Source organism: Helianthus annuus, chromosome 13 (assembly GCF_002127325.2).
Source record: "Helianthus annuus cultivar XRQ/B chromosome 13, HanXRQr2.0-SUNRISE, whole genome shotgun sequence".
In the NCBI taxonomy this organism is placed as follows: domain Eukaryota; kingdom Viridiplantae; phylum Streptophyta; class Magnoliopsida; order Asterales; family Asteraceae; genus Helianthus; species Helianthus annuus.
In genome coordinates, this window is record NC_035445.2 from 43,152,697 (window position 1) to 43,224,785 (window position 72,089).

General features: G+C 36.3%; 3 protein-coding genes and 1 long non-coding RNA gene across 9 annotated transcripts; all 4 read left to right on the top strand.

Annotated features, from left to right (window-relative positions):
* Positions 1 to 20,371: 20,371 nt before the first annotated feature.
* LOC110897763 (spermine synthase) lies at positions 20,372 to 25,588 on the top strand. The gene is made up of 11 exons (XM_022144495.2): positions 20,372 to 20,505; positions 22,306 to 22,514; positions 22,628 to 22,672; positions 22,970 to 23,046; positions 23,131 to 23,253; positions 23,328 to 23,432; positions 23,525 to 23,597; positions 24,377 to 24,448; positions 24,536 to 24,731; positions 24,816 to 24,945; positions 25,402 to 25,588. Exons 2-11 carry the CDS (start codon positions 22,337 to 22,339, stop codon positions 25,459 to 25,461), a joined length of 1,059 nt encoding a protein of 352 aa, XP_022000187.1. The 5' UTR covers positions 20,372 to 20,505; positions 22,306 to 22,336; the 3' UTR covers positions 25,462 to 25,588.
* A 2,774-nt stretch (positions 25,589 to 28,362) lies between these two features.
* On the top strand, positions 28,363 to 34,353 carry LOC110897764 (probable protein phosphatase 2C 76). 2 transcript variants are annotated; one of them, XM_022144497.2, is made up of 10 exons: positions 28,363 to 28,607; positions 29,503 to 29,668; positions 29,733 to 29,811; positions 30,710 to 30,837; positions 31,582 to 31,680; positions 31,819 to 31,977; positions 32,072 to 32,158; positions 32,516 to 32,607; positions 33,094 to 33,168; positions 33,833 to 34,353. In XM_022144497.2, exons 2-10 carry the CDS (start codon positions 29,554 to 29,556, stop codon positions 34,199 to 34,201), a joined length of 1,203 nt encoding a protein of 400 aa, XP_022000189.1. In that variant the 5' UTR covers positions 28,363 to 28,607; positions 29,503 to 29,553; the 3' UTR covers positions 34,202 to 34,353. The 2 variants fall into 2 exon arrangements, with proteins under 2 accessions (XP_022000189.1, XP_022000188.1); XM_022144496.2 differs by having other exon boundaries at positions 29,503 to 29,811.
* A 1,403-nt stretch (positions 34,354 to 35,756) lies between these two features.
* Positions 35,757 to 39,865, top strand: LOC118485446. Its single transcript, XM_035981572.1, has 2 exons — positions 35,757 to 35,899; positions 37,684 to 39,865. Exon 2 carries the CDS (start codon positions 37,775 to 37,777, stop codon positions 39,641 to 39,643), a length of 1,869 nt encoding a protein of 622 aa, XP_035837465.1. The 5' UTR covers positions 35,757 to 35,899; positions 37,684 to 37,774; the 3' UTR covers positions 39,644 to 39,865.
* Positions 39,866 to 43,673: 3,808 nt separating this feature from the next.
* LOC110902003 lies at positions 43,674 to 49,703 on the top strand. 5 transcript variants are annotated; one of them, XR_004876132.1, is made up of 6 exons: positions 43,674 to 43,941; positions 44,022 to 45,183; positions 45,272 to 45,580; positions 45,682 to 46,328; positions 46,741 to 47,135; positions 49,121 to 49,703. It is a non-coding gene; the product is annotated as an uncharacterized LOC110902003 (long non-coding RNA). The 5 variants fall into 5 exon arrangements; XR_004876131.1 differs by lacking the exon at positions 49,121 to 49,703 and adding an exon at positions 47,229 to 47,328; XR_004876133.1 differs by lacking the exon at positions 49,121 to 49,703 and having other exon boundaries at positions 43,675 to 43,941; positions 46,741 to 46,836; positions 47,090 to 47,328.
* The last annotated feature ends 22,386 nt before the right edge of the window (positions 49,704 to 72,089 follow it).

Here is a 72,089-nt window from a genome sequence, read left to right on the forward strand (position 1 = left end):
GTTCAATTTCAAACTTTACATCGCTTTCTGGAGAATTATACGCAAACTAGTGCGTAAACGTACTCAGTTTAATGCGACAAATACTCCGGAACATCAACATATACTCAACATACCTTAAATAACCTTTACATAACATAGAAATAAGTTTTGAAGGCTTTGGTATGGCAAAAACAAGTTAATTCGCTTACAGGGACTAAAATTGACAAACTGCGAAAGTATGCCAATTTGAACTGTAACGAACATTCCAGAACATGTCCATAAGTTAAACATACCATAAATATCCTTTACATAGCTTAGAAATAGGCTTTGAGGGGTTTGGTATGCTAAAACAAACTTTTGGATCATTCAGGGACTAAAAGTGTCAAAAAGTGCACAAGTTTGCACTTTTGCGCATAACTTACGTTCTGAATACATCGGGACATCAAAAAATTTATGTAAGCATCCTAATATTATGCCTTAGTGTTTGGCATGAGAAAAATCCATTTGTCGTGTCATTTGGATCATTTTTCGCGCTTATGCGCATTCCGTCGTAATTAAGCGAACATCGCGATCGTACGGCCAAACGAACCAACATCCAGCATATTTCTGAGCATGTTTCATGTCCACAATGTTTAGGCATCATTTTAGGGCCTTAAAGTTGGCTTTACGGGCCTTAGAAGTGTCGGAAATGGCTTAAACACGCAACAGGGACCAAAACTGCCAAAACTGAAACTTGTTGTCTGACCAGCACCTCCAGGCGGCCCGCATTAGTTTGGCCTGCACATGGAGGCGGGCCGCATGGGACTAACAGACCAGATTCAATGTTTGAATCCACTTGCAGTTGGCCTTTCGTTCGTTCAAGGGGCAATGCCCTTTCACCCAATCAAGAGCCAAGGGCCATTTTCAGTAACCACAACATTTTGACAAGTGGACGCTTAGGATCGTGGCACGAAAATCAAGAAACGATCCTAATGGCTCCACTTTTCCTATAAATACCCCCCCCCCTTGTTGCTAAAAACTCACACAATCTGATCAAAATGCTCTAAGTTGATGCCATTGCTTCATACCTGAGCTCTTTGATCTAGATTAGCATTCGGGGACCCTCCGTAAGTCTTCTTTCGTTCTTTTATTCGCTTTTCGAGTCCGAAAGTCAACGTTTTGTTGACTTTCTGCATTGACCAGCCTATGGTCAACACGAAGTTCTTGGAACTTCATAACGTGAGCGTGATCACGATGGTTATAGTCCGTACTGACTATACCTACTGATTACCACGTTATCTAGGCTCAGTGACGAGTCGTAGTTTCGGCCAAAATGTGCATTCTTGCATATTTTGTAACCAAACTACTCGTGAGCATCAAAGCCGTTTGTTTTGATGCCAAGCCTGTTTTCTAAACTTAGTTAAGCATGTTCTAACATGCTTAGCTCGTCACTTTTAGTTTAGTGCTTATATAGGGTCGTAAGGTAAGCGATCTAAACCATCGCTTATACTTTCGAACCCGACCCATTTGGTCGATCATTAGGATCCGACCAAACACATTAGGTGACCATAGCTATAACCTTCCGAGGTTATACCTTGTGGTCGCAATGTTAGGCGTTCCGAACGCGTTCTACGCGAACGACGCGTTAGGGTAGCATAAGCTACCTTAACGGGTCGTGATGGGCCATAAGCACTTAGGTTAAGTTTCATTTTAGTATGTAGGCTTTGTTAAACCATATTACACAAGTCTCCATACTCGTTTGGTTTACGAACCCGCATACTATCCGTTCCTCCGATTTTTGGTCCGGTATATTAACATAGCTACCTATTAGGTGCCGTTTGATATCCCGTGATCTCTAGCATTATCTGGTTATTATACAAGGAATTCAAAGCAATCTCAGGTGAGTACATAGAACCCCATCTTTTACATGTTTTCGAGGAGTCAATGTGAGTACATCGAACCCCTCTTTTACTGTTTTCTAAACTGTTTTGGGGTGAAACACATGTGCCTATCTGTTACATTCATGCTTTCCATGTTTTCACATCATATGCCTGCTATGTTTTTAGTACATTATAGTACACGATTTCATTACATTTCATGCTATGTATGCCCATTGTGTGCGTACTTAGTACATTGATTTACATTACATTCCTGTTGCATATGTTTACTCAGCATATGGACACATTGATTTACATGAACATTTCTGTTGCATATGTTTACTCAGTATATGGACACATTGATTTGCATGAACATTTCTGTTGCATATGTTTACTCAGCATATGGACACATTGATTTACATGAACATTTCTGTTTCGTATGTTTACTTAGCATACTTAGTACAATTGTTTACATCACATGCCTTCATTTTGTTATGACATTTGGTTTGTTTAACATGGGACAATACATTCATTAACATTGATCACGCCGTTCGTTAGTAGGTAGTGGTACCATAGGAATTGACAACTCCCGTTCCTGAAATCATGGGTTTGATAGGATTGTAAGGAATGACCGAATTCGATATACATAACTTAGATAAACCTTTAATTTGTTTAAGGGTTTATCGCCACGGTCTCAAGGCTTGGATGTATGCATATTTCACAATACCGCATAAATGTTAATATCAATAGAGCATGCATTTTTTCACAGAACATAACGTTGATTTAAACCACGTTTTACTTCAACGACTTGTTTTGTGCATTTTACATATGGTTTAAGTTGATACATTTCGCTTACCGTACATAATACATTTTGGGATACACATTACATGATTTACATTGAACATAAACACGTTGACATTGACATACACATTTGGTGGTTTACATTGAACATAGACATTTGACATGATTTACACAATAACACTTGGCAATTGAGTTATACAAGAACAATCTTACATGGTGGATGGTTTGGGTAAATGGTTTGAGTAACGTGGAGTATGTATTATGATGCAAACATGGTGGATACGCCACTGGTACTTCCTATATATAAATGTTTGTATAATATTACATATCTTAGCGTTATCTAAATCATTTCAGTTTAGACATATAACATTTTATACAAATGACATACTTTTCATAAAACACTGTTTTACAAAACAACTTATCTTATTCAACTCATTTTACTAGGTTATTCATTTAACCTTACGTTTATCTATACATATCATCTGATATTATCGTTTTTCAAATGGTTTACAAAGCGAGACAAATTACAAGGTTCATGACTGACTGTTATTAAACATTTCTTTAAAAACTCAAGTCATGAATCCCACTTTCACAAAACCTATGTATCTCACAGGCATTTTTATGCTGACGTACCTACTTTCACATGTGTTTTCAGGAGCTGTTCCATAAGATGTTGATCACGATACTAGGGCGGACCTGTGCCTTAGAGACTAAAAGTGAAGATAGAACTAGTATAACTATGTTTTGAATTCTGTACTTCCTTTTAAGACAATGTAACCCCCGTGTTTGATAAATAAAATGTAACTTTAATTTCCATGGTTGTATAACAATTAATTCTGTCCACAACACTCCCCGACGTTTTCCGCCGCGGTTGCATGTTATACGCGGTCGGGGTGTGACAGAAGAGTTGGTATCAGAGCCAATGGTTATAGGGAATTAGGTTATTAGTAATGCTTTGACCTAGACTATAACTTTCTAGGACCCTAACACAAGTTATCTTGTGTTTAGAGTTTAAAACATGCACATCACCTATCCTTAGGTGATAACCACAACGAGAACTTCGGTTCCGAATCCGCTTTGAAAATTAATCATCTGTTCTAGGATGATTGATTACTAGGTTTTGAACCCTCTGTTATAAGGTTTTGAACCCCATTGGATTTTCAAAAGACTCGTCAAAGTTTTGGGGCTTTAATAGTGTGAACACGTGCGAACTGGAAGAGTGAATGCCTGTACCCTGGGTTTTCTGTCTAAGGCTAGAGTGTTCGTACAAACCCACATAATCGGACCAGTCACTCTTACCTGGGAACTCTTGGGGTGAGTGTTCACTTATAGGTGAGCATGTCTTCGCGATACACTAATTCCGACCCATTTACTTTGACTAGACATTTCATGTCGCTTGTTTGCTTTGTGATGCATAACCGCCATCTTTGCTTTTGTTGATTTTGCTTCATCTCATTCTCTTCATCCAATCATCTCACTCGTTTCATTTCATGTTTTTCTCTTCTAGAATGCCTCCTCGACGCGACAACCAGATAGCTACTGCCGAGCTGGCAGAAATTATTGCGCAGCAGATGGCTGCTCAATTCCCAAATCTCTTTGCTCAATGGAACCAGGCCAACAACAACAACAATGGTACATGCAAATACAAGGATTTTAACTCGGCTAAGCCACTCAAGTTTAGTGGTTCTGAGGGAGCAACTGGGCTTCTTCAGTGGTTCGAGAGCATCGAGAACACTTTCCGTCATGTGCAGTGTCCTGACAATCGCAAGGTCAAGTTTTCTTCGAGTGTGTTTTAGAAGAGGGCTCTTACGTGGTGGAACGGGGTTATGAGAGATCAAGGTGCAGAAGTTGCTCTAGCTCAGACATGGGCTGAACTGAGAGCTCTTATGATGAGGGAGTTTTGTCCTCGTCATGAACAACGAGCGTTGGAGAAAGAATTTGATGTTTTGAAGCAAGATAGTGGTGAGCACAGGGCTTATACTGATAGGTTTGAGGAGTTGAGTCTGCTTTGCCCGACTATGGTTACCCCACTCGATAAGGCTATCGAAAGGTACATCGACGGCCTACCTGACTCGGTACAAGACATCCTTACTGGTAGCAACCCTACCACACTCCGTCAGGCGATCGAGTTATCAGCGACATTGACTGAGTCGCAGATTCGAAAGAATAAACTACACAGGAAGGGTGACAAGGGCAAGAAGCAGTCGGCTGACAAGGAAGATAGCAAGAAAGGTCAAAACAAGAATGGGAAGGAGTCTGGTTCATCAAAAAGGGCAAAGAAGCGTAAGGCTTCCCAAAACTATGCTGTCACTGCCCAAGCTAACCAGGCAGCTCCCAACCAAGCCGCGCAGCCTCCAGCAAAGAAGCCCTATTCAGGAAGTGCACCTTTGTGCAATCAATGCAACAGTCACCATCAGCCGCAATATCAGTGTCGTTTCTGTACTAACTGTGGGAAGTCGGGTCATCTTGCCGATGTTTGTCGGTTTGCTTAGAATCGCGCAGCTCAGAACCCCGCTCAACAAGTTGCTCAGCAACATTGTCAGGCTGCACGACCAAACTACCCACCAGGTGCTTGTTATAACTGTGGGGATCTGACCCACTACAGAAATCGGTGTCCAAGGCTAGCCAACCAGAACCAGAATGCAAACCAAAATCAGGCTTAGGCTCGAGGTCGAGTCTTCATCATGAATGCACAAGAAGCACAAGCAGACAACGAAGTGGTGAACGGTACGTTCTTTATTAATAATCAGCCAGCATCTGTTCTTTTTTATTCGGGTGCCGACAAGAGTTTTGTGTCATTGTCTTTTGAGACAATGCTTCGCGTGTCTAGAACAAAACTAAGTAAACCTTTGACAGTAGAGGTTGCCAGTGGTGAACCCGTTGTTCTTAATTCTGTTCTACGCAACTGCCAGTTGAACCTTAACGACCATATTTTTCCGATTGACCTCACGCCAATGCAACTTGGAAGCTTCGACGTTATAGTGGGAATGGATTGGTTATCCAAGCATCACTCAGAGATAGTTTGTTATGAGAAGATTGTTCGTGTACCGCTGTCGACAGGCGAGATCCTACAAGTTCGTGGTGAGAAGCCTACCGGTGGTCTCAAACTCATGTTTGGTTTTAAAGCACGGAAGTATCTACGGAAGAAATATGTGGCTTTCTTAGCACATGTTATAGCAGATAAAGGCAAGGGTAAGTCTATTTCAGATATTCCTGTCGTTCGGGATTATTCTGAAGTTTTCCCTGAAGAGTTACCTGGTCTACCTCCAGCATGCCAAGTCGAGTTCCGTATTGATCTCGTACCTGGTGCAAATCCCATTGCCAGAGCTCCATACCGTCTTGCACTGTCTGAGATGCAAGAATTATCTAAACAGCTTCAGGAGCTCTCCGACAAAGGTTTTATCCGTCCTAGCTTTTCACCTTGGGGTGCTCCCGTTCTTTTTGTAAAGAAGAAGGATGGATCTTTTAGGATGTGTATCGATTATCATGAGCTTAACAAGCTCACCATCAAGAATCGATATCCCCTACCTCGCATTGATGATCTCTTTGATCAATTGCAAGGCGCTTCTTACTTTTCAAAGATTGATCTGCGATCTGGATATCATCAGCTTCATGTGCATGAAGAAGACATTCCCAAGACAGCGTTCCGTACTCGTTATGGGCATTATGAGTTCACAGTCATGCCATTCGGTTTGACTAATGCTCCTGCTGTTTTCATGGACTTGATGAATAGGGTCTGCAAGCCTTATTTAGATAAGTTCATCATCGTTTTTATTGATGACATCTTGATATATTCTAAGACACGAGCCGACCATGAGCAACATCTCCGTCTCACTTTGGAACTCCTAAAGAAAGAGCAACTTTTCGCCAAATTCTCCAAGTGTGAATTCTGGCTTAAAGAAGTTCAATTCTTAGGACATATTGTCAACGAACAAGGTATTCATGTAGATCCCTCCAAGATCAGTGCGATCAAGGATTGGGATACACCTACTACTCCTACTGAAGTTCGTTCTTTTCTTGGTCTAGCGGGTTATTACCGCCGCTTCATTGAGAACTTCTCAAAGATTGCAGTTCCTTTAACTGCTCTAACTCAGAAGAACAAGCCATTTGATTGGGGAGTCAAACAAGAGGAAGCGTTTCTGACTTTGAAACAAAAGCTTTGCGATGCGCCTGTCCTAACATTACCTGAGGGCACTGATGATTTCGTCGTTTATTGCGATGCATCTAAATTGGGCCTTGGCTGCATCCTGATGCAAAGAAACAAAGTCATAGCATACGCATCAAGGCAGTTGAAGATACATGAGAAGAACTACACCACTCATGATCTTGAGTTGGGTGCAGTTGTCTTCGCTCTTAAAATCTGGAGACACTATTTGTACTGTACAAAATGTGTGGTTTTCACAGACCACAAAAGTCTTCAACATATCTTCAATCAGAAAGAGCTCAACATGAGACAACGACGTTGGGTTGAACTTCTAAACGACTACGACTGCGAGATTCGCTACCATCCCGGTAAGGCGAATGTCGTAGCCGATGCTTTAAGTCGCAAGGAACGTACTAAGCTTCATTGTGTACGTGTCCAATATGTTATTCAAACCGATATCCAAGCCCGTATATCTCAGGCTCAACAAGCTTGTGTTTCACAAGGCTTGATGGATAAGGAATTTCCTTATCACATAACACCTGCTCTTGAACTGAAGGACAATGGATCGTATTACTTCATGGACCGTTTATGGGTCCCAAGCCAAGATAATCTTCGTACCTTGCTTATGGATGAAGCCCATAAGTCTCGTTATTCTATTCATCCTGGCTCAGATAAGATATATAAGGATCTTCGTATTCAGTATTGGTGGCCTGGTATGAAGAAAGACATTGCCTTATACGTATCAAAATGCCTTACTTGTCTTAAGGTTAAGGCTGAACATCAGCGTCCTTCCGGATTATTGGAGCAACCAGAGATCCCAGTTTGGAAATGGGAAAACATTACCATGGATCTCATTACTAAACTCCCGCGCACAAAGAAAGGTCACGATGCCATCTGGGTAGTCGTTGATCGTCTTACCAAGTCAACGCATTTCTTGCCAATCCGTGAGGATTTTTCGGCTGACAAACTTGCTCAAATCTACGTGGATGAAATTGTAGCTCGACATGGTGTTCCTTTGAACATCATTTCTGACAGAGATGCTCGTTTCACTTCTCATTTTTGGAGAACCATGCAATCTGCTATGGGGTCCCAACTTAATCTGAGCACAGCTTATCATCCGCAAACGGATGGTCAATCTGAAAGAACAATCCAGACACTGGAGGATATGCTTAGAGCTTGTGTGATCGATTTTGGTGGTAGTTGGGATTCACATCTTCCGTTGATTGAATTCTCCTACAATAACAGTTATCACTCCAGCATCAACATGGCTCCTTTCGAGGCTCTCTATGGTCGAAAATGTCGTTCACCAGTCTGCTGGAATGAGATTGGCGAGGCTCAGCTTACTGGACCTGCCCTCATTTTAGAGACAACAGATAAGGTTAAAAAAGTTCGTGATAACCTTCAGACAGCTAGAAGCCGTCAAAAGAGTTACGCGGACCTAAAACGCAAGCCCTTGGATTTTCAAGTCGGTGATCGTGTATTACTTAAGGTCTCACCTTGGAAAGGTGTGATCAGATTTGGAAAGAAAGGAAAACTTGCACCTAGATACGTTGGACCATTCAAGATCGTCGAAAGAATCGGTAAGGTAGCCTACAGACTTGAGTTACCTCCTGAACTTGGAAATGTTCATCCAACCTTTCACGTGTCCAATCTCAAGAGGTGTTTAGCTGATGAGAACCTCCACATACCGCTTGACGAAATTCGTGTTGATAAAACACTGAAATTTGTTGAGAAACCGGTAGAAATCATGGAACATGAAGTCGAGTGGCTTAAACGCAAGCGCATTCCTTTGGTCAAGGTTCGCTGGGAATCTAAACTTAGACCCGAGTTTACTTGGGAATGTGAAGATCAAATGAAGGCAAAATATCCGCATCTTTTTCCACGAGTTTCCTATAAATAAATTTCGGGACGAAATTTCCACAAGTAGGGGAGACTGTAACATTTGTGCTTGTAATAATTATGAACAGTTCTATTATCAATAAAACAATGTTATTTTATCCCAATGTTTGTTTGGTTGTGTTTTACATTTTTCATGTTTTGACTTTTGTTCAATTTCAAACTTTACATCGCTTTCTGGAGAATTATACGCAAACTAGTGCGTAAACGTACTCAGTTTAATGCGACAAATACTCCGGAACATCAACATATACTCAACATACCTTAAATAACCTTTACATAACTTAGAAATAAGTTTTGAAGGCTTTGGTATGGCAAAAACAAGTTAATTCGCTTACAGGGACTAAAATTGACAAACTGCGAAAGTATGCCAATTTGAACTGTAACGAACATTCCGGAACATGTCCATAAGTTAAACATACCATAAATACCCTTTACATAGCTTAGAAATAGGCTTTGAGGGGTTTGGTATGCTAAAACAAACTTTTGGATCATTCAGGGACTAAAAGTGTCAAAAAGTGCACAAGTTTGCACTTTCGCGCATAACTTACGTTCTGAATACATCCGGACATCCAAAAATTTACGTAAGCATCCTAATATTATGCCTTAGTGTTTGGCATGAGAAAAATCTATTCGTCGCGTCATTTGGATCATTTTTCGCGCTTATGCGCATTCCGTCGTAATTAAGCGAACATCGCGATCGTACGGCCAAACGAACCAACATCTGACATATTTCTGAGCATGTTTCATGTCCACAATGTTTAGGCATCATTTTAGGGCCTTAAAGTTGGCTTTACGGGCCTTAGAAGTGTCGGAAATGGCTTAAACACGCAACAGGGACCAAAACTGCCAAAACTGAAACTTGTTGTCTGACCAGCACCTCCAGGCGGCCCGCACTAGTTTGGCCTGCACATGGAGGCGGGCCGCATGGGACTAACAGACCAGATTCAATGTTTGAATCCACTTGCAGTTGGCCTTTCGTTCGTTCAAGGGGCAATGCCCTTTCACCCAATCAAGAGCCAAGGGCCATTTTCAGTAACCACAACATTTTGACAAGTGGACGCTTAGGATCGTGGCACGAAAATCAAGAAACGATCCTAACGGCTCCACTTTTCCTATAAATACCCCCCCCCCTTGTTGCTAAAAACTCACACAGTCTGATCAAAATGCTCTAAGTTGATGCCATTGCTTCATACCTGAGCTCTTTGATCTAGATTAGCATTCGGGGACCCTCCGTAAGTCTTCTTTCGTTCTTTTATTCGCTTTTCGAGTCCGAAAGTCAACGTTTTGTTGACTTTCTACATTGACCAGCCTATGGTCAACACGAAGTTCTTGGAACTTCATAACGTGAGCGTGATCACGATGGTTATAGTCCGTAGTGACTATACCTACTGATTACCACGTTATCTAGGCTCAGTGACGAGTCGTAGTTTCGGCCAAAATGTGCATTCTTGCATATTTTGTAACTAAACTACTCGTGAGCATCAAAGCCGTTTGTTTTGATGCTAAACCTGTTTTCTAAACTTAGTTAAGCATGTTCTAACATGCTTAGCTCGTCACTTTTAGTTTAGTGCTTATATAGGGTCGTAAGGTAAGCGATCTAAACCATCGCTTATACTTTCGAACCCGACTCATTTGGTCGATCATTAGGATCCGACCAAACACATTAGGTGACCATAGCTATAACCTTCCGAGGTTATACCTTGTGGTCGCAATGTTAGGCGTTCCGAACGCGTTCTACGCGAACGACGCGTTAGGGTAGCATAAGCTACCTAAACGGGTCGTGATGGGCCGTAAGCACTTAGGTTAAGTTTAATTTTAGTATGTAGGCTTTGTTAAACCATATTACACGAGTCTCCATACTCGTTTGGTTTACGAACCCGCATACTATCCGTTCCTCCAATTTTTGGTCCGGTATATTAACATAGCTACCTATTAGGTGTCGTTTGATATCCCGTGATCTCTAGCATTATCTGGTTATTATACAAGGAATTCAAAGCAATCTCAGGTGAGTACATAGAACCCCATCTTTTACATGTTTTTGAGGAGTCAATGTGAGTACATTGAACCCCTCTTTTACTGTTTTCTAAACTGTTTTGGGGTGAAACACATGTGCCTATATGTTACATTCATGCTTTCCATGTTTTCACATCATATGCCTGCTATGTTTTTAGTACATTATAGTACACGATTTCATTACATTTCATGCTATGTATGCCCATTGTGTGCGTACTTAGTACATTGATTTACATTACATTCCTGTTGCATATGTTTACTCAGCATATGGACACATTGATTTACATGAACATTTCTGTTGCATATGTTTACTCAGCATATGGACACATTGATTTACATGAACATTTCTGTTGCATATGTTTACTCAGCATATGGACACATTGATTTACATGAACATTTCTGCTTCGTATGTTTACTTAGCATACTTAGTACAATTGTTTACATCACATGCCTTCATTTTGTTATGACATTTGGTTTGTTTAACATGGGACAATACATTCATTAACATTGATCACGCCGTTCGTTAGTAGGTAGTGGTACCATAGGAATTGACAACTCCCGTTCCTGAAATCCTGGGTTTGATAGGATTGTAAGGAATGACCGAATTCGATATACATAACTTAGATAAACCTTTAATTTGTTTAAGGGTTTATCGCCACAGTCTCAAGGCTTGGATGTATGCATATTTCACAATACCGCATAAATGTTAATATCAATAGAGCATGCATTTTTCCACAGAACATAACGTTGATTTAAACCACGTTTTACTTCAACGACTTGTTTTGTGCATTTTACATATGGTTTAAGTTGATACATTTCGCTTACCGTACATGATACATTTTGGGATACACATTACATGATTTACATTGAACATAAACACGTTGACATTGACATACACATTTGGTGGTTTACATTGAACATAGACATTTGACATGATTTACATAATAACACTTGGCAATTGAGTTATACAAGAACAATCTTACATGGTGGATGGTTTGGGTAAATGGTTTGAGTAACGTGGAGTATGTATTATGATGCAAACATGGTGGATACGCCGCTGGTACTTCCTATATATAAATGTTTGTATAATATTACATATCTTAGCGTTATCTAAATCATTTCAGTTTAGACATATAACATTTTATACAAATAACATACTTTTCATAAAACATTGTCTTACAAAACAACTTATCTTATTCAACTCATTTTACTAGGTTATTCATTTAACCTTACGTTTATCTATACATATCATCTGATATTATCATTTTTCAAATGGTTTACAAAGCGAGACAAATTACAAGGTTCATGACTGACTGTTATTAAACATTTCTTTAAAAACTCAAGTCATGAATCCCACTTTCACAAAACCTATGTATCTCACAGGCATTTTTATGCTGACGTACCTACTTTCACATGTGTTTTCAGGAGCTGTTCCATAAGATGTTGATCACGATACTAGGGCGGACCTGTGCCTTTGAGACTAAAAGTGAAGATAGAACTAGTATAACTATGTTTTGAATTCTGTACTTCCTTTTAAGACAATGTAACCCCCCGTGTTTGATAAATAAAATGTAACTTTAATTTCCATGGTTGTATAACAATTAATTCTGTCCACAACACTCCCCGACGTTTTCCGCCGCGGTTGCATGTTATACGCGGTCGGGGTGTGACAAGGTAGTATATAAAATTACCTTTTCAATCTATTTATTTTCTTTTGAGGTTCAAAAACTGGATTCTGCACTCTTTTATATAATACCATATATTATGATCCTTTAGGTTACTCAAGAAATAGCTGAAGTTAAAGATGTTAACCTTTCAGAATCTTCCCAGGTGTCTTCTGAACGAACTTCAAGGTTGAGTATTTATTTTTGATAGTATGTTTAATATGTTTTTAGAGTTCATTATTTTATTAAATGAGATCAGTAGTTGTTTTGTGATATGTTGCAAGGATGTTGTCGCAGGGTGTAGGTATATACCTGACACACACAAATAATATATAAATGTGGTATGTCTATTAATCATGTATCGGCATTTGATTTCAGTCCCCGACTGTATTGACAAGCATGTAAAACTGGTAACAAGAGATATAGTATGTTCCAAAGTTATATAAAATGAATACCAAATGGTATCAAATGATATTTGAAAAGATATTCAGAAAATCCGGTTATTAGTATTTACCAGTGAAAATTGACGTATTTTTCAAAAGATTAAGCACATGTTAAAGCAAGTACGAAATAGGATGGAGTGCGTTTGGTCATATACCTTGGAATTTGCAACTCCTTGGCAAGAGACCCATTATAGTCTCAGGTCCGTTTATTTAGGTCCCGCCTTGTGGATATTTTTACACCGAACAACTTGTAATGAATTTTATTTAATATATTCAAGCTTTTACATGTATTATTTTATGTATTCTATCTTTCGCTGCCAAATGTGATACTGTTATCAATCATCACAAATATACCCCAAGTCCGGGCCCACCGGGAAATCAGGGTGTGACATAAATGTTGTAAAATTCATTTGAATTTTTAATCTTTTTGAACTTGTTTATTTGTTGCGTAATTCCTTGTTTGTTGTTGATTGAACTTGTTTGTTTGCTGTAGAATTCATTTGAATGTTAAATGTTTGGAGATTTCATTTGAATGTCTAGGGTAAGTGTAAGCTGACTAAAGTTGGTTGCTGATTGAATGTTTAATGTTTGCTGGTGCATGTTGATTTAACTTGTTTGTTGTTAATTGAATGTTTAATGTTTGTTGATGCAAGCATATTGAACTAATTGAATTCATTTGGTAGGTGTAGAACTTGTTTGTTGCTGATTTAATTCATTGGTAAGTGCATAACTTCGTTATTTCTAACTACATGTTGATTGAACAACACTTTACTCATGATATTGTCATGATTGAACTTGTTTTATAATTTTGAACTTTATTTTAGTGTAACATCTTTGAAGTTCATAGTGTTTGAAACTAATTGGAAGGTGTTGAATCTTTATGGTGTTTGAATTTGGAGGGGAAATTGATTGGAAGGTGTTGAATCTGTGTGGTGTTCGAATTTGGAGGGATAAAGGAAACCATTATCCAGGGACACATGTTGCTATCACATAATAACAGGGGGCGTATTGGTATTTTCATAATATTTTAAATGAATACTTAACAGTTGTTTCACCGAGGGACTCATAGTACAAGAAATTGTAAACCACAGAACTCAGGAGGCCAAAAAAAGTCAGGGGCTCATGGTGCAGATTCATGTAAACCACAGGGACGCAAGTTGCAGTTTACACTTATTGAGATATTTATATATTTTTTATAAAGCTTACATGATTAAAAAGATAGCATAGCTCTTGTCCTTTTTCTATATGCTTTCCATATCCTTATAACTCTTAGGTGAAGTGGTTCTGTGTTATCATATGGTCTACCGTGGAAGGGTCGGTGTTAAAGACAAGTGCTTCTCTCGTTCTCGTCATATGTTGATGTGATCCAAGTGCAATTAAAGTCCATAAAGAAGAATCGGTAAAGTACCAAAACACTTTCATTTTACCTTTTCAAATTAACAAAGTCATCGCCATATTTTAATTTTGGTAACCTAGAAATAGAGCCAGTTTGAGTTCGGTTGAAACAACTTGATTAGTATCCATTTAAAAATAGAAAAATACAAAACAGAACTCAGTGTCGCTAAAAAGAAATAGTGTTGTTCAGATTCTAATGCCAATCATATTATGGCTTAAAACCTTGAGCGTCGCTAGCAAAAAGCTAAGAAACCTTGACAATAGATCAAGTCACTAACTTTCATTAGCTAAAATAGAGTGTCGCTAGAAAAATTACAGCTTATACTGACAATGCCGTCGAAAACATAATACAAAGACATCTAGTCTAGACACATAAAAGCTGATATGTCATCATTTTCTTCATAGAACAAACCAGTGTTGCCAAATTCATGATAGTGTTGTTAGATATGCTATTAAAACCCCTTTTCTTTAAAAACAAAAAAATCCCACAAATTAATCACACGCACTATTGATTCGCCAATAGAATCGATAGGAAGCTTCCTAATCAAATTTCTAACAGTTTTAAATCAAAACAATATTCAATCCATTACAAATAGATTTGAATCTTAAAAAACTGTAAAAACTTGGAAACTTTTTCAAAATTCAAACAATCAAGAGCATCTAAGCTTTGATTCCAAATTGTAAGTCCCAAACCCGGATCTACAATGCTAGTGATGTTTATCAATAAGATTCAGATCCAAAACATCATTAAATTTGATCATGGAACCCAACAATAGCCAGAAATCTAAGAACCAAATAAAGAGCACCTAAGAACATAACAAAGAACATCATCATGTTGTGATTGATTTAGTCTGAAAAGGTGTTTACAAGAATGAACAAGGTTTTGCTAACATAAGCCTAAAACACATAGTTAATTTTGAGAAAATAAGATTCGAAAGAGTAACCCTGTGAAATAAATCTAAGGCTATTTGTAGGTAACCCAAAACAAGTCATGGCAACAATCCCCTGCCACCGGTATGAGCCCTGGCGACAGAGCCATCGACGACACTAGAGTGTTGGCTACACTAGATCACAAGGGTTGCCATTAACCGGTAATTGAGCATCTATACATTGATCTAACACTTGGCGACAATAGAGCGCCGCCAGGACTATCGCTTGATAACTAAAATAATAAAAACAAACTAAATCAATTTTCGATATCTTCATTCTTCGGGCTTCAAGCCTCTTTACTATCTGCATGGGTATACAACGTTCTATTCAGACCCAACATTTTGCAATATAAGTTAAAGGTATAAAAACAACAACTGAAAACATCTATCCTTATAGACGCTCAATAATATTTGTTTGTGCCTTTTTTCCCCTTCTTAATCTATATCTATATCTATCTACACTTTATCCTATATAATAAATGAGTAGCTTATTTGTCACGTGCACTCTCTGATGCATCTTCAACTTTGTTTCCCGCCTAAACTCATTAACTTATTTGCTTATACACGCGGATCCTAGCTCGGATCCGTAACTCGTTTCTAATGTACCCTTTTTCTTTTTCATATGAAACCTTAATGTTATTTTGTTTTCATCGTCATTGTTTATTTTCATTATCTCTTTCTCTTCATCAATTACAATAGGTAGTATTTTGAACCCTACTATTGAAATAGGTAGTGTTTTGAACCCTACTATTGCGACAACCCGCGATTTCGAGGTTAGCGCCGTTATATTTATCTCATTTACATAAATGCATGAACCGGTGTGACGAATTAATTACACTTATCTAATGTGTTTTATATAAAAACGAATATTTGAAACTAAATTCGTATCGTGTCGAACCGAACTGTTTGAATCTGAATCGAAGCACATGTCTCGCTTGTCCATCCAACCCGCTCGCGTAACTCGAAACGTTTGAGGTCTCAAACATAGTATGAATATTATATATTTATTGTTGATTTATTATATATATATATATATATGTGTGTGTGTGTTAGTTGTTAAGTGTTTAAAAAAAGAATAAATAAATATAGAATAGTAATAACATGTACAAATGGTTGCACATGTTCCATGGGATCGGCCAAATACTACAGCCCAAACATGTTTTATATTGGCAGCAGCCCAATATAGAAGTTGCTTGTGTCCCTTGTGTTTGGGCCACCTCAAAACTCCACTCCCCACATGCCATTTACCCTTTTAATATTGTACGTACCATGCATAATCCTCCCAAAACCTTATTGCCCAAACGTGCGACTCACTTTTCCCCCTCTTGAAGTTTTAGGGCAGAAAAGGAGCACCCATCTCCCTCTCGCGATCTCTATTCCAGCCGAACACTCTCTCTCTCTCGCATCCCTTTCGTCTTTCGGTTAGTATTTTTGATGGATTGGCTGTTAGTTCATTGATTTATTGGCTGCGTTTTTGCATAAATTGGTGTTCTTGAGGTTTTATTATATTGATGGTAGATTAGGATTGCTAGAAATCATGTTTGGTTGATGATTAATCGCATATGAGTTTATATAGTTACTAGGGTGTTGATTTTTATATGATCATGGTAGGAATGCTTGATAACCTTGTTTTTTATGCATACGTGACATACAATCTGAGATATATGATGATTATCTACTGTAAGTAAATATTACGGGTCGTTGGGTGTGTTAGTTGTTCGGTTGGGAAGATTAGGTAACGAAAACAGGATTTGCCCGACAGTTACAGCCGACTTTAATCGGCTGTAACCGGGTCATAACTTAACGAAAATTGGATTTTCTTAAGTCTATAACATGCTATTTCGAAATACGCTTCTAATGGCGCTAGAATCATGATTTTTGGACGTTGGTTGCTATTTTAAATAAATTGTTTCGCTTCAGCAATTAAAGTTGCGTTTTTCTGCAGACTTTACGTGTTATGTTTTGAGTAACTTGATGAATACTTAGAGTTAGACCATGAAATTTGTACTGTAGATGCTCTTAAGTGTCCATGTAAACCTCCAACTGGAATTTTGTCAATCGGATAATCGAGGAGTTTTAAATGAATTTTTCCGTGAGCTGCAGTTAGAAAGTGACGAATCTGATTTCAACTTAGTAAATGAATTTTTTATAATTTTTTAGTAAAGAGTCCAACTCTAAAATTTAACACAAGACCAGCCCCTCCGAGGGTCACGTCACATAAAAAGAACATGATTTTTGCAATATCGTAAGTACGGTAAACGGACACCCCAAAACAGCCTATTTTCAGTGAATTGAGTTATGCATGTTTGTAAATTTATAAAGTGTCGAATCTGCTATATTTGGTACTTGTACATACTTGATGATTGTATAAATGGTGTATCGCGCGTTGTAGTCTATATTACGAACGTGCGCCTAAAACTACTCGGTAACGTAGGTGTGACAACTTATATGCATGTTAATTGTTAGATGTGTGTAAGATTTGCGTGAATTACATAAACGACCCCTAATATTCTTGGTAACCATATTAGGACGTGGTTGACCATACTAGCTCGCATAACTTAATATGCCAAGCTAATCTAAGGTGAGTTCACACTTTTACTAAAAGCATGTATTCCCGGTGGTTGGGAACCTCATTTTCCCTGGTTTGGGATTGCTTTAGTATTCTTGGTATGGAATACTGTTAACTTCACTTTCCCTGGTTAGGGGATTGCCTAGTATTCCCGGGGATGGAATACTGTTAACTTACTATTTATACTGCATGTCTTTAGTGGACTAAACGAACTCTATCTGAAAGTCCCCACACATTATGCCGATTAATCGCCGGGGCCTGGCAAACGGGATATTAGTTGAGAGCGCTATTAGATTTGACAAACCTCACACCGTACCTGGGAGGACGGGCGCGAACTTTTATGCCTTGGCAACTAGTCAATGATGATAAACATTGATTTGGGGCACAAACAGTTAAAGTTTTGGTACCACAGAGTTTAGTTGCATGGACTATTTGATTTGGTTTTATTAAACAATTATGGTTTTAAATATTGTTTGGATTTTTAAACTGTTTGCTTCCGCTGTTGGTTAAACTATGTTTTTGGACATTTAAACTTTAGATCACTAATCGTGTTGATGGTGATACTTTTTGATAATTTAATTTATTGTTCAACATGATTAGTGGCTTGATCCTGGTCGGTCGCACCTCTCGCGGTAAAACTCCGCACGTGGAAATTGAGGGTGTGACAACTATTATTTTGTTTGGTTACGATTGATTTGAATTTAATTTAAATTAACAATTCTCAACTTTTGATTTTGATTTTTAATCCCAAAGATAAGCGTATGTTCATACAACCCCAATCTGTTTATGACTAATGTTAATTGCATTTTGTTTAATTCATGTGTTTAAAGAGGTGTAATTTGGATTGGATCCGTATTTTACATATTTGAGAATTTTTATTTGGCGCTGGTTTATGTAGGCTAGGGGTTCAGTTTCGTGTTTTCAATTGGATTATCGCTCTCTGCCACCATCTCTGAATCCAAACTCACTTACCGTTCTCGTTGCTTGGCACTCTCCTTTGAAATTGCTTCCCCTGCTTTAATACAATCGCCTTCTCTGTCTTCACCACTTCTTACCCAACTAAATTTATGAAGGTAAAGCCCTAAACTTAAAAAAAAAACTTTGGATTTATGTGATTATCTTCACCTCAAATAATTCACCTGGTTTTTATCATATACTTTATTATGTTTGGGTGTTGTTCGATCTTAATGAAACAATAATGCGTAAGGTTGAAATTTGATGCACTAACCTGATTGAGTGTGTCAGGACCACCTATATTGATTCTGACAAGTGGTATTAGATCCATAGTTTTTGAATTGGTGATTTAACATCAACCCATTATTTATGGTTCTACCTTTTAGTGTTCTTGTTGAAAACTCTAATCATGTCGTTTGTTCTAGATAACTCATGTCTACCAATTAAATCGCTTTCATCATTCAATCATTCAGCCCCTCTTTCATCTTCGTATGACTTTGTCGAATCATCCTTCTGTTGACCCCTTCATCCTTATTAGCCGTCACACTTAGAGTTATTGACATGTACAGATTCAGTCACCTTCATCATTCAATCCTTTATCTTCGCATTCATCCTTCAATCAATTCTTCATCCTCACCTTACTCACTTGAAGTTGTTGGCATTTCATAATCTGTAATTGTTCGTACATGCCTTAACATATGTCTTCTGATTATCAACTTTATGGGTTTAAAAGCATTGTTTGTTGTTTGAGTGTGAATATAGATCAAAATATGTTGTTTGGAACACATGTTTTATCAACTTTAAAATGCATGTTTAGTTTTTATTAATGTCGGAAACTGAATATCAGTTTAATTTTCAGAATTCAAAGATATGTTCTAGCATCCGAAACCGTATCCAAAATTTTGGTTAATCCTTCCTTTTATGGCCTTTGCTCATATGTATAAGCCCATCTGATCAACTTTCAGGCCCAATGATTGGGCCTTCCTGAAACTAGGTTACCTAATTAGGTCCCTTGTCAAATAGTTATTACACACCCATTACACCATTGCACCCAAATTTATAAAGATTATCTAAATCGACATTAAACATATCCAATAAACTCCATCTAACGTAAATTATACTCACGACCACGTGTTAACTCTTTTCTAATAAAGATTGTTTGATTCTACATAAATTGTGTGCCAAATGGGCACACGTGCTCGTTTTTAATCCATCCACACATTACAATCTTCTTAATGAAATGTCAAATTTTGTTGAGAAAAAAAAAATAATTTAAGCAACTATCCATGACAAATTTCTTATTTTCAACCTGGATTTTCCAACTTTTCAAAAACACAGACTAAATCAAACATTATTTGCCGTTCAAAAAAAAAAAAAAAATCAAACATTATTTATTGCCTAATATAATATAATTTCATTGGTCAATACAATCCAACCTTTCAAAAACACACAGACTAAATCAAATATTATTTATTGCCTGATATAATATAATTTCATTGGTCAATCAATTCAAGATATATTATATTATTAAAAAACCAAAACAAAAACAATAAAAGAATCTAGAAAATGAATTAAAAAAACCAAAACCAAAACAAAAACAATAAAAGAATCTAGAAAGAAAAATGAAACGTGTACACGTGACAATCCAAGGGACCTATCAGTCATTTCACAATCATTCCGTTTCCATTAATACTCACTCATGCGTGCATCGTGTTCCACAATCTTCTTCCTTCCTTCCTTCGTCTCCACACCAAAACCCCAACACCCCCTTTTCACTGTTATTTGCGTCAAATCGAATATCGATTATCATACACACACACACACACACACATTTTTCACAACTTATCTTATCCCCACAGGTACGATTTCACCTTCGATTTCGCTTAATTTCCACGCGTTTCATTTACTTTTTCACTTTTCGATCCAATGTTTAGGGTTTTGTTCCTATTTTTTTTGTTTTATCGTAATGCTTAGATCTTTAGTTCTAGTTATTTTTTTTTTGTGTAATCCCTAAATGTTTTATTTGTAGCTTTAACTGTACGCAGTTTGTAAATGATGCCTTTTTTTGGTGCAAATCTATTGTGATATTCTGGTGATTTAATTGTATACATGTGGGTTTCTAGTTTAGGTGTGATTTCACACGTTTTGTAACGGTTTGTTGTGATTGTACTTGTATTTTGGTATCAGTTTAATGATTTTTGGCCAATTTTTTTTTTTTTTTTATGAAATATATGTTGATTTTAGGCTAACAAGTAACAACAACCCTGCATGTGTGAAAAGGTGGGGACTTTAGTGACAGAATTTGATAAAGGAACATAAAGGGTGTAATGTGGGTATCAATTGATGAATTGAATAAATTCTTTCTGTTTTTTATGAGTTTATGTTAGTGAGATCTTTTATGATTTTAGGCGAATAATCCTGCATGTGCGAAAAAGCGGGGTCTTTATAAAGAAACATAGAGCATAATGTGAACAAGTATTTTGGTATCAATTGATGAAATGAATAATTTACGTCCATTGTTTGTTTAGCTTGTTTTGTCACCCTAATGGTTAGAGTCAAGGGCATAGCCTTGTGGGGGCGGGAGGGGGCGGCCGACCCCCGAACTTTTCGCTCAGTAGTGGAGAGTATGTAGTTTTCGTATAAAATTTTTTGGGTATATACGTTTTTGAGCCCCGGTTTTATAGAAATTTTTGGTATATACGTCTTCGACCCCCCGGTCGGAAATCTCAAGCTTCGCCACTGGTTAGAGTATTAGTTGTTGTGCTTACTAATCCCTAGGAACTTTTAGATATTAGTTGTTTTTTTTAAGAGATGTTTGATATGTAGCTTGAATGCTACGCGATTTATAATGATGCTTTTTTGGTGGAAATCTATTGTGATATTATGTCAATTTAAGTGCCTTTCTCACTTTTTTTTAATTGCATACACATGTTACCAGTTTAGGCGTAATTTCGCACCTTTTGTAATTATTTGCCCTGATTGTACTTCCATTTTGGTATCAATTTGATAATTTCCTGCCAAATTTATATGAATTTACAAGAAATGTTATGATAAGGAAACCCTGCATGTGCGGAAAAGGGGACATATTTTGATAAGGAAACATAGAAAGAGCATAATGTGAACAACTGTTTGGGTATCACTTGATGAAATGTATAATTTATGTCCATTTTTTGTGAATTTATCTTAGAGATCTTTATTGATTTTAGGCGAATAACCCTGCATGTGCGAAAAGGCGGGGTCTTTACTCTTTAGTGACAGAATTTGATAAAGAAACATAGAAAGAGCATAATGTGAACTACTATTTTGGTATCAGTAGATGAATTGAATAATTACCATCCATTTTTTTATGAATTTACTTTTAAGAAATCTTTAGGCGAACAACCCTGCATGTGCGAAAAGGCCGGGACTTTAATGACAGAACTTTACAAGGGAACATAGAGCATAATATGAACAACTAAAGACTTAAGTAGCATAAATAACAATAGGGAAATAGTTCATAACAGGGGAATTGTTTTCTTGTGGTTTGAATCATAAAGAAGGTGACGTTCTATAGATGAGATTGATGATTGATGTCTATATTGGTTTATTTGTTTCATATTCATGTTATATTATCAGTTTAAGGCACGGTCTTTGTAATGAATTTGTTTTATTGTGGTTAGAGGCTGGAGCTGGAGAATAAAAAGAAAGTATATGGAGGGAGACGCCGGAAGAGATTTGGGATGCCAGAAGACTATGGATGGGAAGGCGAATGAGGATATCCCTTCTTGTTGCCTGAAAGCACGGGCCTTTGCTCCTGATCCTGAGCTTCAAGCCAACTGTCACGCGACAGTTGTTTCTGGATGGTTCTCTGAAAGTCGCTCTTCTTCGGGTCATTTTCTTTCTTTTTACGCTTCGTTGCATACCTTTTTAATTTCATTTCATGTTAAAGTGATCGTTTCATATGTTGACCCTCTTCCATTGTTGTTATGTTCTTAACTGCAGATGATGTGGCCAAGCGAATGTACTTTAACAACCCCATGTGGCCAGGTATGTAGACTTGAGCTTTATTGTTTGAAAAAAAAATGTTGCATTTAAAGCCCTAAGCCGTTTATATTGTTCTTCTGTTTCAATATTAAATTGTCGATCCTAGAACGTTTATGCTATTCTGAAACAAACACTTGACATGACATGCAGATTAAGGAATGTTTTTTTTTTGCTGATTTGTCAGATGTCTTAAATACCCTTCCTTAAAATACGAATGGAGAAATACCGTGAACTGAAATAAATATCATCATTCTATAGGAAATGATTAGCTTAGGCTAATTAGTATATTTTCTTGTGCAGGAGAAGCACATTCATTGGCTGTTGAAAAGATTTTGTTCAAGGAGAAATCAGAGTATCAAGAGGTCCTTGTTTTCGAGGTATGTCATTTCACGCATACATGATAGATGCATACATACATGCATATATATATATATATACTTGATTGTTTATTTGATATGCAGTCTACAACATACGGAAAGGTGCTTGTTCTTGACGGCATTCTTCAGCTTAGTGAGAAAGATGAATGCGCCTATCAGGAGATGATAGCCCATCTTCCTCTTTGTTCCATCAAATCACCCAAAAATGCAAGTATAATTTTCTGTTTCTCTTTTATAAGATTTATTGCGCTGAAAAATAATTATATATTCTGTATCTATAGGTTCTGGTGGTTGGTGGTGGTGATGGTGGAGTCTTGAGGGAAATTTCTCGTCACAGCTCTGTAGAATTAATTGATATATGTGAAATAGATAAAATGGTTATAGATGTACGTGTCGAAAACCATATTCTGTTTGTGTATTAAGTTTTATTTCGAGTTTAATATTATGAATGCTCATTATGTAATTTCTTTTTTCATAGGTTAGTAAGAAGTTCTTCCCTGAGTTAGCTGTTGGCTTCGAAGATTCTCGTGTTCATCTCCATGTTGGTGATGGTAATATTTGATTTTCATACTTTTTTACGCCAAAAACGTTTTTTCATTTATGTGCCTATGTCACCGTATTTATTTTTGCATTTTGCGTTACCCTTAATTATAAATTTATAATAAATATTATTAAAGAACAAATTGGGTTACTATAGTGTCCGTCACATTGGAGGTACAATATCTTTTTTTTTTTACTTTGAAACCTTAACTTTCAGTTTTCACACTTGTACCACCTTAACTTTCTAAAAGCTTTATGAAATGTCATTTTGGCCCCTCAAGTTTTAAGTGCTTATTTGTAATATATGTACATGTCAGTATAAATTCAAGTTGGTTTACGTTTCGGCATAAATTTTGCCGGGTCAAATATTATACGTTTTCGCACATATTTTTATGTATGTTTTTAGTTGGTCTACGTCATGATGTAAATGCTGATTGGAAACGAGGCGGGTTAAATATAATATTTTTAATTAGACGGTATAAATTCGAGTTACTTTACCTTTCGATGCTGCCTCAACACGGTACCACCCTTTAACTTAAAAAAGGCTATTTTCTTACGTTTCGACGTGCTATTTTTTAGTAAATAAGTTGGCTCAAATATAAAACGTTTTCATGCTTATTTTTATGTATGTTTTTAGTTGGTCTATGATTTGACGTAAACTTTGTTTGGAAACTAGCTGGGTCAGATATAATACGTTTTCATTAGACGATATAAATTCATGTTACTTTACATTTCGAAACCACCGCAACGCCCGGGAGAAATTTACTAGTTTTTTATATAATTTGAACAGCTGTTGAGTTTATACGGAATGTACCTGAAGGGAAGTATGATGCTATTATTGTTGATTCTTCTGATCCTGTGGGTATGTTCTTAGCTCCATACTTATTCTGTTTTCGCAAATCTAAATATGTTAATATTATACATGGATGTATATATATGTTTTTCGCAGGCCCTGCTCAAGAGCTTGTGGAACAGCCTTTCTTCGAGATGTTAGCAAGAGCGTTAAGGCCAGGTGGCGTTCTTTGTAACATGGCGGAGAGCATGTGGCTGCACACTCATCTTATTCAGGATATGATATCCGTTTGCCAGAAAATATTCAAAGGGTCTGTTCATTACGCATGGACAAGTGTCCCCACATACCCGAGGTACGATTGCTTTCATTTCCGATTCGTTTACACGTTAGTTTTTTTTAAGGCTTTCGGTTTGATGACCGTTTGTTTATTATGCAGTGGTGTTATTGGATTTATACTGTGCTCAACGGAGGGTCCGCCTGTTGATTTTCGGAACCCTGTTAACCCTATTGAGAAGCTAGAGGGAGCTCTTGACCATCAACGAGAACTCAAGTTCTACAACTCCCAGGTGACTTGTTACTTGTTTAGAACCGAACTTGACCTGTTATCCAGCCCATAGTTGTCAATAGCGAGCGTATCGATCACTATAGCGCACTACGTAGCGTATAGGTCTGGGCTCGCTATTAGGGTTGTAGCGAAAGATAGCGATAATAGCGACGTTTTTTATAAATAACAATTAAATATAGTTGGATTTTAGGTTTTTTTAAATATACATGTAAAATAGCATATATATCAGGGTATTTTGATATGATATACGTAACTACATATAAAAAATTTAAATTTATTTTTCTAGTGTAACGCTATTTATAAAATAGCCATCCACTATTTATCGCTATGTAGCATATAGGTACCTTATCGCTATTTGTCGTTATTTGCCATTAACAACTATGATCCAGCCCGCTCATTTTACGATCGTAAAAATTATATTCTTCTGATTACTTGTTGTGCTCAAATCTTGTGACAGATGCATAAAGCTGCCTTTGCATTGCCACCATTTGTGAGGAAGGAGGTGAAATGTCTTTGAGATTCATGTGTGATTTGTGTGTCATACTATGATATTTTAAATAATGTTGGATTTTGACAAGATTTTGCTATCTATTATTTGGAATATTGTTTATGGTTGAAAAAGAATGACAAGTGTTGTTTTTTAACTTTCTTTTTGTCGGTTTAGTTTTGCTTTAGTGAATAAAGTAACAATTATAGCAAAGCATGAATGGGGATTGGTATCATGTCATAATGAAAGTGGATCATTTTTGTATAAGAAATTAGAAATGAACTAGAATTACGACCCGCCGCAATGCGGCGGGGATTCTTTAGTTATAACTAAATCGATTTATGATGCGCACGTTATGTTGAACCTGTCAAACGGGAAAAAATAAACGAAACGTAAAAACGTTAAACTAAAGACGCACGTTGCGATGTGTTAAGTCACAAAATTTAGAACGAAGCATAAAACGAAAAATTTGCGGAAAACAAAAGCTATAAAGGACCAAAGCTGAAAGTAAAAAAAAAGTTGTGAGGATAGATTGCAAAAAATAAAAAGTTTTGTGTTAAAAGTAAAAAAAAAACAAATAGTTTTGGGTTAAAAGTAATTTATGAAATACTTTTGGGTGAAAAGTAAAAAAATCATTTTTTTTAAAAAAAAACCCCAAAAGCGAACGTTTTAACAACCATATGCATAACCATTTTTTGTTTGAAAAACCCCTAAAGCCAAGATTACCACACATAAGTAAAAAAAATCAAAGTGGTTCAATTGCAAAAGATGAAAACTTTTGAATTAGAAGTAAAAAATCAAATTAATCAAAGAGGTTAAATCGTATAAGATAGAAACTTTTGAATTAGAAGGGAAAAATTAAATTAATCAAAAGAGTTAAATTACCAAAGATTAAAACTTTAAACTTAAATTATCAAAGATTAAAAGTTTAGGGTTAAAAAGGAAACAAATATTAAACTTAAAACTTAAATTGTTAGAGATTAAAAGTTGAAGGTTAAAAAGGAAAATTCTAATTTTTTTTTTGAAAAACTCCCTAAACATATATTACAACACATATATGCATATTGAGCTTGCTTCTTTATAAGAATAAAATAAAATTGGATGGAAACACGTGTACTAAATCCAGTGGTTTCAAATGGGTTGAACGAACATCAGTGTTGCATTCAGCTTTTGGAGTCACATTGGTCCTTTTTGTTGTGGTCCATTTAGCTGGCTGGTGGCTCAGAAGAACAGTGTCATGTTAAGCAGACAGCAAGTACACATATTGGGCTGGACTGGGCTAATCAAACTCACATCAGGCATAGTTAGTTAGTTAACCATGGTTCTTGCCTTCAAGCTGCCAATTTTCAGTTATTTTTAAAGGAGTTGATTTTTGTTAAGTTTTATCGCTAAGACTATGTGTGGAGGTGAATGTGTAAATTGTAAGAAAAAAAAATGCGTTAGCAGGCGTTATGTAGGGGCGGAGGGTTTTACATTTCATACTCAAGAACATGTGTTAGAGAGGTGAAATGTGAAATGTAGTACTAGGTTGAGGTGGTTCTATATGATAGGGTTATATGTTCTTCAATATTAAAAAAAAAAACAAACCAATTATGACCCCAAGCCCGAGAAGATCACCGCTTTCTCATGAACTACAACTTGTTCATGTTTTTTTATGCGCAAATTCATAACTATTAGCTTGGAGTCATCATCAACTTTTATGCGTAAATTCATAACTATTCGCTTGGAGTCGTCATCAACATATATAGTAGACTCTTGTTCATCAAATGCCAAGACAACCATACTCATGTGCCGGTAATGACTCAATTTGGGATATTGATTCCTATTTTTTAACAGACAACGCTGGATAGACCAAGCCCACCATCTCCAGTTCCGGGGAAAAACTCGCCGCCCGAAGGCCCACTATGGTAAAACCCAGTTGGGATCAGATTCGAACTTGAGACCTGTGGCTTTCAACCCCTAATCTTCACTTCCCGTCCAATGCCAGTTGAGCCACAGCTCATTGGCGGTATTGATTTCTATTCATTGTTGGATCTACATACCCGAGAGCCAACATATGGTAAGATTGTCATTGATATATGATCCTTAAGGTTATATCCTAAGCAATTACTCTAACTACATGTTTAAATCGATTTTAACTAATCATAAGAAGTTAAAATGATAAAATGAAATGAATCATTATAATTAAATAATATATGTTTTATGGAGTAACATAAATAGTCATATAGAAATGTATGTATAAATGTATCCATAGCCCTGGTTACATCATATAACAATATTATCATTGACACTATGAACCTAAAGGGTCACACGCTAAGTAAAATGATAATATAGAATGAATCATTACTTAGTTAACATATGTTTCATGGAGTAACATAAAATATACAAAATATAAATTTAAATAAATGTTTATTTATATATAATATCAACTGAGTTTATTTCTTATAGTGGCGCAACCTTTTTCATTTTGTTTGTATAATAGTCCACCAATAAAAAAACATAACATAGTTAAGTTTCTTCCGAACTACAAATTGATGTTTTAGGACTTTGATCAGAACGAGGATACAAATTGATTAATGTAAAATTTACCTCGAAACAGTTCTCCAAACGACGCAAACGATGCTTTAATTCTGGTGTCTAAACTTCCAATTAACAAAAATCAAGCCGTTTGAAGCACCGTTTCGTGGTAAGTTTTACATCAATCGACTCGTATTCTTATCTGATCAAAAGCCTTAAAATATCGGTTTGTAGTTTGAAAAAAAACTTAACTCTGATAAGTTATTTTTAACGACAAACCATTATACATTATACAAATAAAATGAAAAACGTTGGCCGACGGTAATAAACTCGGTTAAGATCCATGGAAATGTAGAAAGACCCGGACCCGAATAGAGTGGAGACATAGAGTGTGCCACATGGCAGACCTATTCGGTGACAGACCTCACTGCCACTGCTACACTCCACCACACCACTACTACCCATACATCACATAATAATATTATTATTATTACTATTATCAATAAAACACCCAAATTCATCCCCAATTCCATTCTAGGGTTTCAGATTCTCTCTGATCTTGCATCTGCATCTCAGATTCCGATCCTGCTTTTTCTTCCGCCACAATCATGCTGCTAGATCTCCACTTTCCGCTCCCGATCACTCTGAATTAGCCTAACGTAAGTCTTCTTATACTCAGATTTAGATTCAGATTCAGATTCAGGTAATCAGATCACTTGTTCCTTGCTGTTTTAGATTTCATATGTTTACGATCGATTTATCGGTTTTGTTACTTTAGATTTGTACTCGATGTGAATTTGTAGTGTTTTTTTGACTGTGATTTGATATGTTGATTTGAAAATGGAGATCGATTGATTATCGGAAGATTTAGTTGTGAAATTTGTTCATGATTGAGTATTTTTGAGTTTGAACAGTCACATTATTGTTTGGATATTCAATGATGTATGATTAGGTTTTGGTGTGCTGTTGTTGTTGATTTATTGGTTTTAGTTTTAGCATCTGGTGCTGGTAATACTTTATGGTAGGTTTTTGGACACAATAAGCTGTATATGAGCAACAATATTCTAACACATTATCTATGCAGTTAATGCGGTAAAGTATCGGTTTTTGAGATATAGGTTATCTCAGTGAGATAACGGTAATTTTAATATCATGCAGAATCTATGTATATAGCAATTTAACACTAATAATTCAGTGATATATTGGTTATATCACTCAAATTTTAATATCATGCAGAATCTATGTATATAGCAATTTAACACTAATAATTCAGTGATATATTGGTTATATCGGTCAAATATCGGTCTATATGGCCCATAATATCGGTACCGATATTTTACTAGGGGACCGATCTATCACCGATGTTAACTGCATAGCACATTATGCCTCTAAATTGCAAGATAATTATATATATAATCCATAGAAAATAAGTTACATTACATTACATTGCATGAGTTGTTTGTTGAAAACTTGTTGGTGCACACAAATACACTCTTGTTATTTGGAATATGATAGGTTTGTGATGTTTTAGCACTTTCCTTTTTGTTTTTTAAGGTTAAGAGGTTTGGTGATAAGGACACACCGGCTTGTGGACTCTTAAATGGTATGCAGCAGTTATCTAAAGACGGTGATTCTGCAAGCTGGGAAGTATATTCAGAAAGTCACGAGAGGGTTGGGGCAGTTTGCGAGTTTAAGAAGAAGTCCGAAGACGATTTCTGCAGTAAGGTTTTCCTCTGATCGAATATTTCCATCCTTTCGGAAAATGATGGTGGATACTGGTGCAGCGACAAACCGTGGTATGGCTACGAACAATTCACCAGAGAAGCTTGATGATGGCGGCTATGCAAGTGGAGGTTGGAAGAGGTGATTTTTCTTGTTTGTTATTTGCTACTTCGCGGTTTATTCTTATTTCGATTTTAATGTTGGGCACTATACTAATGTTCATATAGCACACACCATGTAGTTCTATTAATCCCTTGTTAAACCTATAAATGATTCTGTGCATGAATACGTGAAAACGGAAGAGCTATACACCAAAGGAAGGATTATCGTTTCCGTTCATTTTTCTTTCTCAGTTAGAAGGCTAATTTATATTCAATAGTTGAACGTCATCATGAGTGTATATATCATGACTTGGTCTCATGTTTTTTCACACAAGCAGTTCTATTACCAACATTGTGAAGTAACTGTTTGATTCTAGTATTGACGTGCTCTGCCTTAAGTGAAAACGTGGATATCATGTTCCTAAGTTAGCTAGCCTAACAAATCTCTCTTTTCTGGTAATGTCTTCTAAGATATCAAAAGACTTTTAAGTAATGTATCAATACCATTTATTAACATATATCTCCTCCCCCATTAATTCACTCTTTCACTTCGTTTATTGACTACTTTACTTTTTCGCAAGAATGTCTTTCTTTCGTTACTTTTTTTCCGCAAGGATACAGTTGAGTCATTACATATCACGTGAGAGTGGTATTCTTTAGTATATGAAAAAATATATATAAATATTTTTTTGTATAACACAAGCGATAAAAACTATATATCAATTTATCAGAGCATATCTTTTTCTAGTTTTTCTTTTGAAGTGCTGACTGATTGTTTAGATTGTTTCAGTCTTCAAACAAGAAAGTACTATCTTATAAATGAAAACCATGCCTGTTAAATATTTATTTTCTAATGCTTCTAATATATTCTTGTGTTTAATATGCTTGTGATTGCAACCATTTGCTTACACGTCTTCGTCGTGGCTTCTTATTGACAGTGAAGACGGAAAATTGAGCTGTGGGTATTCAAGTTTCAGAGGTAAAAGAGCTAGCATGGAGGATTTCTATGACGTCAAGACATGCAAGATAAATGGGCAGACAGTCTGCCTATTTGGGATATTTGATGGTTATATTCGTTCTCTCCAATTTTTACAATAAGATCTGCCATCATCATTTTCTTTATTGTTCTGGTTTTATTTCATTAAAATTTCTATAAAAGGCAGAAAAATATGCTATATAGTGTATACCAAAAGTCATGGAATCACCATTCGTATTCTGTACTTGAGCTATGTGATTTATCATTTCCTTTTAAGTACTCGAATCATCAATTATTATTCATGCTCAAGAACGTGCTTCTTTAATCTTAAGGATCATCAATCTTGACACTTTGTTTTTTCGTCATGATCATGCACATGTTTTCATCCACGTGCATCAATAGTTGGAATCATGTAAACGAAAAAACGGTTTAGGTAATGATGTTCTGACATGACACATGTTTTTAAATTAAAGCGTTGCTTCAAAACACATTCACATGAGCCAACATGACGTGGACGGAATTCTGCTTATGCTACAACATGTATCTACTTTTCAAATGGTTCTGTTCTCAAAATGGAAACTAAATGATGAGCATGCATCAATGACTTTTTTCACGTATCATTAATGTGATAATTAGCTATACCTAAATTGAAAAAAAAGCATTTTGAGACGATCATGGAAAATAATCCCCAATGTACTTAAATGCAAATTAGTATATTTTGCAGACGTGAAATAAATATTAATATAATTAGGGTACTTAATTTAGTGAAGGCTTTTTGTTGTTTACCCCCAAATACTAAATTGCACATTGTTCTTTTCTTTATTTCTTGCATAGGTCATGGTGGTTCACGTGCAGCCGAGTATCTGAAGGAAAATCTTTTTAAGAACCTCATGAATCATCCTGAATTTTTGACAAACACCAGATTGGCCATAAGTGAGTTCTTATCACAACTTACTATTTTTTATTTATTTTATAATGTAGCACTAGTAGATACCCTGTTCGTAACATACGTATAACTGATTTATTTTTAATGTAAATAGAACTGACCCACACAATTGAATGTATTCACAGGCGAGACTTATCAACAAACGGACTCAGATTTTTTGGAGTCTGGAAAGGATACATTCCGTGATGATGGTTCTACCGCTTCAACAGCAGTTTTGGTCGGTAATCATTTGTATGTTGCTAATGTTGGAGATTCTAGGACCGTCATATCAAAGGCAGGCAAAGGTAATTTGACTAATTTCCAGATTTTTGTTGTGTACTTTTCCAATGAGCTTGATGTTACACTTATGTTAATGTAAGAATTTTATTCGATCGGCAGCTATCCCTCTCTCTGAGGATCACAAACCAAATAGAAGTGATGAGAGGAAAAGAATTGAAAATGCTGGTGGAGTTGTGATGTGGGCAGGTGAGTTGGCAATGTTGTTAATAAACACTGATTACTATTTCATGGGTAACTAGTGGGATACACCCGTGCTACGCGGCGGTGGTACCGACGTTCGGTCGGTATCGGTCCTGTCGTTTCGTCACATGTACAATATCGGCTGCAACTTAAAAAAACACGTTATACACGCGCTACGCAGCGGCGGTACCGTCTCGGGACCTGTATAATACACGTTGAAACTTAAAAAAAAAACGTTATACCCGCGCTACGCGACGGCGATACCGATGTTCGGTCGGTGTCGGTCTGGTCCGTTTCATTAATATATCTCCATTCTATCTCCATGTTCAAAATTAATATATCTTCGCTTTGTGAGCTTTCTAGGTACTTGGAGGGTTGGAGGTGTTTTAGCAATGTCACGTGCTTTTGGGAACCGTATGCTGAAGCAATTTGTTGTGGCGGAGCCTGAAATCCAGGTAATATTTATTATTTTGTATTAATATAGGACGACCTAAATGTAAACTGCTAAACTATAACCACATTCTTTTTTTTAGTTAAATATGTGTTTTACGCGTGTTCATTTGGATAATAGTATTATAGTACATGATGTGCCTTTTGGGAATATCCGTTTAAATTGTAACGTTTACTTTTTAAGGAAGTTTTCATGTTAAGTAACTTATTTTTCAATCATTGTTGCAAAATAAATTGATGTGGTTGAGGCGCATTCTCGAGATCTTTTCGTTTTGTTTTAAGTGAACTACTCAAGTCTGAAGGCCATCTTAGATATTTTATTTATTTAAGGAATATTCAAGCAATTTTCAGACATGGTTTGATGGAAAAGATCATTGGATAAATGAAGAAGTAAAAACTGGTTTTAATTCTTGATGGCCTACTGTTCAAAAAACAAAATAAAAGCCGGTTTATCTTGCTGCTTCGTTTTTCAATCTTCATTTTTTTTTCAGGAACTAGAACTTGACGAAGAGTTTGAATTGCTTGTTCTCGCAAGTGACGGTCTGTGGGATGTTGTACCTAACGAGGTATATCATCTATGTCATACTGCTCGTTAACCTGAGTGTCTTTATTCATTCACCAAAAACCCTTTCAATCTCGCGTCATGTACTTAGTTGCATAAATTAAATTTAGATTTAAGGATTACTTTCATATATACCCTTACAAACTTGAAAATTTTCATATAATACCCAACAAAGACTAAAAGTATCATATATGCCCTTTACAAAGTAGTTAAAATATCAAATATACCCACTTTATTAAAAACAATCTAATAAATGATCATTTTACCCTTATTTTTTTTAACTTCAAGTTTTCATATATGCTCATCTTTTAACTTCATATTTTTATATAACACATCATAAGTTTAAATTTATTTTTACCCATTTTTTTTCATAAACCATAGTATTCTTCATATATAATATTTAAGCTAAATAAATTAAGCTAGAAATGAGTAAATATAATATTTGAAGTTAAAGGTCATATATTAGATCTCAAAGTTTTAGCAAAATAAGGGTAATATTGTTATTTAGTAAATTGATTTTAAGGAATCGGGTATATATGATATTTCAACTACTTTGTAAGAGTATATATATGATATTTCTAACTTTGCAAGTTTGTAGGGGTATATATGAAATTGCCCCTAAATTTAATTGATCCATCATATTGTAATTTTATTTGTCCCTTTTCTAGGATGCTGTCTCACTAGCACTGTTGGAAGAAGAACCCGAGTCGGCTGCTAGAAAGTTGACCGAGACGGCTTTTAGCCGCGGAAGTGCTGATAATATCACCTGCATTGTAGTCAGGCTTTACCATGAGTTAGAAACTAAACCACAACCCGAAACCCAAACCCAGTCTGACACTGAAATGGAACCGCAAGCCCAGATCGATCCCAAAACCGAACCCAAAACAGAAACTGAGGCAGAAACCAAAACGGAAGCCCAAACTGAGACTGAACCAGAAGCTACAAGCAAAGCCCAAACCGAGACTGAACCAGAAGCTAGAACCGGACCCGAAGGCCAAACTGAAACAGTAACCAAGAGTGGTCCAACAGATGGGTGAATATGGATGGTGTTGATAGGGTGTGTTTCTTGTCATATTGTGGTCTTTAAGTGACTGGAGGAGAAAGACTTGGTGTTGAATGTGTAAATTTTCCATCTGCTGGTTTTCATTAATCTTACATTCTTATAATAAAGACAACATTTTCATTTTCATTTATTTGTTCTGAAATCCTGCAAATTGTCAAGTGCTTCTTAAATGTTAAATCAGAACTAGATCTTGATACACATGCTACTATTAGAATATATTATTATGGGCGTACGGGCTTACTTAGGTTGCTATGGTTACTCGTAAATTTCTATATACTTGCTACGGTTACTCGTAAATTTCTATATATTGTATCCTACTTGTTCAATAATAATCATTCAACCTAACTGAGCCCGCTGACCCCTAATAATTTTCCCGTCTGTTTTGTTCAAAATTTTAGGTCGTAGAATTTCAACCTTGGGACCAGACATGGCCCATACTGGTCAACACAGTACAGTTTGTTGGTTTGAACAACTTCTTTATTATTATTATTATTAGTTTTTCTAAATTGGTAGTTTTTGTTAAATTTTTGGTATAATAAAAGACAATTCAAGAAATACATATACCTGTATATATTAAAAATGAAAAAAGTAAAGGTTAAAAGACTGGTTTCAAACATCTAACCGCATATTTTAGGTATATTTTTTATAAAGGAAAGAATATGTTAAAGGTTAAATGATTGGTTTCAAATTTCATACCGTCAGTCAGACTGTTAAATCTGGTTTTTCAAACTATAAGAGATGAACCAAACTGTAATCCAAAAATCCGGTTTTTCAAACTGAAGAGATGAATCAAACTGCAATCGAACCGATTTGGTTTGGTTTAGATGGTATGGTTGATTTCAAAGTTTTATCATCACTACTATTAAATGGTTTAGTAAAGGACAATTGAACAAGGCCAAGATAGCCATAATGGATTGCAAAGAAAGGTATGACATAAACTAAGCTAAAAGGTCCATCAAAATAGGTGGTTTAGTACTTGCATGATATAATCATATAACAAACAAACCAAACATGTACACAAATATGGTATCCCTCTAGTCACACACAATGAAATGAGTAGCAACAAAGCAAGGGGACACCATTTTTCTCAAGTTTAGGCTATCCATTACCAAAATACCATCCCTAAACATTTATCAAAATATAGAATTTTATAAAAAAATTGTAATATTCATAAACTTAAACAGTCTTTCATATCTGAAATAAAATTAACCAGAAATACTAAAACAATAAAATTAAAACTTATAATTACATGTATTTATTTATTTTCATAATGAAAAATTAACGTATAAATCATTAAGACTGTCATACACGCCCCATACGCATACCACATATTATATTTAATAACGTATAAATCATTATTTTAATATTTAAAAGGGTAGTATAGTAATTAGCCAAAAGTAGATTTTATAATAATTTTTCTTGGAATAAGAGCCTAACTCAACCATAGTAAAAAACTAACCATGGTTAAGTTACTTGTGTTAGGGTTAGCCCATCTTCTTTATATTAGTAGACATTTCTAATTTATAAAAGATATTTTCTTTTTTTGTAAGTGATTGTTCTTGAGTCATTCTCTTGAAAGGGGTTTTGACTTTTGACCGCTTTGGTGGGAAAATCACAAGGTCAAACAATAATCAAATCGTTTGTAGATTCAAATTCCTTCGTATATTAACTGGTAATTTACTGTTTTTGTTTCGAATTTCACTTGCATTTTACGAATTTTGAATCTAGGGTTAGGGTTTCGATTTCAGTTACGCTAGGGTTTGGTACTTTTGTGTTAATTGTTAGATTTGTAGTTGTTTTTCATGATAATTTCAGGCGGTTTAGATTCATGATTCGTGTTTGTTAGTTGGATCTCGTTACGTCATGTTTGATCAAAATTTGAATCTGAATTTATGAAAAAAAGTGTATGTTGTAGATAATATTCTCTTTTTGTAGTTTATTTTTATTAGCTTGTGCACATATGCACAAATAGGGTTGCTATAGGCTTAATCTATGGATAATATTTTAACTTGTTAACTTTAGAATGATGGCGGCTTGGGCTGTAAACAAACCGAACGTGCAGCGAACAGTTTGTGAACCGTTCGGCGGGAAGTTCGTTTATGTTTAATAAATGAACGAACATGAACAAAGCTCTCGTTCGTTCAATTGTGTTCGTGAACGTTCCGTAACGTGTTTGTTAACATTTGTTCATGTTTATGAAAGATTTTTGTACCTTTATTTATTTTGTCTAAAGTTTTTATATTCTTTAATTTTTATTTATTTTATTACCCTCACAAGTAAAATAGGAAACCCTTTTCTTACCTTGTTTATGCGCTCCCCTTTCCTTCTTCAATATTCACATTGACGAACACTATCGACCTCCATTACACGATTATGGATTCAAGTTCCAGCGCTCCCTCTGGCATCCACCTCTACCCTCTGTCGCTTTCATCGATTTTATTTGTGTTCGTGAACACATTCAATTTCCTTAATGAACGAACACGAACATAAAATCTCGTTCGGTAAGTGTTCGTGAACACATTTGTTTCCTTAATGAACGAACACGAATAAGGTCTCGTTCGTGTTCGTTCGGTTCGTTTACAACTATAATGGCGGCGCCTTAGTTTTAAAAAAGCGAGAAACACACAAAAGCCACAAGGTCTAAAACCGCACCACTTTCATTTTCGTACCCGAGGCACAAATAATTATATATATAGAGGCCGGTTATTGTACAAAATGTCTTAATGTACGCTTACGCTGCGTACGCGATTCAGTATCAACATGCGACTTTCAATTTTTTTACCCGCAATTTCACTTTTTTTATGTACATGCGATTTTGAGTTTTTTTTGAACATACGATTTCCCTTTTTTTATGTACATGCGATTTTCAGTTTTTTTGAAACATGCGATTTTCATTTTTTTGTAACATAACGTGCGATTTTGCCATCGCGTACGCAGCGTACGTTAAGGCATATTGTACGATATACTTTTTCTATATATATATATTTATATATTTCTTATAGGTTTCTAGCATGTATATTATAATATTGAAATTACATACATGTACAACCTGAAAAGCATACTGTACAACAGCCTGCTGCACACAATATGAAAATAGATGAGGCGCACACCTCAAATGTACTTTTTTGCCAAAAAAAAGTGCCTAAGGTGCGCTTCATGTAAAAATCGCGCCTTATGTAGCCTCAAGTGCGCTTTTTTGAACCCAGGGTGGCACATAGTATAAAAGTACCATTTTAGGGGTTTTAGACGTGTTTTAGGCTTGTTTAGATGTAGTTCAGGCTGTTTTAGGTTGATTCCAGGCTTGTTTAGGGGTTTTAAACATGTTAAAACAATTTCAGTCGATTTTATCATTGTGCCAACTTTTAACACGCGCCTTTATCTCTAAATTTTGTTTATTTTTAACAAACTTTTGCATCATATGATGTTTTTTTTTTCTTGATTTTGGCTCTACTTCAGGTAGTTTGACCGATTACCTCACCAGCTCTACCACAACCAGAACGACTTTTGACTTTTAGCCTTCAATACCTAGAGAGTTACCATTGAACTCATGGAATGCAATAAAGATGAGGCGATTAGGGCAAAAACAATCGCCGAGAAGAAATTATCTAATAAAGATTATGCGGGTTCGAAGAAATTTGTCTTGAAGGCCCAGACCCTATATCCCGGGCTCGATGGTATCTCTCAAATGCTAACTACTCTTGACGTGTATATCGCGTCAGAGAGTAAAGTAGGTGGAGAAATCGATTGGTACGGGGTTCTCGGTGCAAAACCTAACGATGACGATGAAACGATTAAGAAACATTACAGAAAGTTGGCTCTTATGTTACACCCTGATAAAAACAAATCGATAGGCGCAGATGGTGCGTTTAAACTTCTTTCGGAAGCATGGGGTTTGTTGTCTGATAAATCTAAAAGATTAGCTTATAACCAAAAGAGGAATATGACTACGAGAGGGTTTAATGTAAAAGTTCCGACTCAAAGTGGCGGCCCGCCACCAGCCGCTAACGGAGTCCACAATTTTGCAAAACAAGCCCCTACAAAGCCAGTTGTCCGCCCGCCGCCGCCACCTCCGCCAGCTGTTTCTCGTCGTAATGATACGTTTTGGACCATATGTCATGCATGCAAGATGCATTACGAGTATCTTAATTTATATCTCAATCATACCCTTCTTTGTCCCAATTGTCACCAGCCGTTTTTAGCGAAAGAAATGCCGCCACCTTCCAACTATAAGTCAACTGCTCCTAAAACCACTGCTGCAGCTCAAAACACTGGACCGTCGCTCGTGAGAGTTAATACAGACCCGTCTACTGTGTCAAAAGCTGCAAGTGTGATTCAGAAAGTTAACGACAGATTAAAAAGAGAACGTGAAGAATTCTATTCCGGGTGGCCGTCGAAAAAGAGAAAGTCAGATGACGAAAGTCAACCTTCTGGTGTTAGGATTCCGTATCAGATGTCAACGGGAAACGGTGTGCCAGCTGGCACAGGAAGTCTATACGGGGCTTCTATAAAGAATTCGGTAAATAGAACTAGAGAGTTGAATTATTTTGAACTTCGAAACATGTTGACGAAGAAGGCTAGAACTGAGATTTGTAGAAAACTAAAAGAATGGGAGTCTGAGGAAAAGATGAAAGAAAACAACGTAAGTCAAAATAGTCAAACGGAAGACGAGCAGGATGGTGAACAATCAGCGATGAACGTTCCTGATCCCGATTTTCATGAGTTTGATCTCGATCGAACTGAAGATTCGTTTGAAGACAATCAAGTGTGGGCTGCTTATGACGATGATGATGGAATGCCGCGTTTCTACGCGTTAATCCATAAAGTTATTTCGAGAAAACCGTTTAAGGTGAAACTTAGTTGGCTAAACTCCAAAACCACCGCTGAATTTGGGTCATTAAGCTGGTTAGATTGCGGTTTCCGCAAGAGTTTAGGGGAGTTTAGAATCGGGAGGCATGAAGTCAACAAGTCTCTAAATTCATTTTCTCAAAAAGTCGAGTGGAAAAAATCGCCACGCGGGAGCGTATTAATTTTACCAAGAAAAGGGCAGGTGTGGGCCCTTTACAGAAACTGGTCCCGTGATTGGAACGAGAATACTCCAGATGATGTGATTCACAAATACGACATGGTACAAGTTCTTGAAGACTACAACGAAGAACAAGGAGTGCCCGTTAGCCCGCTTATCAAGTATGTGGGATTTCGGACTGTTTTTCATGCGCATACATACGAAACTGAAGTGAAAGTGATCACAAAAGAAGAAATGTTTCGATTCTCACATCAAGTCCCCAAGTACGTTCTGACGGGCTCAGAGGCCCATAATTCTCCAAAAGGTTGTCTTGAGCTTGATCCAGCAGCCACTCCAATGGATCTTATTCTCGAATCAACAGGAAAAACTAACGAGAGTTCACAGCAGAGATGATGATGATGATATGAACATTGATGGTAAGTTTTAGTTAATCTTTTTTTTGGGGTCAGAGTAGTTTATTTATTATGTATGGAGGACTATTTGTGCAAATGTTGGAATGGAGGTTGGGAATTTTTACAGTCTGTGGTATAGAAACAGATTATTAGAAGAAACCCTGTTAAAATGTTTTTATATTGAATCTAAACTAATGAATATTTTTAATATCATTTGCATTTATTGACTATTTGTTAGATGTCTATCTTTTATTTAAAATATTTTAAAATGATTACGCTAATAGAGGTGCACATAATGGGTTTTTTAGAACCGGAACCAGGTCCGGGTCTGGGTTTGGGTTTGGTCAACAAAGTCAACAACCAATTCCGGGTAGGAGCCGGTTCTGGGTACGTTTGGGTTTTTAACCAATTTGGCAGGGTCTTTTTTTGGTTTTGGCCGGTTCGGGTATGGTAGAGGTGGAACTGGGTCTGGAACTGGTAGGGTAGGAACCAGTTCCGAATTAGGGATGTGTCCGGAACCAGGCTTTTTGTGCACCTCGTTGGTTTAACCCAAAACCGTAGCCATAACCAAAATGTCGGTTAAGTGGATAAGTCGGTTTAACCGAAAACCGTAGCCATGTCCGAAATGTCGGAGCGATAATGATAATCAAACCGATCGGGCAAGTTGGTTTGGGTTAATTGGGTATAGAAGCTGGTTCAGTTCGGTCATGGTTCAGTTAACCCATTGAGGGGTTCAAATTGGGGATCTATTGTGCGAGGGGGCTCTCTAGCGTGGACCCGGTTAAGACAACGTATGCTAGACCTCCCGACATTTGCGAATAATTCACACCTTTCAAAAAAAATTGAAAATTATTATTACAATTATTCAACTAAATATGAGGTCAAGATTCCATAAAAAACTAAAACAAATATTTTATTGAGTGATACTATGCTTTGATTCTGTGGTGATCATTGCAGCTTGATGTGAGGCTAATGAATTTTGGCAAGATAGAAATGAGTCCATGTATATGGCATTGCCATTCACAAGTTACACAAGAAACACAAAAACCATTGCATACAAAAACATGCTATATGTATAAAAACATCGCCTAAAAATAAAAATAAGTTTGTTTAGTAAACGAGCCCGAATCCGAGCTTTACTTATCGAGCCTAAGCTTGCTCGTGATCCTAAACGAGCATGTTATTTATGTAATTTTATTTAATGTATTATATATGTGTATTTGTATAATAATTATTAATAAAATTTATGATGAAATAACTAAATTTATAAAAAAGATAACAATTATAATTAATATAGATTAATTAGGAAACAATAAATAAGCCGAGCATGAGCCAAGCTTGAGTTTGAGAAACTACCCACGAGCTAAACTCGAGCTTGAAAAACAAAGCTCAAACTGAGCCAAGCTCTTGCTCGACTCAGCTGGTTTGCTTTTTAACCTTCACTTGTTTGAATCCTTTGCCTTTATGTCACCCCATATTTGCTAATACCAAGATCATACATTTTAGTATTTTACACAACTCAACTTACATGTAAAGATTCCACGAGTTTAGCAATTTAAATAATATTCATAAGTTATTAACAAAACCATGAAATTAAATTTAAAATGTGTATATACAGATGTATTTAGAAAAGGTGTTTATAAACCGTTGAAACTGACCAAACTTCTCAAGCCGAAGCATGTGCCCCAAGTTGAGATCCAAAGAGTTCGGTTCACCATTTAGTTTAGCAAGTGGACCAAACAGGACCAGACAGACATTAAAACTATTAAACCGAAGCAAGTGGTCTGAACCGGATCATAACAGAATATTCGAACAATAAAATTGTAAAACACTCGATTCTATATTTATATGGTTAACTAGCAGCCCAATAAATACTTTCAATTCAAATATCCAACTTTAGTTAACCCACATGAGTAGCCCAATAATTGAGCCCAATTTCAGTTGTTCTCTTTAAGTTGGTTCATATTCTTATTCAACAAAGCTTTTCAATCGCTTGACGTATTAAGTTATGAAATATACATCTCTAAGAGACGTTTAATAATTTCTAGGTTTTATGGTTTACAATATGGTTAACCGGAAGAGAGTAAAACCGAGATTTTATCTTATACGAGCATGATATGTGTATAACGACTCGTCAACCCGACCTGAACCCGACACGAAAAAATCAGGTTTGGGTCGACTAACACGAACCGTTTAAAAAAACGGGCCGGATTCGGTTTGACCCGTTTAAAAACGAGTTGACCCATTAACCTGTTTAACTATTTAGAAAAAAAAATCATTTATGTTTTTGTTTTTTTTTCGTTTCTATTTTACATGGTTGGTTATAATAATGTTAGTTTTAACACATTATATTATTTATTTGTCACACTCATACTCATATCATTAGACATGTTATCGATAACCCGCTTAAACCCAACAACTCTCTTATAAATCGTCAACTTGTGTATGACTCATTTAAAAATCTGGGTTAAACGGGTCGGGTTCGGGTTGACCCGAATTTATATGGGTCAGGTTAGGGTTGAACATTTCAACCCGTCAGCCCGTAACCCATCAAACCGACACAATTGACACCCCTATTAGTACCTCAAAGAAGGGGAACAATCATCCTTTAAGTCGACATCACACATTCATACTCGTTTGTTTCGTGTTTTATGTATGACTCACTATTATCGTAAACTTTTAAATGATGAGATTAAACTATCTTAAAAACAGTTTCACTGATATAGGAAAATAATATTTGTCTCAAAAGTTGAGACAAAATTAGTTTGACGTGTTATTACAGATCTCTATTATTTTTTTTGTAAAAATGTAATCTTGAAAAGTTAGACATCAATAAAGCTCATATTATTTTAAGAATCAAAGCACTACCACCACCAATCATGTATGTTATAGATTGATATGAGATCTTTAAAATTGAAATGGACCAAATTATGAAACTAACTCGTGTTTTAAATTTGTAAATGGTTATAGTGACATGGTATTATAGCCAAGTGATATTTTAAGGGTGAGATAAAGCGTAGGGATCATTAGGTTCTAGGTTCGATTCTCACAAGGGGGTGTTTCCCAGATTTATTGGGTTTCTTCCTAAATTGGTGTATAAGCATTATTGCCAAGTAGAGATGGATATGATTGGGTGGTTCTGCTGGTGGTACGATAATACTCTAACGGTCTGTCAGTGATCCAAATTTTTCTTTAAAAAATATATGACACAACCCATTTTGTGTTATTGGTGTACCCTATTAAGTTTAAAACTATAACAGAGAGAGATATATTTTTCAATGTAAATTAAACAGTAATGAAGTTTCCGACATTTTTTTTTGTTTAGCACACTCATGATTCATATTGTAACCTTGTCATGAAATCATCCATGATAGTTAGAATTATATGACTAAAATGGAAGAATTATGAATGGCCCTCTTTAATAAACTTGGTTGTACTTTAATAGTTCTCTATAAATATTTATGTTAGTTATATACTATTTTCAAAAAGTTTTTACATTTATATAATTAACTTGTTTTAATCGAATTTGGAACATTTCTATCCATGAAACACAGAGTAACGATGAAACTTATGGGATTAGGATCAAATATAAAGGACAACATAAATAAAAATGGTAAGAAAAATTCTAGTCTATTAATCTTAGATTAGGAGCGTTGAGAACTTGAGATTACTTTTAGAAAAAAGAAAATAATGAAAGAGCATAAAGGGAATCTCACATTTATTGACTTTTCCTTTTCGGTTTCCACATGCCAATCCCCCCCCCCCCCCCCCAATAAATTTAAAACTTCATTACTTTTTCATACGGCATTTGTTTATTAAAAAAATTCACCATAATAACACCATAATAACGAGCGTTTTTTATCTTTAATATGAGTATGATATTTATATATTCTCTAATTTGCAACATGTATATGCTATAGGTTGTTGTACCTCTTGCTTTGAGGATGTTCCCTGCTTTTATTAGTTGCACCCTATGTTGTTAGGTTTGTAACCTTTATTTCCCCTTTTGTTTCTCTCTTTAAAATAGTCACTCCCACAGCTACAACCGGTAATCCTTGGGAGCTCCGAAATTTACGATGAATCGGATCTCACGTTGTATTTCGTGTCATCTATAGAGAGCGACTAATGAAGATAAAAGGTCTCTCTCGCTAAAACCGCCCGTTTCTCTCTCTAAGGATAAAGACGACGACAACAAAAAAGCTTCACAGATGTGGTCAGTGGATCTATATCCAACAACAATAAACGATCATCATCATCTGAACAGAATCATCTGTCACGGAAGCAAGAGGTCCGAAAATGGTATATAATTTGCGTTTACTTGCGTTAATTTCGTCAATTTCATGTTTATTGATTCGTTTTTGGATGATTCCTGTTTCTAGGTCGAAAATGGCGGTGAATTGGAGAAATCGACGCCGGAGGAGCAGAGCTGTTTCGACGGCTACGGAATCCAGGTGCAGATCATATTCGCTTACAATCGACTAGCAGATGGGTAATGCCTTTGTCTACCGCCGGTGCCTGGATACGTACGTGATTTAGTTTAGGTTTTGATTTTTCTGAATGGGGGGCTGGGCTGTTAGTATATTTTTGTTTAGTTAAGAACTTATTTTATGTTTATGGGCCAGTTGAGTTGAGTGCATCAGTGCATGTATCCAGCGGTATCAGTGCATGTATCGACCACTAACCCCTAACATGCCTTTCCTACACCCCTAACTGTTAGTATATTTTGTCTACACCCCTAACCCCCACTAGGAAAGGCATGTGCATCAGTGCATTGCATGTGTCGGCCACTCATTCCGACTGTTGATGTATCCGACTGTTGATGTATGTGAGACTGCGAGAGATCGGAACTTATTTTGTTTGCATTGAATAGCCTACCGGCTTATAAATAAAAATCATGAAACTAACTATTTTTGTAAGTGTTTATTTAGTTTAGGTATTGACTTTTAACATCAGTGGTAAAGATTGAGGTGATCCGATGGGTTAAAAACGACAATTGTCGGTTCTGTTTTAGTTTTGCTTCTTATTTCGGTTTTATATAGAATATTGATTAACAAGTTTGTGATGCCTACAATTGGTTTGATTTCCAAATTGAAGCTCCATGTTACTAATTTTAAGTATAATGGTTAACTCTGCATAGTGGGCCACCTAAAATTAGTGTACAGATTGGTTATTAATCAATGGTGGATGCTTAAAGTTTGGTTGAAATTTCAGGTCAAGTGTAGTCATCAAAGTCAACCTGATACTGTTGAGTTATAGCTGGTTTAGAGTTGTGTCCAGCCCCTAATTGTGTTGCAAATCACATATGCCTTCAGTCTTATTGACATGTAAAATTAATGGCAAAACAGTACTTCCAACTCCAGTTTTTGTTAGAAGTTAGATGCTCTTTTGGACCTTTTTTTACTGACAGGTTAGAGGCTGCTTTGGGTGTAAATTATGAGTGTCGATTTACAGGATATCTAAGACTGTTTTCAGACATTATTAAGCTACACAAATCACATGCTAATTTTGATCTTGCAGTAAGAAAGAGAGATTGTAATGAAGGTATGCGCTAACCTCATACTCAAATTCACTTATTTTGATTTTTTTAATCTCTTGTGCTTATTTTGTTGATTTTTTTTGTTTCTTAAAGGTCCTCGAGACTATAGCTGATGTTGGCCTAGATACCCAACTATCGGATAAGGAGATCGCAACTCGCTTGTCGATCTCGATGATGATGCCACGAATAAACTTGACCGGATGCTTCAGTTACTAGCGAGCTATTCAGTTGTGTCACGTACACCCAAGGGGACTGTAAATCTAAGCCGGCTAGAGTGTATCGACCTGGGATTACTTCCAAGATGAGGCCAATCAGGTATTAGTTGGTCACAGGATAGCAAGTGTACTTATGTATATATCTAATGTTGAGAAAGGTGGCGAGACGATATTCCCACAATTAGAGGTATATTTAGTTAGTTAATATAGAATGCTATAGATTATGGTTTTTTTATTGATGTTTGGTTTTGTCTTCATGTTTTTAATTGGTTTTCTTTTGATCTCCAGATGAAAGAATCTTAACTCAAAACCGACGAAGACTCATACACGTGCACATCACGTGAGGGTGTGCAAAAATGGTTATGCTGGTATGTCAATTCACCAAGGTAGAAACTATGTACTCTTATTAGGAATGAGCGTGGTACAGGTACCGTATCGAAACGGTACCGAAATTCATCAAAACTGGGTCCCGGTACCGAAATATTCGGCATGGTCCGGTATGGAACCGGTATTTGAAGGTAAAATTCGGTATTTTACCAGTACCGTACGACCGATACCGAAAATGCCAAAAGCGAGCATTTGGTACCGTTACCCAGTACCAAATGCTCATCCCTAACTCTTATAGTGTTAAAAGAAAATTACATTATACTATATGTTAGTATATGAATGAAAGGAACAGTGAACTTCACAGAGATATGTGATTTACGCCATTACTTGACGTGTTGCTGGGTGTTGAAGACATGTGTTATAGTGTTTTTTCCCTTTTTTAAGCTGCCACATATATGCAATTCATACATAGTTCTCTAAAGCAATTGTTGTTAAATTATAATCTCGCCGGTGATTCCGGGTGGAAGCGGATCTAATGCAATAGCTTAATCTCGCCAGCGATCCCGACCAGAAAGTGGGTTACAACCGGATCTTTGAAGTGCCTGAAGGTATGTGTTTAGTTTATGGTTTTACATTTTTTATGAATTGGGAGTTTATCATCATCAGATTGTAAGAAAATCAATGTCACAAAAAGAAAGGTGAACATAGATCATTTTTTTAGATTTTTACGCATTAGTAGGTGAACTTACGTTATAATCAGTGTCTGAAATTTCTGATCTGAATATGATATTTTTGAGTCATAGAATATCACCCAAAATTATTGTTAAACATACTTCAATTGCTAATTGGATATAAACTAACAAATTATTACTGCTCTCTTTTTTATTGTTCGAAAGAAACTGTGTATTGAAATTTTGGTCATAGTGTATGGGTAGATTTGTTGGTTTGTGCATGATATATGAGTCCAATGCCGTTTAATTAGCCTAATTTGTGACATTGGTGTAAAATTTGGTGTACCAGTTTGCTACATTATCTATTAATTGAATTGAGCCATTGAGGGAAGGTGCGGAAGGAGGGAGAATGCATACGGAAGTATAGAAAGGTAGAGGTTGGAAGGTAAGGTGTTTGTTTTTTAAAAGTGTTTGAAGCTGTTTGTTGAAATGTCTAGGGGCAAGGATACAAGGAATAAACGGTGGTGAGGGTGTTAGGATACGTCGTTATAGGAAGACTCATGAACTATTTTGATGGGTCTTTGTATCAGTATGTTTGTGTCAACTTCTAAGTTTTGATTCACTGTTGTAATTAGTCTGAGACACAAGGACAAATACTTTTATCCTTTGTTTTAAAGATTAACACTTCTTGCAAACAGGGATGCTTCAAGGCCCACAACACCGTCAACAACTGCAGGATATGTTGTAAGTTTCTCATTCGGAACATTTATCGCTCTAACCTATTAAACGCTCATATGTCAAATTTAGGGCCACCATTTTTTAATATGTGATTTGTAGATGTGGCTGTGGGGAAAAAGAAGTAAAAAATACTGTGTACCCGGCCGCAACGCGGCGGGTACTTTTCTAGTTGTTATATAAAAAAAATCATTTTTACTTGGTTTTCTTTGTATTATGTTAAATGTTTTGGTTATTGTGTCTTTTAACTGTGTTTTGCTCCTTACGTTTTTTACTAAGGTTTCTATACATTGTGTTATTATCAAAACTTATAACACAATGTTAATTTGGGTTATGCCCATTGTGTTTTTATTAGAACCTATAACACAATGTATGACACAATGAAGATAGTGTTATATTTGGGTTTTCTATACATTGGGTTCTGGTCATTGTGTTTATTATGCTATGGATTGTGTTTTAATCTTCCGTTCATTGTGCTTTTGTTTTGTTGCGCATTGTGTTTCGTCTGTTGTCCATTGTGTTTGAGTATGCTTTCCATTGTGTCTTTTATCTGTTATTATCAATTGTGTTTTTAGTTTGATACTCATTGTGTTTAGTCTGTTGGCCATTACGTCTTTTATTTGTTGTCATCGATTGTGTTTTTGGTCTACTTCCAATTGTGTTTTTAGTTTGATACTCATTGTGTTTTACGTTATGTACATCGTGTAATACGCAACTGGGTTTTCTCATTGTGTTTTATGTTATAATCATTGTGTAATACGTAATTGAGTTTTCGAAAAAAAAAAATTAAAGTATAGTAATATGGCATAAAAACGCTCGATTTTATGGTATATCTTTTTTATAAAACAAATGATGTATAAAAAAGTTACGGACGTTTATAAATGAGGGCGAATATCATGTGACTTGCATGTGCGTAATTTTTTTATTTTCTTTGACAAAATTACTATTCCCACTTGAATCTTTTTGAAACACTTGTCACTGTATAGTGGCTTCTTACATTTCTTGTTTTTAAACTATTTTGTATTATAACTCAACCCGAAACTTAGGTATTATTAACCATTTTTACATATAAAACTATATTTTACTTCAACAAATATTTTAATGTATTTAAATATGAGAAAGTAGTATAAAAGTGAAAAAAATACCAATTTGATAATACTAATTTTCTCTCATGAGAAATTCAATTTTTAGTATATTTGACAAAACTAATTTTCTCACATGGGAAATTCAATTTTTAGTATTTAAAGAAACTGAACCCTAAAAATTAATCAACTGGCATAAATATGATTTGATGTGTTTGAAAATGAATGATGTGATGTGACAAGTAAAGTATATTAACTAACTATAACAAAAATAATTAAGCCCGCCCCACACAAATGATTTTGAAGTTTTATGTTTCTATGTCTAGATAAATTCTATGATTCCAAGTTTGTATGTTTAAATTCCTTATCTCTTAAAATAAGAAAGTTGCTTCAGGATTGTTTAAACTTTAAAACAATTTTGTTAGCTTAGGGTCCGGAGAATATATGAATGAGGAATCAATCAGGAAAATTGATGATTTGCGGGTGGTTAAAACACGTAATGATTGTTTTTAGGATTTTTAGAACGACGACACACCTAAGAAGTGACCAACATTTGTGCCACTACATATGAGAATACAATGCATGAGCTTAAGGATATTTAGTAGCGGATTTTGAAAAAAAAGAATGAGCTACATTAGTTTGAGCCAAAATACAAACATGTGCAATTTTGATCCATTTACTTATAAATGGGCCTGGTCAAACAAATAAGAAACTTAAATAGGAATGAGCCAAATGGATTGAACATTTACTTTTCAGTGTAAATTATATAATTCATAATGTGCAACTTGTGTGGCACACGAGCTATTATTTACACAAGTAATGGAACGTTTATTTCATTCCAAAGTTTATGTCAATACTTTTAAATTATACCGTTCCAAAACCCTATATGAAGTTACAGTTTCCTCGTTTTAGTGGGTGGAAGATGGAGAAAAGGTTCACCTCGCCTCTTTTCAACCCGAGGGCATAACTCTATAGTGGCATCAGTAGCTTGAATAAACCAAAGGCCTGATATAAGTCGGGCCACATGTGTTCTAAATTACAACTAAGGATGATTATCCGTTCCGTAGACGATTCCATTCTTCACCTTGAGGACAAGGTGACTTCAACCGGGGTGGAATGATATGTGTGGGGTCAGACTTACGGGTCGGCCATCGTGGGAATTGGATTGCAAGATGGCACGTGGGTTAGTTAGATTCATTTGATGTCTCGTTATTTTTAGTTATGAGTGGCTAGAATAATAAAGGGGTTGTAGGATACCCACGTATGAGTTTATTTGTTTGCTTTGCATATAATTCGTCAGTTAGTTCCCTTTCTTTATAAGGGCCACGTTCCTTTAATTAATGTATGCAGAAGATATGTTTTAGTCTAACTCCTTTCTCTTAAGCTTCTCGTCCATATTCTTAGCCGTCTGTTCTGCTTGGTACATACCATTTGGTATCGTGATACATGGATGGATACTGAGGATGAATTCTACCGAGTAATGAATGAAAAGTTGGCTTGGCATGAGCTCCAACTCATCCACATCCATGAGACCTTGAAAACTATAATCGCCATGGTTCATTCCAGTGGGGTTCAAGTTGTTTGAGTCTCACCACTGCTGAGACCAATGCCGAATCCAGCAACTGCACCGCCACCTATTGTCATTTCCGCCACACATGCATCACCCATGTTTCTTTACTTGAGTTTATGTTTACTATCCACGTTTGTTTAGTGGGTATTGTTTTTCAATTGTTACTTGTTTAGTTGTTTCCTCAATTGTTAGTGGATGTTAGGTTAGTGGTGATGTGCTAAGTATGGTCTATAAAATTAAACCTAATTCTAGACACTCAAGTTAAGCCTAGACTCTCCTAATGCTAGACCACAAGACAGACAAGTGTACCTATCGAAAGTAGCAAAGGCTAATGAAGTCCAAATATAGAACCCAAAAGACACTAGCGACACCTAACTAGACTCTGACTAAACTAACTGATTTAATGATTTATTTGGTTTGGTTTTGAGGTTTTGATTATTTAAACTAAGGAAATTAACTAAGAGATTTAACGAATCTAAGATAAAGACTCAGGCAACTCGTAAGTGAAGACGTAACCATTGAGAATGAACAAATCACCCATGTAAGAATCCCTAATGACATTGAATGACTTCTAGTCTGACAATTTACGAAGTTCTAATTTTGATTCGATTAGCCTCTCGTTAAAGATAGTTAAATCCTATAGTAATTAGACAACTAGGAATGTGACCCACACTATCACAAGCCTAAAAACCGATCTATGAAGTGTAATCAGAATGTGTACGAAGTGCTAAGATGGAAACAAGTTTCCCTAGAAACCCCGAATCACACAACTATTAGGTTTGTAAAAGTGCCCCTCAAATAACCTTCTAATCGTGAAGCTACTACTAAGATAATAAAGCAATCACCCAGGAAATAACTAGACACGAATAAACAAAAGAATCCGAGCTATCGATCACCCAAACTGTCAAACAACGAAAAGCTAATAACCTAGAAATCCAAAATCATCTCTCGCATCAGTAGGAAATGATGCAAAATTTAATTCAACTAATTTTAGTTGATTAATTTAACTTATATTATACCCGATGTTGTAAAAGTCAGATTCCAAGGCCTTGTACTCGGCGAGTAGTCGGTCATCAGAACCCCTTCGAGGCGATTTTCTCCTAGGCGGACTCAATTAGTCATTGACAGTCAAACTCGGTCAACATCGGAGAGTAGTCGGTCTAGTCGGGACTAGTCGGGCATAGTCAGCCTAGTCGGTCAACCTCGTTTGTTAACTTTTCGAAAAGTAGTCGGTCTAGTCGGGGACTAGTCGGGCATAGTCGGCCTAGTCGGTCAACCTCGTTTGTTGACTTTTCAGGGATTAGTCGGACTAGTTGGCATAGTCGACCTAGTCGGTCAACCTCATTTGTTGACTTTTGTATTATACTTATTTTGACATGGATTATGCTCATTTTGACTTGAATTATGCTTATTTTGACATATATATAATATCCAATAATTAATTTTCTTTATATTTACCATGTCCGAGTACTCCACGGGTACTCCCCGAGTACTCCGAGTACACCCAACTCCCTCGTTGGCCGACTAGGATCCGCCTAGCGACTTTTGCAACACTGATTATACCTAACCTCAAGCTCTAGACGGAAAACCTACCGATTAGCAATCTAAAAACGACTTAATGTATCTAGGGTGAATCTCTTGTTTCTAAATATATAGAAGTTAACAATCAATCAATAATCCAAGCCAAAACACAAGAACATATGATCATAATCAGTAACAAAATAGAACTATTTAAATCAAACACAACTTGATAGAAAAGTCAAACCGCAAAATGAAAACATGATCCAAGTGTTATACCCTAAACCGTTTTAAGTGAAAACACACAGCAGAAAATACGAATCATAAAATTTCTTTCTTTATAAACATTTTATCATGCTAGAAAACAATCGAGGATAACCCTTTTACAGGTATTACATCCTTCATTCTTATTTAAAAGATAAAACATAACCCACGTTTACAAACTACATGACCTCTCTCTCGTACAATCCACGTTCGAGCTCAATCTTCAACTGCTTACACCTCATGAGGACGATGATGATCCACGTAACCTGCAGTCACCGTATTAGGGGTGTTCATGGTTCAGTTTAAAACTGGGAACCGTCTAAACTGGTCATCGCTTTGGTTTCACGGTCATTTTCTTTTTCTGAATTTTGGTCGGTCGGTTTCAAAAATTGTAATCTGTAGTGAGCGGTTCGGTTTGCGGTTTCAACACTTTCAAACCGTATAAAACCGGACCGGACCATAACATTGATAATATATATGTGTGTGTCTACATCATATATATAATATATAAGCCACACATTAACAATTTATAATACATTTAATAACTCAAAGAAACTAAAATGTTCGCAGATTTATTGTTTTGTTATGTAATCCAATGTTGAAGTTTATGCTTCTATATGGTCAAATAGATTTGTTCTTATGTGCGACATAACAAATGCATTTATAATTTTTGACAGATTATTAGAGGTATAATAAGATAAGCAACAATTAATGGTACACTTTGATCATTAGTTCAACCTACTATCGAGGCATAAATCGTGAAACCAAATTGGAACCAAACCGTTACTAGCGAGTGTTTTTTATCTTTAATATGAGTATAATATTGTTATATAAAAAATCATTTTTACTGGGTTTTCTTTGTATTATGTTAAATGTTCAGGTTATTGTGTCTTTTAACTATGTTTTGCTCCTTACGTTTTTTACTAAGGTTTCTATACATTGTCTTATTATCAAAACTTATAACACAAGGTTAATTTGGGTTATGTCCATTGTGTTTTTATTAGAACATATAACACAATGTATGACACAACGAAGATAGTGTTATATTTGGGTTTTCTATACATTGTGTCATAGGTTCTGTTCATTGTGTTTATTATGCTATCGATTGTGTTTATTATGCTATCGATTGTGTTTTAATATGTCGTTCATTATGTTTTTTTTTGTTTTGTTGCGCATTGTGTTTTAGTTCGTTGCTCATTGTGTTTTAGTCTGTTGTCTATTGTGTTTGAGTCTGCTTTCCATTGTGTCTTTTATCTACTGTTATCAATTGTGTTTTTAGTTTGATACTCATTGTGTTTAGTCTGTTGGCCATTATGTCTTTTATCTGTTGTCATCGATTGTATTTTTGGTCTACTTCCAATTGTGTTTTTAGTTTGATACTTGTTCTGTTTTAGGTTATGTACATCGTGTAATACACAACTGGGTTTTCACATTGTGTTTTATGTTATAATCATTGTGTAATACGCAAATGAGTTTAAAAAAAAAAATTAAAGTATAACAATATGGTATAAAAAACGCTCGATTTTATGGTATATCTTTTTTTATAAAACAAATGACATATAAAAAAGTTACGGGCGTTTATAAAATGAGGGAGAATAGCATGTGACTTGCATGCGTGTAATCTTTTTATTCTCTTTGACAAAATTACTCTTACCACTTGAATCTTTTTGAGACACTTGTCACTATATAATGGCTTCTTACATTTATTATTTTTAAACTATTTTGTATTATAACTAAACCCGAAACATAGGTATTATTAACACATTTTGCCATATAAAACTATAATTTACTTCAACAAAAATTTTAATGTATTTAAATATGAGAAAGTTGTATAGAAGTGAAAAAAAATACCAATTTGATAATACTAATTTTCTCTCATGAGAAATTCAATTTTTAGTATATTTGATATTGATAATACTAATTTTCTAACATGAGAAATTCAATTTTTAGTATTTAAAGGAACTGGACCCTAAAAATTGATCAAGTGGCATAAAATATGATTTGATATGTTTGAAAATGAATGATTTGACAAGTAATGTATATTAACTAACTATAACAAAAAAAATAATTAAGTCCGCCCCACATAAATGATTTTGAAGTTTTATGTTGGGGAAATCTCCAAAATAGCCGCTGACTAGTCAAAATATAAAAAATAGCCATGTGAGCCCTCACAAGGAGCCGTTTTAAGCAGCTGGCTTAAAAAAATCCTTTCAACATGGCTTAAGCCTTTTCAATGTAGCGGCTTGAAATCTTTCAACATGGTTTGAGATCTTTCAACACGGCTTGGCTTGGCTTGAGATCTTTCAACACGGCTTGAGATCTTCAGTGTAGCGGCTTGGTTTGGCTTAAGATCTTTCAACACGGCTTGAGATCTTTCAACATAGTTTAATTATAAACGAATAATTAAAAATATAAATGAATAATTAAAAAATATCTTAATTAAATGTGAGAACTTAAAAATCTCAATTAAAAAAATCTGAAAGTTTTAACTTGATAATAATAAATATTTAACTTGAAAAAAAAATTACTAGGTTAGAAACCTGTGTATTACACGGGTTAAATAAATGTAATTTTTATACTAAATAATAAAAAATATAATTTTAAAAACCTCGTGTATTACACGAGTTGAATATGTGTATTACACGAGTACAATACACGAGTTTTTTTTAAAGATATTACTTTTTTACAATACACGAGTTTTTAAAGATATTACATTTTTATCATTTAGTATATGAAATTACATTTATTTAACCCGTGTAATATACAGAGTTTTAAAGGTATAACTTTTTTAATTATTTGGTATATACAATTACATTTATTCAACTCGTATAATACACGAGATTCTTAAGTATATAACTTTTTTATTACTTAATATATAAAATTAGATTTATTCTACTCGTGTGATACACAAGGTTTTTAAAGTTATATTTTTTATTATTTAGTATAAAAATTACATTTATTTAACTTGTGTAATATACAGGGTTCTAACCTAGTAATTTTTTATTTTCAAGTTAAATATTTATTATTTTCAAGTTAAAACCTTCAGATTTTTTTAATTGAGATTTTCAAGTTCTCACATTTAAATGAGATTTTTTTAATTATTCGTTTATATTTTTAATTATTCGTTTATATTTAAACTTTGTTGAAAGAGCTCAAGCCGTGTTGAAAGTTCTCAAGCCGTGTTGAAAGATCTTAAGCCAAGCCAAGCCGCTACACTGAAAGATCTCAAGCCGTGTTGAAAGATCTCAAGCCACTACACTGAAAAGGCTTAAGCCATGTTGAAAAAGGCTCGGCTAAGAAAACAATAAAAATATCTCAACTAGTCACATAGCAATCATGGGTTGGTTGACTTGAAAGGATTTTTTTTAAGCCGTTTTAGTTGCTTGAAACGGCTCCTTGTGAGGTCTCACATGGATATTTTTGATATTTTGACTAGTCAACGACTATTTTGGAGATTTCCCCTTTTATGTTTCTATGTCTAGATAAATTCTATGATTCTAACTTTATATGTTTGGATTTCTTATCTCTTAAAATAAAAAAGGTGGTTCAAGATCGTTTAAACTTTAAACCAATTTTGTTAGCTTAGGGTCCGGAGAATATATGAATGAGGAATCAATAAGGAAAATTGAAGATTTGCGGTGGGTTAGAACACCTAAATGGTACCACAAGGTTTCGAATAAGTGATTTACGACTCGAGACCCGTTTGGTTGCGACTCGAGACCACCTAATTTCGAGTCGAGATCTCCGGTTTCGACTAAGGCCCCAATTGCAATATGCATGCAGAATGGGCCATGCACTGTTTACTGTTCATATGTGGGGCTTAGGCCCAAATACTTTACATGTAATAATTTGACATGCATGCTATGTGTTAGATATGTGTAGGATATACGTGAATTATTTGTACCCAAGTTTGACCTATACTGGTAACCATAATGGGACGTGGTTGACCAGCAAACTAAACCAAGTAAACTACCTGCTGACCAAACCGAGGTGAGTTCATAACTTTTACTAAAAGTATGCGTTCCCGGTGGTTGGGAAACGGAAAATGTGACACTTCGGGTTTTCCTGCGTAACTGTATTGTATGATAATATTATGTGAAGCTAATTAATGAAAACCTGTATTATAATTATCGTGTATTATGTGACAATGTGTAATTATTATGTGGTAAACTATGTATTGTGATATATGTTAGAAGGTATGATCAGTTCTGAGTGTGTGTGAGTCGAGACTGCACGGTTCCCACTCGAGAGCTCCTGGTCTCGACCCGGAATCTCCTGATTCTAAATAAATGGGCCATACACACACATGACCTGGCCTGATACTACTAAGCCTACTCGAAAACACTAGAAGGGTGCACGGTTTCAGAAAGGGTATAAAACCCTCCTTCTCAGCCGACATCATAAATGATTTGACAACAATCATTCTCTCATCCATCCCAAACATTCCATTATTCCCTCATCCTCTCCCCCATCCACTTTCTCTCACTAAAAACCCTAAAATTTCACCAAAGTTCTCCTCTCCTCTTCTCGGATCCAACGTCAGCAGCATAGGCTCTCAAATCAGCTTGTGTTCATCGCTCGGAGGCTTCTCTTCGCTGATTCTACACCCCTCTCACTTCTGAACTCTAATTGGTTAGTGTATCATCCTATACGTAATGATAAAATGTGTTAAAAATGCTTGCTTGATGATGATTTAGGTGTAAATGTTACGGATGGCATAACTTGTTTGATGTCTTGTTGCTTGAAAAGCATGATGATTGCTTGATAATGTTTCCGTGGAATGACTATGTATATTTTGCCATGATGTTTGAATAACATGAATTGTTAGAAATAGGAACATGTTGTTGATCGAATGTGGTGAATGTTTGTGTGTTATTGTGTATGGGAATGATAACAAGATTTGTGCTTAAATGTAACAATGAATAAGTGAGTGTGTTTAATGAAACAATGATGATATGATGATATTCATGAGGCGTGCCTTGATGATGTTTGTGCATGATAAGTGAACCCTATCTATAAAGAGGCTGCAGGAAAGGTGATCCATGTGTCCGGCACACAATCACTTTTGGTTGAAGAATCAAAAGGCCGAAATATGGTACCATCAGGAAAACAGGGGCGAAACTGATCAACTTCAGGATCAGTGAATCGGCAGAGCTCCATTGAAGGGTTTTTGGTTAAACCCTGACTCTTTAATGGACTATTGGGATCAGGATTCTTGGCGGGGGAAGAACGAGTGCTCATATTCGCCATGGATTTTGAAGAACAGAGGATCAAAAAGAAGAAGATAATAGAGAAGAGAGAAGGAATTACCTGATGAGATCTTCGAATGAGGATTTAAGGGAGAGGATCTCAAATCTAAATACATATTTTGATCCTTATCTCTAACCTATTTATAATGATTATTGTTGCAGGGGGTGACTATTGCTGTCATCATCGCTGTAACGGCTATATCCACTTGTAACGGCTAGTCTGAAAATCGTTCAAACATGACTATCTAATTGGATATCAACTAGTCATGTTTGGGGGCAATTGTTAGGGATAGAATTTCATAGCATGTGGATCAAGGATCCTCAAATGTAGCCTGGATCACGGACCCTTAGTTCAGTTTGAATTAAGGATCCTCAGAAGATGCTGCAAGGATAAGGATCCAGGATCCTCATTATTATCCTAAACTAGAGCTCCTAGTGGCACCTTTCTTATTCGCTAATGTCATTTTACCTTTAAGGCATTTGACACATGTTCCAAAATCAGTGAAATCGAGAGGAGGTAAGACTTCATCCTTTACGAGTCGATTTAATCGTTCTCTTGAGATGTGGCCTAAACGTTGATGCCACAACATGGATGAAGTCTCTAAGTCTCGTTTCTATTTCATCTTTGTGAGTGATTCATTAATATTATATGACAATAAAGATTTGAAAAAATCATCATCTAGTTCTAATCTATAAAGACCACCATCCAGAATGCTGGTACCATAAACAGCGGAATCATAGAGAATAGAGAGTTTGCGATGACCATGGGAAACAACAAAACCGTCTATGTCTAACTTTGGTCTTGCTACAAGGTTCCGAGTTACCTTAGGAACATATAAGGTGTTGTTGGAACCTGAAGGTTTATTCATAGAGGATTACAGTAGTTTAGGGGTTGATATGTCATGTTTTGTATAATGTATGTTTTGGGTCACATGTATGTGGTTTGGGTCTAGATGGTTTTGAGTGGGCCTAAGGGTTTCGACCCAATATGTTAGTATTTAAGTAAACCTCAAACAAGTGTTTGAGGTTGATCAGTTTGTTCGAGTACTAGAGGCCAGCCGAAACCAAGTGGGAGTCTTGTATCCGTCTTCGATAATCGTTGAATGCAAGACAATTCTGGTTTGTTTTGATTATTTATATTGTTTCGGTTATATTCATTCTTGAATCAACTTCTGTTTGGTTTCCACACTCTCACAAGTTTATGTTTATGGTACCAGCATTCTGGATGGTGGTCTCTATAGATTAGAACTAGATGATGATTTTTCCAAATCTTTATTGTCATATAATATTAATGAATCACTCACAAAGATGAAATAGAAACGAGACTTCATCCATGTTGTGGCATCAACGTTTAGGCCACATCTCAAGAGAACGATTAAATCGACTCGTAAAGGATGAAGTCTTACCTCTGATCGGAGTGTCGCGCTCCAGTCAAAGATAATATTTATATACCCTAATTACCCTTAACAAATAGCTAGTGTTAGTGAGGGGTCGAACCACGAAGAGTATGTGGTTTGTGTATGTAACACCTCGTAAAATCGTGTCCAATAATGTGTTGACACGTGTAATGAATCCTAACAAAGTCAAACGTTGACTATGAGGGACTATTTTCATCAAAATCAAAAACTATGAATATAGAAGGACTGAAAGTGTCAACATGCCTAAACTAGGCCTCTGAGTGACCTTATATGGTGCCCGTATTCTCAGATGAGCCACTCGTTGGACGAGAGGAGCCGTTTGCGAAATTATTTGAAAGTTTGCGCAATAAGGGTTAAAAGTGTCAACATGTTAATTCTTACCTCTGAGTGACCTTTTAACAAACCGAGGGCTTCATTATGTTTCATAATATTCTCGGGAATGCTAAATATCGGCTATGTAAGGCTTTTATGCCAATAAGTGAAGTTATGCGCAAGTTTGAAAGTTAGAGGGGTTAAAAGCGTCAACATGTTAAATTATACCTCTGAATGACCTTTTAACGAACCCGAAGTATCATGGTGTATTATAATACTTTCAAGAATGCCTAACATGGGCTGGATAAGGCCTCGACGCTATTAAATGATGATATGCGCAAGTTTGCGCATTAGAGGGACCAAAAGCGTCAATTTTTGAATTTACGCCTCTCGGGGACCTTTTAAGCAAACTGAAGCGTTGTAATAAATGGACATATACTCGGGGATGCCCATTATGGGCTATAGAAGGCTTGGATATCGTTAAACGACATTTTACGCTACTTAGCGCAATTAAAGGACTAATTGCGTCAAACTACAAAAGTAGGTCGAATCGTTTGACAACGGACCTTCCGGAATATGCCCACAAGTTAAATATACCATATTCATCCTTTATATAGCTTAGATATAGGCTTAGAGGTGTTTGGTGCGCAAAAAAATAAACTTTTATGTCATACAGGGACTAAAAGTGTCAAAAAGTGCACAAGTTTGCACTTTCGCGCATATCTTGCATTCTGAATGTCCCCGGACACCCAAAAATTTATGTAAGCACTAAAATATTTTATTTTAGTGTGTGGCATGATAAAATTCCACTCGTCGCGTAATTTAGACCATTTTTAGCGTCCGTTCGTATTTCGTCGTAATTAGACGTATGACGCGACCGTACGACCGAACGAACTGGCACTCATAGTATTTTTGAGCAGGGTTGAAGTTAAATGTACCTTAAAGTCCCTATAAAGCTTTGAAATTGGGTTAACGGGTGTTAGAAGTGCCAAAAACTCAACGATACGTGTTCAGGGGCCAAATCTGCCAACTGCTGAAACTTCATGTCTGCAGACCTGGTCCTTACGGACCGTATACACTGGACCATACGGTCCGTATGGGAGTGCCAGATATGATTTTTGCTTGGTGACCACTCTAATCACTTCTAAACCAATCCAAATCGTTTCCTTGGGCTCCAAACCAATTAGGACAGCTGTTATAACAGATGTAATGATCCTAGAACTCCTCTTAGCACTTGTCTTGATCCTAATCATTTCCAAAAATCTATAAATAGGATGAGAACCCAACACTTTCATTTGCTCATTTTCACTCATTCCTCCTCATCTCTCAATTCTGGAGCCTTAGGACCTGTGTGGAACTTATATTCTTGTAGAAAAGATAGCATGGACCAATTGTAAGTGCCATATCCCACTCCTTAGTTCAGAATTATGTTCTATCAACCGAAAAGTCAAATATCGCAAATAAACTTTGACTTTCGGTTTATACTCTCATGGTCCAGCCACTGATCGAATTGAAAGTGGGTATAAGACCATAGTTAGGTAGGTGATTAACCCCTGAAAGGGCACCTCCTAATTCCTTCGTTTGCTTAGTTAATTGTCGGGTCAAACCGTTTAGGTAAAAAGTCAAACTTGGCAAATTTGTGGGTTTTAATTAAAACCATAGATGCAGATGTTATAAATGATATTTTGGCACTCTAATAGCTTGGTAATTACTATTAGAACATGTCTAAGCTGGTCCAACTCGACAATTCTAAGTTTAGGGTCGGTTCGCAACCGAAAGTCGCAAAAGCTTGACTTTGCTTTGACTTTTCAGTTCTGACCCGATTAAGCTTAATTCTTCCATGTTTTAAGCTTCCATTAGGACCATATTATTCAGTAGTATAACCCTCTGGAGTTATATTGCATGGTTCCTTGTGGTTTGAATTATACGCTAGTTTCCGCTATTATGCTTATAAACGCCCATTATGCCCTTTTGACATAAGGATGAGATTTTTAGAAATGTGAGAGGACAAAAACCTTTGCTACTGATATATGAGCTTGTCTCGAAAATTTGACATCAGTTCTTGGTCCCAAATAGGAGTTATGCTCGATATCGTAATTAGAAGCTTTTAACTAAGTAAATTACGATATCTTGCATAAAGCATGTTTAAACTTGGATTTTGACCCAAAACTCATTACCTACTGTTAAGATATTATTTTTAGGGATTGTTGGAGTTATTGATCAGATTATAAACTGATCATATCATAGAGTTCTCGTATTATTTGGTAAATGACGATAATACCCTTTCATGCATAAAATGAGATTTACAAATGATTTGAATGCCAAACCTTTTCCTACTGATTTCATATATTAAATAAAAAGTTAATTACATAAATGGGTCATGTGGTTTATATCTAATTTCTCCTTTGGGTACTAACTTTTTATTTTAACAGATTTAGGTTCTATGGTTTCAATTTTGTAACACCATTGGGTACTAACACCAAAATTAGTTAATTAATGACTAAAATACCCTTGCATTTTTTTAAGTTTATCAATGTAACACATTTGCATTTTTTTAGTTAATTAATAACACCTAATTTTATTTAAGTTTAAATCAATTTTACAAAATCTATTTTTTTATTTTCATCTTTTTATTATATCTCTTAATTAACATAAGGTCTATTTATTTTGTTTATTTTCATATTTTTATTAAATTTCTTATTTAACATAAAATCTACTTGTTACACCAGTATTTTTTTAAATAGATTTTTTAAATAAAATCTACTAGCTATATAGTTTTATGTAAATTAAATTTCTTACTAGTTTTAAATAATGTAAACCTTACTCGTTTTGAATTTTGGATATATATGATTGATAATAATAATAATAATAATAATAATAATAATAATAATAATAATAATAATAAATATCTTTCATGTAAAAAAAATTAAGCCATTTTTAACTCGTTTTTTGTTCATTTACATTTTACTATTTTAGAAAGGTATTTAATTTACATAAAATCTACTAGTTGCACCAGTAAAATCTACTAGCTATATAATTTTATGTAAATTAAAAATCTATTTTACAAAAAAAAAAAAAAAACGAGTTAAAAAAGGCTTATTTTTTTTTTAGTTTTATCTAAATACCTAGCTATATAGTTTTATCTAAAATACCTAGCTATATAGTTTTATGTAAATTAAATATCTTTCTAAAATAGTAAAATGTAAATGAACAAAAAAACGAGTTAAAAAAAGGCTTAATTTTTTTACATGAAAGATATTTATTATTATCAATCATTTCAATTCAAAATTGAAAATGAAAATTTAATTTACATAAAACTATATAGCTAGTAGATTTTATTTAAAAAATCTATTTAAAAAAAATACTGGTGTAACAAGTAGATTTTATGTTAAATAAGAAATTTAATAAAAATATGAAAATAAAAAAAATAAATAGAGTTTATGTTAATTAAGAGATATAATAAAATAATGAAAATAAAAAAATAAATAGATTTTGTAAAATTGATTTAAACTTAAATAAAATTAGGTGTTAGTACCCAAATGTGTTACATTGATAAACTTAAAAAAATGCAAGGGTATTTTAGTCTTTAATTAACTAATTTTGGTGTTAGTACCCAAAGGTGTTACAAAATTGAAACCATAGAACCTAAACCTGTTAAAAAAATAAGTTAGTACCCAAAGGCGAAATTATGTATAAACCACAGGACCCATTTGTGTAACTAAGTCTTAAATAAATTATTTTAAGCATTCAAAAGTGATCAAAATCTCAGATTTCCATAAAACCCCTTAATTATCGTCAATTAGTGATTTTTACACTATTTAGGTGCATGGTATGGTTTTAAACCATAATTAACACCTAAGACTTGTTACCTACTGAATTCTTAAACAAATTTTAATATTATTACAGTAGGTATAAGTCGAGAACTCAGACTTCCAAAAATGCCCGTAAAAGCATATGTAAAATGACCAAAATGCCCTTTCGGGACATAGTTTGGCCATAAATGGTAAACCTCACATATGTATGATATCTTACTGATGTAATGAGATAAAATAAATATTTTTACTGATTAGAAAGGACCAGAATTTCAGTTTGTTATAAAATCTCTTTTATAAATATTAAAATGACCAAAATGCCCTTACGGGACTTAAAATGGTTTTAAATACTTTTTGGGCATATATGTTGACATCCTACTGATGTATTGACATATTCTAAGCATAATAACATATGGAACTTGTATATGATTCATTTGGTTACCCGTTACGCATTCTTCGCGTTCGGATCGGTTTATGTAACTAGTTTACGTATGTTTGCCGAAACGGGTTTAACCTTATCATTTTTGTCTCAAAATCCGGAATGTGCTTAGTTTACCCATATTATACAAGTATCCAAACTTGTTGGGTCTAAATAACATTCTATTCCAGTCATCGCTTAATCTAGCGTATCGTACCGCTTTAGATACTTCAAGCTAGCCGGTCTAAGTCTATGACTTAAATAAGACCATTAGCATTCTGAATTTGGTTATATATTACCATCTCTCCAGACTAGAGCCACCCGGTAAAAGCTACCTGCATTTAGATAGATTGGATACGACTGAGTTATTTTGCTGTGAATCAAGTATTAGCTCAGGTAAATACTTTTAACTTATTTTCCCTTATACGGGCTTGGGATACGGTAGATTAATACTGCTTGGTCGGGTGTGGATCAATCAAATGCCGGATTGTGGCTAGTAAATCCACAAAACCTGTTTTGATACTGTTCTGTTGATGACTTAAACATTGTGGGTTAACGACCGTGTCCTGGATATATCCTTGGCTCATTCATTGTAAATGGCCACAATAAATGCGCAGGGTGTAGGCATACACCGAAAAGATGCCAATAATAAATTATTACCCACAAGTTGGGGATAACTCCTTTATGGGTTTAAAAGTGGTGTGTCGTTTAATCATGTCTTAGTCTCTGTACTAGGCCCCAGATGTACGGTAAACATGTAATTCAGTATACAAGATTTTATTAAGAATTCTCCCAAGTTATAAAAGGTTTTGTGCCTTGTGCACTTAAATAAATTTTCATAAACTCTTTTCAAATGAGTCTGTTAAATTGTATTTACCAGTGAAAACTGACGTATTTTCAAAAGACTAAGTGGCAGGTACTATTCGTAATAGGTTGGGAGTTGCTCGGTGTCGAAAAAGAGGATCTTGCAAATCCTTAAAGATGCCATAAAGTCTGTTAAGCTTCATTTTATACATTCTGTAATGATCCTCCTGTGGATTGATATTACAGACTCGTCTATAATAAATACTTTGATATTTTCAGACGTTTGAGTTTGTAACAATATTTCATACTCCAAGACTTCCGATGTGCTATTCTGTGTATGTTTGACCATGATGATTGTTTTGGTCAAAAATCACACAAGGATAATGTAACCAAACTTTATGTAAACGGGGTATGATGCTTGGTTAATTATGAAAGTAAAGAATCACTTCTGTGATAAAGATGCAAAGACACAATGATTTATACGAGGAAAAAGCCCTTGATCAATGTATGATCTCCGGCATAAAAAACCTCGGGTGATGGCAACTACCGATCACCAACTTCAATATAAGAAAAATATAGTTACAACTTCGGATGATAATGAGCTGAGTACAAAGATCACTATAGTTTTGAGTGTCTAAGTGTGTGAGAATTATGTTGTATGTCGTGTGTCTTCTTCCAAATGAGGAAGAGTGGTATTTATACAAGTGTAGGTGACCTATTTTAGGTAAAAGGACTAATTATCAGCTCATTACCCCTTTAGAAATAAAAGACAATCTAGCCTAAATTGCCGCCCATAAATCAAGCCAAGTTTCCATATCCTGTGCAACGTCTATCTCCGATTAAGCTCTTGCCATAATTGTGAAGACGCGTCCCTTGATCATGATGCTAAGAGCGTATCCTGCTAGATGTTCCTGCAAAATAACATTGCATTAAGCGGAGGTGACCGTTAGTATGAGGATCCTATAATGGTCCATGATCCTGATCCTGAAGTCCTGCTGAGGATCACTATCTGCCAAAGAAACAAGGATCATTGGTTAGGATCACGTGTAAGGATCATGTATAATAAAATTCCAGCCCTAACAATTTCCCCCAAAATATAAGGAGTTTATTGTAAATTAATGAGTTGTATTTTGTTTCGATCTTATCTCCAACGAGCGACTCCGAATAACTAGCCGTTACACATGGACTAGCCGTTGTGATCATTACGTCATAGATGTGACAATCCCTGCAGATCATGATTATAAATAGGAGATAGGGTGAGGATCAGTTTGTATTTAAATTCAGGATATACTCCCTTTATAATCTCCACCGAAGATTGATCAGGTATTCTCCTCTTCTCTCTTTCCTTTCTCTATTCTCTTTGCTCTGTTTTCTGTTTTTACTCTGTTTCCATTCCGTCACAAGCATGTTGCTCCGGAATTCTCCTCACAAGGATTCCAAGAAGAGTAGTCCCCTAAAAAGCCAGGGGATCATCAAGGATTCTCCTACGGAGAGGTGTTGTTTTACTGACGCTCACGTAGACAGAATTCGTCATCGCTTTCCGGCGAATGCTGTTTTCAAATCCTTTGTTCCTACAGCTTTGAGCGACTTTGTTTCAGACGTCTGGGTGGCTTTTCCTGCTACTCCGTTCACTATAGGGTATTCGTATCCTTTTCCAACCTTCACCCAATCTTTCTTTTCCTTAACCGGCATCTCTTATATCCAGGCTATGCCGATGATCTGGAGGGTTCTGTATACCTTCGAGAGGATCATTGAGCAGAAAGGGATTGATCTTGGGATGGCGGAGTTGGCCGAGCTTTATGATCTTACCACATTTGGTTCTCATCGGTACTTGCTGAAACGGAAAGCCGGGGAGGATCACCCTGTCTTCAAGGTCACTAAGAACGATACAAACTGGAAGCGTCGCTTTTTCTTTGTTAGGAGGGATTCCATCCCAGATGGGAAGGATCTGCCCAAGGAATGGGCCACTCATGGTAGGATAGAGGATCCTCGAAGGATCACTATCAGTCCTGTCCCATATGATGAGGATCACTAATGTCTTTTTTATCTCTTGTGCAGCTATATCCATCGCTCATCTGAAATTAACCCCTGCTGCAAGAGAAAGAGTCTTGGCTTTTAAAAAGCTTGATCCTGAGGTCAGAAGTTTCCAAGTCACCGTCCAAGATTCACAAGAAGTATCCTCTGCATCTGCCATTATGTCAAGTAAGTATCCTTATAGAAAATAAATTATATGTAAGATTGTTTGATTAATAAGGCAACTTATCTTGTTTTTTGATTGTGTAGGCGCTGGGAAGTCTGCCAGGTCTGTCAAATCTGCTTCTAAATTTGGGATAGATGATCTCACCAACGTCAAGTCTTCGAGGAAGAAGGCTCCTGCTGCCAGTCCTTCAGTTTTAGCCCCCAAGGCACCTATCCGGGGCAAGGGAAAAAAGAGGAAAACCTCTGAAGATCCCCAAGGATTTCCCCTCCTCCGTCAGCAATTCCTTGACTACGTGAATGAGGTAAGGATCACTGCCCCTGTTGGTTATCCGTTTCGAATATCCTGTTTGTGTATCCTGTTTCTTTGAGGATCATCCGGTTCTGAACTTACCTTATTTCCCTTTTTGCAGAAACTTGCCGAGATCGAGACCTATCTTGGCCATGTTGAGGATCAAGAGAGCCAGATTGCCAACCTTCAACAAATGGGCGTGCTTAAGGATCTCAAGATAGCAGATCTTGAGAAGGAACTCCAGGCCACGAAGGATGAGGCTGCTCAGAGGTTGATCGATATGGATAGCGAGAAGCAGGAGATCACCCAGGATGCCAAGGTCTCTGCGGCAATTGCTATGTACAAGATACAACTTCAGATGGCTGAGGAGGCTCAGGATCCTATCTTTGACAAAAGCTCGTGGGACGTTGAAGGTTGGAAGGCAAGGCTGGCAGACCTGGAGGACGAGGATGAGGCTGAGGATATCCCCATGCTGGAAGGCGGTGATGCTGAAAAGGATCAGGGTGGAGAGGCTGGTGGTGATGGAGCAGCGAAGGAGTAGGCTGCATGATTGGGCGATGATGGATATTGTTGACTAGGCCGGAGCCCAATTTTTTAGGTTTAGTAATGGTTTTTTGTGGTTGTTGATGGTTTGTGAACAATTATGGTCTGTAATCTTCGAACAATAGTTTTTAGGGTTAAGGATCCTGGATCCTTTGAACAGTAGGTAGGATTGCAAAAGGTGGAGGGATCCTCTGTTTGGGGGATGAAGCCTTTGTGATCCTGCCGCTTTTAATTTCCTGCACAATGCTAAGACCGCATAGACAATGGACACCCTTTGCCAACCCATGTGGACGGGCCACGTTTTGCTGGTAGAAATGTGGGTTGGCAATTTTGACAACTTTTTGAAAGGGTTAAAGATCCTTTTGTTTAATAATATAACTTTAATTTTTCTGGCTTATCTCGTGTTGTTATCCTTATCTTCTTGTTTCTTGATTGTTTTTGTAGTATATTTAAAATAACAAGGGTTGAAAATGTGTTATCCAAATTTAGGATATGATCCCAGATCAAATATCCTGATATTGAAAATTTTCAAAGTACTTTAATTCAAGGATCATAGGTTTGGTTGTCAAAGTGTAAGGGTCGGTTAGGATAGTGAGTATAATCAAAATGGTCAAGGATCATACCTGAGGATCCAAGTTAGGATCCTAACCTTCAATCGAGAGAATCGTAGATAATATTTTGATGGATAATAAGGATTAAGGATCCTTACGTGTTCTAACTTTGACAATCCTGAAAAACGAAGCACAACTTGGGACTAAGCCAATGTAAGAAATAAATTAGTAACTGGGGGCACGCCCAAAGGGTAACTGAGAATGATCCCGGAGGATCACTAGGGACAAGCCCATAGGATAACTGAGAATGATCCCGGAGGATCACTGGGGACAAGCCCAAAGGATAACTGGGGACAAGCCCAAAGGATCGTATGTAAACTGGAGTATGGCCCTTTCTGGCGACTATCCAAACTTAGTGACATGAAAATGTCAAAACCTTAGCTAACGTGAAAACGTTAGAAACCTTAGGAACGGATGTATGGTACGTCTACCATTATACGTAGGATCCTAAATATAGCCAGTACGATGAGGTTGTCAGCCCCGGAAGTGGGTACTGGTCCCAAAGACGTGAACTATATCAGGATCATCGTGCGCTGCTGGCGGAAACTGGGGATAATCCCAAGGATAACTGGGGTTGGACCCAAGAATCTGCGGTGCTTTCGAAGATCTTCGACGATATGCTGAAGATACCTGAACTATCATAACTCAAATGTTTCGTGAGTAGAGGATGAAGGATACATGATCCTTATCCTTAGGTAAAAAGTAAGAAAATGCAATAGTTTCTAGGATAAGCATATTACCAGAGTAAGGATCACTGATATCACCGGGATCCTTCAAGGATACTTCAATGTAAGGATCACATGCATGAAGGATCATGTTCACATGAAATATTTCTTTAAGTGAACAACATTCCAGGCTCTTGGCAACAAGTTTCCTTCCATGGTTAGCAACCTGTATGCCCCCTTTCCTGCTTCAGCTTCAATCAAGTAGGGACCTTCCCATTTTGGTGTTAACTTCCCGTCAGCAGGATTGATAGTATTTTGAAATGCTTTTCTCAACACCATATCTCCGACTTGGAATTTCCTTAATCTGACATTTTTGTTGTAGGCACCAGCCATTCTTTGTTGGTAGCTTGCCATCCTTATCCTAGCTAGATCCCTGATTTCTTCAATAGTATCCAAATCCTGAGCTAGAATTGTAGCATTCTCTTCAGGATCACGAGCACTTGTTCTAGCAGTTGGGATCACCATCTCTGTTGGGATCACTGCTTCTGCCCCAAATACTAAAGAAAAAGGTGTTTGACCAGTGGCATTCTTGGGAGTTGTTCTATCAGCCCATAGCACATAAGGTAACTCCTCTGCCCATTTCCCCTTCTTGGATCCTAGCTTCTTCTTCAGATTGTTGATGATGATCTTGTTGGATGATTCTGCTTGACCATTGGCTTGTGGATGAACTGGTGTTGATGTTATCATCTTGATTCCCCAACTGTCACAAAAGTTAGTGGTTCTGCTTCCAATGAATTGGGAGCCATTATCACATACAATTTCAGAGGGAATGCCAAATCTTGTTATAACGTTTCTTTTTATGAAGGATATGACTTCCTTTTCTCTGACTTGGGCGAAGGCTTCAGCTTCTATCCACTTAGAAAAATAGTCAGTCATGGCAAGCATAAATACTTTTCCACCAGGTGCTTTAGGAAGCTTGCCAACTATATCCATTCCCCATCTCATGAATGGCCAAGAGGATGGTATTGGGTGTAAAAATTCAGCTGGCTGATGGAGGATATTGCTATGTCTTTGGCAAGGATCACACTTCTTAGCATACTCTACAGCATCCCTTTTCATGGTTGGCCAGTAGTATCCTGTTCTAAGGATCCTCGAGAACAATGCTCTGCCCCCGGTGTGGTTTCCACAATCTCCTTCGTGGAAATCTTTCAATACTTCTTCAATTTCAGGATCCTCAATACATCTCAAATATGGTCCTGCAAGAGATCGCTTATATAATACATCATTCAAAATTGTGAACTGAGATACCTTAATCCTGAAAGCTCTAGGATTTTCTTCCATCGGAATCTCCCCGTGTTGCAAGTATCTCATGATTGGTGAGATCCATGATCCTGAATAAGGTTGAGCTTCTTCACTAGGGATCATCGCAGTATCCTCTTCTATTTCCATGGCCACCTGATTTTTGATAGCAGGAGCCAGGATATGGATGATAGGGATACTTATATCTTCTGGAATCTTCAAGGATGATCCTAGGTTGGCCAATGCATCAGCCTCTGTGTTTTCCTCCCTTGGTACCTGTGTCAAGCTGAAAGAAACAAAGGAGAGTGCCAATTCTTTGACTATCTCTAAATACTTGGTTAGTTTTTCACCTTTAACAGCATAGGACCCATTAAAGTGATTAGTGATCAACAATGAGTCTACATATACTTTAAGATACTTTACCCCCATATCCTTAGCAATTTGCAAGCCAGCAATTAAGGCTTCATACTCAGCCTCATTGTTAGTTGCTTGGAACTCACAGGCTATGGAGTGGGGTATTATGTCCCCCTGTGGCGATTTTAGTAGTATCCCGAGCCCTGTGCCCTTTACATTTGAGGATCCATCAGTGTGTAGTATCCAAGGATCCTTGGTCTCATCCAGCTATTGGACCTCCAATTCTGCTTCTCTTTGTAGATCACTACTGAAATCAGCCACAAAGTCAGCTAGTGCTTGGGATTTAATGGCTGTTCTTGGTTCATATCTTATATCATGGGCACTAAGCTTTACTGCCCACTTAGCCATTCTTCCTGACATCTCTGGTTTCCTGAGGACATTCTTAATTGGAAAGTTAGTTCTAACAACAATAGTATGGGTTTCAAAATAATGCCTTAACTTAGTTGATGCCATGATTAATGCAAGAATAAGTTTTTCGAGGTGTGAGTACCTGGATTCGGCATCAAGTAAACTCTTACTTACATAGTAGATAGGATATTGTGTACCTTCATGATCCTTCACAAGGACAGCACTTACAGCGGTTGAGGATACCGCCAAATATAAGGATAACACATCTCCTTTTTCGGGCTTTGACAATGCTGGTGCTGAGGACATATATTCTTTAAGGGCTTGTAAAGCATTCTCATGTTTCTCAGTCCATTCAAATTTCTTGTTCTTCCTTAGGATATCGTAAAATTCTTTGCATTTTTCTGAGGATTTTGATATGAACCTGTTCAGAGCTGCTATCCTGCCTGTTAGCCTTTGCACATCCTTAGCATTGGCAGGGGACTTGATGTTTACTAGTGCTTTAATTTGCTTCGGACTTGCTTCAATGCCCCTCTGAGTTACCATATATCCTAGGAATTTTCCTGCCTTAACACCAAAGTGGCACTTTGAAGGATTAAGCTTCATGTTATAATTATCAAGGATATCAAATGCTTCCTCCAAATCCTTTAGGTGATCCTCAGCTTTCTTCGATTTGACTACCATATCATCTATGTATACTTCCATAGTTTGTCCAATTTGATCTTTGAACATCATATTCACCAGCCTTTGATATGTTGCACCTGCATTTCTTAATCCAAAAGGCATGGCAATATAACAATACAAGCCTGTTGGGGTCATGAAGGCTGTATCCTCTTGGTCAGATGGTTCCATCTGAATTTGTTGGAATCCAGATGATGCATCCATGAAGGTTAACAGTTCATGCCCCGCTGTTGCATCCACCATGGAGTCAATGTGGGGTAATGGGAAAGGATCCTTGGGACATGCCTTATTTAAATCAGTGAAATCGACACATACCCTCCACTTTCCGTTTTTCTTTTGGATAACAACCACATTGGCTAACCATTTTGGATACTTTACCTCTCTGATCATACCTGCTCGAAGTAGTCTCTCTACTTCTTCTTGGATAATGGCATTCCTTTCTGGTGCAAATTTCCTCCTTTTTTGATGGATTGGTTTGATAGACCTGTCAATGCCAAGTTTGTGAGTAATAATATCCTTAGATATACCTGTCATATCTTCATGTTTCCAAGCAAAGGTAGATTTTCTTCTTTTGAGGAAGGATATTAAGTCTTCTTTCATCTTGCCAAGGATCCCTGATCCGATATAGATTTTTGATTCAGGATCACTAGGATCCAAGAGGATTTCGTCCACATCTTGTTCCCTTGCCTCCAAGACATTCCTCGGAGGATACTGTAATTGCTATTGCTCCCTTGGCTTCGAGGTTGGCTTCATGGATGAGGTATAACAATCCTTAGCCTCCTGCTGATCACTGTCGATCTTGATTATTCCCCATGGGCTAGGGAGCTTCACACATTGATGGTAGGTAGATGGGACTGCTTTGATATCATGTATCCAAGGCCTGCCAAGGATAACGTTGCAACAAGATAAACAGTCAATAACACAAAATTTTTGATAATTATGTAATCCTTCCACGTAGATTGGGAGTTTGATGTCCCCCAGAGTTTTCTTCGTTTCTCCACTGAATCCTACAAGCACGGAGGATCTCGGTGTGATGTCTGATTCTGGGATACCCATTTTCTTCAGAACATCAAGCTGGATAATGTTCACTGAGCTTCCTCCATCGATAAGGATCCTGCGGACAAAATGGTTAGAGATAAAGAGAGTAATAACTAAACTATCATGATGAGGATCCTGAATGTTAATGCGATCATCCTCATCAAATGTTATCGTCTTCCCTTCTGAAACACTTGATGTTCTAATAGGCCTCTCTCCATTATCCATTTTTGATTCTTTTGCATGTCTTTTGGCCGCCGAGAAGGATGTACCACAGATGTCTGATCCTCCGGATATAAAGTTGATCACTTGTGCATTTGCCGGGGGTGCTGGAGCTTTTTCGGGGATCCTTTCAGGATCCTGGGTCCTTTGCTTTTTTCTCCCCAGCAATTCTTTTAGATGCCCCTTGCTTAGCAGGTATCCAATTTCTTTTCT

Excerpts from the sequence above, each read along its gene's own strand:
- LOC118485446 (XM_035981572.1), top strand. The coding sequence starts at position 37,775 with ATGGAATGCAATAAAGATGAGGCGATTAGGGCAAAAACAATCGCCGAG.
- LOC110897763 (XM_022144495.2), top strand. The coding sequence starts at position 22,337 with ATGGAGGGAGACGCCGGAAGAGATTTGGGATGCCAGAAGACTATGGAT. Across the intron at positions 23,433-23,524 it reads TAGATAAAATGGTTATAGAT|GTTAGTAAGAAGTTCTTCCC; the intron begins GTACGTGTCGAA and ends CTTTTTTCATAG. Across the intron at positions 24,732-24,815 it reads AGTGTCCCCACATACCCGAG|TGGTGTTATTGGATTTATAC; the intron begins GTACGATTGCTT and ends TTTATTATGCAG.
- LOC110897764 (XM_022144496.2), top strand. The coding sequence starts at position 29,549 with ATGGTATGCAGCAGTTATCTAAAGACGGTGATTCTGCAAGCTGGGAAG. Across the intron at positions 30,838-31,581 it reads CCTATTTGGGATATTTGATG|GTCATGGTGGTTCACGTGCA; the intron begins GTTATATTCGTT and ends TTTCTTGCATAG. Across the intron at positions 31,978-32,071 it reads CATATCAAAGGCAGGCAAAG|CTATCCCTCTCTCTGAGGAT; the intron begins GTAATTTGACTA and ends TTCGATCGGCAG.